The sequence below is a fragment of the Arvicola amphibius genome, chromosome 4, assembly GCF_903992535.2.
Source record: "Arvicola amphibius chromosome 4, mArvAmp1.2, whole genome shotgun sequence".
Classification (NCBI taxonomy): domain Eukaryota; kingdom Metazoa; phylum Chordata; class Mammalia; order Rodentia; family Cricetidae; genus Arvicola; species Arvicola amphibius.
Genome location: NC_052050.1, coordinates 69803662 through 69875750, shown reverse-complemented (window position 1 = coordinate 69875750; position 72089 = coordinate 69803662). Strand labels below are relative to the sequence as shown.

At 42.4% G+C, this 72089-nt stretch overlaps 6 protein-coding genes across 6 annotated transcripts; all 6 read left to right on the top strand.

Annotated features, from left to right (window-relative positions):
* Window positions 1-1718: 1718 nt before the first annotated feature.
* Window positions 1719-2642, top strand: LOC119813012 (olfactory receptor 1361-like). Its single transcript, XM_038328082.1, has one exon. The coding sequence runs from the start codon at window positions 1719-1721 to the stop codon at window positions 2640-2642; it is 924 nt and encodes a 307-aa protein (XP_038184010.1).
* Window positions 2643-12185: 9543 nt separating this feature from the next.
* LOC119813142 (adenylosuccinate lyase-like) lies at window positions 12186-13690 on the top strand. Its single transcript, XM_038328294.2, is given in 2 exon segments — window positions 12186-12210; window positions 12213-13690. Coding segments are annotated over 2 exon segments (1455 nt in total). The 3' UTR covers window positions 13643-13690.
* A 9351-nt stretch (window positions 13691-23041) lies between these two features.
* LOC119813146 (olfactory receptor 1361-like) lies at window positions 23042-23965 on the top strand. Its single transcript, XM_038328298.1, has one exon. It carries the CDS (start codon window positions 23042-23044, stop codon window positions 23963-23965), a length of 924 nt encoding a protein of 307 aa, XP_038184226.1.
* Window positions 23966-39648: 15683 nt separating this feature from the next.
* Window positions 39649-40572, top strand: LOC119813032 (olfactory receptor 1361-like). Its single transcript, XM_038328115.1, has one exon. It carries the CDS (start codon window positions 39649-39651, stop codon window positions 40570-40572), a length of 924 nt encoding a protein of 307 aa, XP_038184043.1.
* Window positions 40573-51256: 10684 nt separating this feature from the next.
* Window positions 51257-52180, top strand: LOC119813116 (olfactory receptor 1361-like). The gene has a single exon (XM_038328248.1). It carries the CDS (start codon window positions 51257-51259, stop codon window positions 52178-52180), a length of 924 nt encoding a protein of 307 aa, XP_038184176.1.
* Window positions 52181-64330: 12150 nt separating this feature from the next.
* Window positions 64331-65254, top strand: LOC119811495 (olfactory receptor 1361-like). Its single transcript, XM_038325422.1, has one exon. It carries the CDS (start codon window positions 64331-64333, stop codon window positions 65252-65254), a length of 924 nt encoding a protein of 307 aa, XP_038181350.1.
* Window positions 65255-72089: the final 6835 nt, after the last annotated feature.

Sequence of the window (72089 nt, the reverse complement as noted above, 5' to 3'; positions counted from 1 at the left end):
CAAAGGACTCTTTCATTCATCCTTATGATCTATGATCATTCTGTTTCTTATCTCTCTGGTTCTACAGTCCACTGACCCTGTGTCCCACTGGAAGCATATTCTAACTTTTTAAATTGTATATATTGTGCATGTGTTACTGTGTGTATGTGTGTGTCCATGTGTTTAGGAGTGTAGCTGCACATGTGTCACAGCAACCATACCGAGTTCTGCTTCTCACTTCACCATAATAGCACTGGGATAACAGACGTGCTCTATGGTGTGGAGTTTTAGGTGGGTTCTGGGGATTTGAACTCAGGTCTTCACACTTACATGGCTTGTGCTTTACCCACTGAGCCATCTCCCCAGCCCTCATTCTAGCTCTTTGCTGCTGCTGTTGTTACGCTGGTCTACACCCATGGCAATGCTCCAGGAGTTACCTTGGGCTCCCATCTCAGCGCTGTGCTAGCTCCACTCTCACAGCCACAGTCGGCTCGCTGTCTGGACCACACGAGCATCCTGTAACCAACGCCATCAATTTCCATGTCATGTGCTGTCCCAGCAGCCAGGCCATTTCTCCTGACACTGTCTCCTCTCCTCCCCTTCCCCAGCCAGGCCTCTGATCACCCCAGGGTGACTCTCCTCCCTCCTCAGCTGTAACTGCCTTGCATCCCTCCATGGGCATTGCAGTCCAGATGTTTTCCTGACTTCCTGACCATGGAGATGTCTTAGCCTGGGGATTGTCTTTGAGATGCACATGAATCTGCATTTTATCCACCTGTAAATCCCCTTTCCTCCAGTAGAAGAACAATGCACTTAGAATCTGTATGCCCCCATCTTCTGAGTGCAGAAATGGGGGGCACTGCACACAGGGGCCTGGACAGCGGCTCAGGTGAGCGGACAAACAGCTGTGTGATGTGGTGAAAACCTCTTAGTAGCAGACAGAAAGTGAAGGCCCAACCGCCAGGCAGGTCTGTCAAAGCCTATTAGTCTCCCAATTGTGAGGAAATAGAAGAGTCACAGCACAACCTCTGGGCATATAATATATGACACCCAGTAGTGACTTTTTATTTGATTAAAATTTAGTAAATGATAGCTAATATAACATAAAAATTTCTGGCGACTTGGTACCTGCCTATAGTCCTAGCCAGTTTGAATTTGAGGTAGCAGGATTATTTAGTCCTAGAAATCATAATCAGAGAAAAGAACATGTCAGAAAATTTTGAATGTGTCTGTGCTACAAGGCTTCAGTGTGTGTCTGTGAACACTGGTTATGTATTTTGTGTATTCATGTACCTCTGTGTGGTTGTGTGTATGTATGTACGAGCATGCGTGTCCATGTGTGTATATGTGTAACACATGGAAAAAGACTATTAGCTTGTTTGAATTCTCACTGATATTGATCAGCAATCTTAGGTAAAGCACCTACCTGCCCACTCCTCAGTTTCTTCATGTGTTCAGTCAAATATAGTAGCCAGTTCCCAGACTGAGTTAACTACTGTATAAAGTATACATATTTATGGCACTAAGCAAACAAGAACAGTTTTAAAAAAGTCATACTCACTAGAATTCAGTCCTTTCAAAATGGGGCTCTCCTTTCCTATAAAAATACCTTGTAAGGGAATTTACTAGCAGTTAATTCTCAACTAATTAGTAAACTTTTTCAAACTGCAGCAATGTTTTCTCCAAGTGTTGGTGAATGGTTTCTCTAAACAGGTCTCATCACTTTCTTCTCCAGAGACATGGGTGGTGACAATCACACTACAGTCACGGAATTCCTCCTCCTGGGACTCTCTGAAGATTCAGTCCAAGAAGAGCTTGTCTTTGGGCTGTTCTTGGGGATGTACATGGTCACCATCTCTGGGAACCTCCTCATCATCCTGGCCGTCAGCTGTGACCCTCATCTCCACACACCCATGTACTTCTTCTTGGCCAACCTCTCTAGTGTCGACATCTGCTTTTCCTCAGTCACCGTCCCCAAGGTTCTGGTGAACCACATGGTGGGAAGCAAGTCCATCTCTTACACAGAGTGTATGACCCAGATCTATTTCTTTATCACATTCAGCAACATGGATGGTTTCCTCTTGAGTGTGATGGCCTATGACCGCTATGTGGCCATTTGTCACCCACTCCACTACACCCTGATAATGAGGCCCAGACTCTGTGTCCTCCTAGTGGCCATATCATGGGTCATCACACATCTGCATGCTCTCTTGCACATTCTCCTCATGGTTCGACTCACCTTCTGTTCCCACAATGCAGTTCCCCACTTCTACTGTGATCTCTACCCTCTACTGAAACTCTCTTGTTCTGACACCTTTATCAATGATGTCACAGCCTTTACTGAAGGTGTAGTGATATCTCTTACACCATTTGTATGCATAGTTGTTTCCTATGTCTACATCTTCTCTAAGGTCTTGAAGATGTCCTTTGCTCAGGGGATAAAAAAAGCTATATCCACTTGTGGTTCCCACCTCACTGTGGTTTGCCTTTTCTATGGGGAGATCCTAGGAGTTTATATGCACCCTTCTTCCTCCTACTCACTACAGGATGCAGTGGCCTCTGTCATCTTCACAGTGGTGACTCCTATGGTCAACCCCTTCGTCTATAGCCTAAGGAATCGTGACATCAAAGGAGCCCTAAGGAAGATAATTCTCAGGTCCTAGAATTTGAAGTTTCTTGAGCTGAGAGGACTCCTAGACATCACACATTTTTTCGTTTTTGTCAACACTGATCCAGACAGGTCTACAGCTCAGCATGATGGGACATGGCATTTGTCATAGATGTTTGCAATTATGGTTTTGATTCTGGTGCTGCGGAAGGGACTCTAGAGCAGTGAAGATGCTGCCCTGGTTACTGTGGACCAGACTGTAATCTCAGGTGCAGCAATACCAGTGAGGAGATATGTGGTTGGGTTCAAGGATGTCTGTGCTCTCAGGGATGGCAAGGGCTCCAGTGTGAAATATAAGACAGGTGAGGGCACACCCCTCAGATAGGCACCTGATATGTCATATGGAAGAAAATGGTCCTGAATTTAAGCCCATTCTAAAGGTATATTCTTTTGTCATTGGGTGAAATGTGTAAATGTTGGCTAAGCCAATTTGAGTTATAGCATCTGTTAGTTCCCTTATTTCTCTGTTAGTTTTCTGTCTGTCAGACCTGTTTATTGGTGGGAGTGAGGTGTTGTAGTTTCCTACTATTAGTGTGTGGGGTTTGATGTGTGATTTAAGCTTTTGTAATGTTTCTGTTACATATGTGGCCCAATTTGTACTTGAGGCATAGATGTTTGGAACTGAGACTTCATCTTGATAGATTTCTCCTGTGATGAATATCCAATGTCCTTCTCTCTGTTGATTAATTTTAGTTTGAAGTCTACTTTGTTAGATCTTATGATTGCTACATCAGCTTGCTTCTTAGGTCCATGTAAATGGAGGTTTCTCTCTGTCCTGCTTAGTACCGCAGCTGCTTCCAAATAATCACTCAGAGGCTCATTTTAATTTTAAATGCTTGACAAATGGTTCAGGCTTATTAATAACTACATCTTACATTTAAATTAACCCATGTTTTTTAAATCTATGCTTTACCATGTGAGTTGTAGCAAGTTACCTCATTTTCTACACATTTTTCTTCCTCAGTGACTGGTTGGCATATTCCAGACTCTGCCCTTCTGCCCCTGTCTCTACTTGGATTTCCCACCTCATTCTCTCCTGCCATAGACCAAAGCAGCTTTATTTATTAACCAATGACAGCAGCACATATTCACAGCATACAGAAAGAGATCCCATAGTTTTACCCTTTTTTGTCTAATCAAAAAAGTAGCTTCTAACTTTTATATAGTAATATTACATAAAACCAAACAATTATAAAGCAAGAATTATGGTTACAGTATTTAATCTATTTGTATTTGATCAAATGAAAGAAAATACCCTACCATCTATCCTATCTTTGTGAGTCTAAAGTTTAATATCTAATGTATCTTTTTTCATAAGTAAGGAAAACTATAATTATAGTATCTAGTCTTCAACTCCATCAAAGATGCTAGAAGGATATAATATTTACCTAAGTAAATAGAAAGTCCATTGCAAGTAACTTCCAAAAGTCTGAAAACTACAGAGACATGGTTTTCTGGACACTCACCCAAAGTTCTTCTGTAATGTTGGGGTATCCATCTTCAGCCTACAGGCCCAGAGTATCTTGCAAACTCTTCAGTGGAACAGGAAATTTGCAGGACTCTCTGGTCTACTATGGCAAAGTTCATCAGTTACTTTCCTCTGTGTCCTGCAGAGTCTGGCAGTATCTTCTGTCAAGTAGGAACCTGAAGGACCATTCTGCCTTGTTTTGGCAAAGTATAGTGGTCATTTTCCTGTGGGTCCTCTATGTCCAGTTTATACAGTATACTGTCAAGAAGTTCAGGCAAAAGCAGTTTCTTTCCCAAATGACTAGTGTTGCCACATTGAAAGCAAACTCCATAATGAGATTTTTTTTGATGCCCATCATCCTCTCTGAAGTAATTGGTGCTGCCAAAAGCAGATGTGCCTCAATGTCAAGAGAACTCTAAGTTATTAAAATATATTAAATGCCACATTCCATAGGTTTTGAAGTGTTTGAAGATTACCTCGCTATCTGAAATACATCTTTGCATACCTAGAAAACCTAACTAATATGACTATAAGTTTGACTGTTATGGATGAATATTAATCCGTATTTTTAGTTATATATTTTATTTTCAAATGGGCTTCATAAACATAATACCTTAAACAAGAGTAGAAATATATATACATATATTCTGTGGGACAATGGTTTTTACCCTGTCACTGTATTTTAATAAAACGCTGTATGGCCAGTAGCCAGACAGGAAGTATCGTTGGGGAGACAGGCAGGCATTAGAGGTGGGGCAACCAAAACAGGAGAATTCTGGGAAGAGGAAATAGTCAGCCTCCAGTCATTGGGTAGAGGAAGCAGCATGAGAATGCCTCACTGATAAAAGATACCAAGCCACGTGGCTAACACATTCAAGATATATGGGCTAATTTAAGATGTTAGAAAGAGTTAATAAGAAGCCTGAGATAATAGGCCAACCAGTTTATGAATAATGTAGACCTCTGTGTGTTTCTCTGGGACTAAACAGCTGTGAGATCAAATGGGAAAGAAGCGTCTGTCAACAAATGGCACCAACATGACAACTGCATCCACATAAAACCTGAGAGAGTTTGAGAAGGAATTCTAAACTCCAAAAGAACAGAGTTAAGCATGGTTTTTTGATAGCATTTTTTCAGGTTGGCTCTGTTTGCTAGAGGCAAATGTGTCTCATTTAAGATAGGCTTCCTGGGCTGGTACAGGGTAGTGAGTGCAATCAGGCGGGTGGGAGTTTCTTTGTTTCAATAGCCTGCCTGCAGCAAGATAGGCCCTTTGTCTGTGAGCTGCCTAGCCAGCAAGGAGACCTGATTCTCTACCAGAAGATCCATCACTGTGGTGAGTGAGTGCCTGACCCATGGCAGCCGCCCGGAGATGGAGTGATGTGGGAGAGTTTTCTATTTGTGTTGATTTCATTCGTTAATAAAGAAACTGCCTTGGCCCATTTAATAGGCCTGCCCTTAGGTGGGTGGAGTAGACAGAACAGGAAGAAGGAAGTGAGGTAGATGGCTCAGTCAGATTGCCATACCTCTCCTCTCTGAGCCAGATGCGATGAAGCCAGCTGCCAGGTCAGACATGCTGAATCTTTTCCGGTAAGACGCGATGAAGCTCCGGCCCAAGATGGACGTACGCTAGAATCTTCCTGGTAAGGCACCACTTTATGGTGCTACACAGATTATTAGATATTGGTTAATCAAGATGTGAGTAAGAGGCTGAAACTAATGGGCCAGGCAGTGTTTAAATGAATACAGTTTGTGTGTTGTTATTTCTGGGCATAAGCTAGCCAGGCAGCTGGGAGCCTGGTGGGAATGCAGCCCGCCATGCTCCTCACTACAATGGAGCACAGACATTCCTCAACCCCGTACAATTCCTGGTCTTCCTGCAGGAGCTATTCTCCCAGATACTGTCTCTCTCTTCCTGTCCCATCCCAGCTTGCACCCAGAACTCCCCACTCCTGCCACCATCCTCCCCTCTTTGGGGCCATAAAATCCCCCAGCTCAGACTGTTTGGGCTCTGGGACCGGGTAGTGAGTGCAACCAGGTGGGTGGGAGTTCCTTTGTTTCAATAGCCTGCCTGCAGCAAGTTAGGCCTTTTGCCTGCGAGCATCCTAGCCAGCAAGGAGAACTGAACCTGTAAAAGAAGATCCATAGGGGTGTAGTCGGAGGAAGAGATGGGCAGGCGCCAATGCAAGAATTCTTCCAACAATTTGAAAAACAACATGAAAGCACCAGAAACCAGTGAACTTACATTAGGAGGACTTTAACAACTTAATCAAGAAGAAGTAGAAAAAATTGACTTTATGAAAGTGATAGAGTCCCTTAAACAGGAGGTGAAAAACTCCCTTAAAGAAATGGATGAGAAGAACAACAAAAAGTTTGAAGAATTCAGTAAATCCATAAATGATATCCTAGGAAACCAAGGAAAAACAATCAAACAGATAATGGAAACAGTGCAAGACTTGAAAACTGAAATGGAGGCAAGGAAGAAAACACAAACCGAGGGCCAGCTGGATATGGAAAATCTAGGTAAACGAATAGAGACTACAGAAACAAGCATAACCAAAAGAATACAAGAGATAGAAGAAAGAATCTCAGATTCTGAAGATATCATAGAGAAAATAAACGCACTGATCAAAGAAATCAGCAAATCCAACAAATTCTCATCACAAAACATTCAGGAAATCTGGGACACAATAAAAAGACCAAATCTAAGAATAATAGGGGTAGAAGAAGGAGAAGAATTACAGCTCAACGATCCAGAAAATATATTTAATAAAATTATAGAAGAAAATTTTCCCAACCTAAAGAAAGACATTCCTATGAAGGTTCAAGAAGCATACAGAACACCAAATAGACTGGATCAAAAAAAATCCCCTCGCCATATTATAATCAAAACACAAAACATACAGAATAAAGAAAGAATATTAAGAGCTGCAAAGGAAAAAGGTCAATTTACTTATAAAGGTAAACCTATCAGACTTACACCTGACTTTTCTATGGAAACTATGAAAGCCAGAAGGTCCTGGATAGATGTACTGCAGAAACTAAGAGACCATGGATGCAAGCCCAGACTACTATACCCAGCAAAGCTTGCATTCACCATCAATGGAGAAAACAAGATATTCCAGGACAAAAACAGATTTAAACAATACATAGCCACAAATCCAGCCTTAAAGAAAGTAATAGAAGAAAAATCACAAACCAAGGAGTCCAACAATGTCCACAATAACTCAGACATCTAGTGACTCTTCACCAGCACAACTCAAAGAAGGGAAACACACAAATGCTACTACTGAAAAAAATGACCGGAGTTAATAACCACTGGTCATTAATATCACTTAATATCAATGGACTCAACTCACCTATAAAAAGGCACAAGATCCAACATTCTGCTGTTTACAAGAAACACACCTCAACCACAAAGACAGACATCTACTCAGAGTAAAGGGGTGGGAAAAGGTTTATCAAGCAAATGGACCTAAGAAACAAGCAGGTGTGGCCATACTAATTTTTAACAAAGTTGACTTCAAACTAAAATCAATCAGAAGAGATGGAGAGGGACATTTTATACTCATAACAGGAACAATTCATCAGGATGAAGTCTCAGTCCTGAATATCTATGCCCCTAATATAAAAGCACGCACTTATGTAAAAGAAACATTACTAGAACTCAAGACAGACATCAAACCACACACACTAATAGTAGGAGACTTCAACACTCCTCTCTCACCAATGGACAGGTCAATCAGACAGAAATCTAACAGAGAAATAAGAGAATTAATGGAGGTAATGAATCAAATGGACTTAACAGACATCTATAGAACATTCCACCCAAATAGGAAAGAATATACCTTCTTCTCTGCAGCTCATGGAACCTTCTCAAAAATTGATCACATATTTGGTAACAAAGCAAACTTCCACAGTTACAAAAAATATTAGACACTACCTGTGTCTTATCTGATCACCATGGATTAAAGTTAGAATTTAACAACAATGCTAACCCCAGAAAGCCTACAAACTCATGGAAACTGAACAGTAAACTACTGAACCACACCTGGGTCAAGGAAGAAATAAAGAAAGAAATTAAAGTCTTCCTTGAATTTAATGAAAATAAAGGCACAACATACTCAAACCTTTGGGACACTATGAAAGCAGTGCTAAGAGGAAAGTTCATAGCACTAAGTGCCCACTTAAAGAAAACAGAAAGCACACATGGGAGACTTAACAGCACACCTGAAAGCTCTAGAAAAAAAAGAAGCAGACTCACCTAGGAGGAGTAGAAGACTGGAAATAATCAAACTGAGGGCTGAAATCAACAAAATAGAAACATGGAAAACAATCCAAAGAATCAATGAAACAAAAAGCTGGTTCTTGGAGAAAATCAACAAGACTGACATACCCCTATCCAAACTAATCAAACGGCAGAGAGAGAACACGCAAATTAATAAGATCAGAAATGAAAAGGGGGACATAACCACAGACACATAAGAAATTCAGAGAATCATTAGATTTTACTACAAAAGCCTGTATGCCACAAAATTGGAAAATGTAAAAGAAATGGACATTTTTTTTAGATAAGTACCATATACCAAAGTTAAACCAGGACCAGGTGAACAATCTAAATAGACCTGTTAGTCACGAAGTATTAGAAGCTGTTTTCAAAAACCTCCCAACCAAAAAAAGCCCAGGACCAGATGGTTTCAATGCAGAATTCTATCAGAACTTCCAAGAAGACCTAATACCTATACTCCTTAATGTATTTCACAATATAGAAACAGAAGAGTCATTGCCAAATTCCTTTTATGAAGCTACAGTTACCCTGATACCAAAACCACACAAAGACTCAACCAAGAAAGAGAATTACAGTCCAATCTCACCCATGAACATCGATGCAAAAATTCTCAATAAAATACTGGCAAACCGAATCCAAGAACACATTAGAAAAATTATCCATTATGATCAAGTAGGCTTCATCCCAGAGATGCAGGGATGGTTCAACATACGAAAATCTATCAATGTAATCCATCATATAAATAAACCGAAAGAAAAAAAACCATATGATCATTTCATTAGATGCTGAAAAAGCATTTGACAAAATTCAACACCCCTTTATAATAAAGGTCTTGGAGAGATTAGGGATACAAGGGTCATACCTAAATATAATAAAAGCTATTTACAGCAAGCCGACAGCTAACATCAAATTAAATGGAGAGAAACTCAAAGCCATCCCTCTAAATTCAGGAACATGACAAGGCTGTCCACTCTCTCCATATCTCTTCAATGTAGTTCTTGAAGTTCTAGCAATAGCAATACGACAACATAAGGGGATCAAGGGGATTCAAATTGGAAAGAAAGAAGTTAAATTTTCGTTATTTGCAGATGATATGATAGTGTACATAAGCGACCCCAAAAACTCCACCAAAGAACTCCTACAGCTAATAAATATACCTTTAGTGATATGGCAGGATACAAGATCAACTCCAAAAAATTAGTTGCCCTCTAATACACAAAGGATAAGGAAGCAGAGAGGGAAATCAGAGAAGCATCACCTTTCACGATAGCCACAAATAGCATAAAATATCTTGGGGTAACTCTAACCAAGGAAGTGAAAGGTCTATTTGACAAGAACTTTTAAGTCTTTGAAGAAAGAAATTGAAGAGGATACCAGAAAATGGAAGGATCTCCCTTACTCTTGGATTGGGAGGATCAACATAGTAAAAATGGCAATCCTACCAAAAGCAATCTATAGATTCAATGCAATACCCATCAAGGTCCCATCAAAATTCTTCACAGATCTTGAGAGGACAATAATCAACTTTATATGGAAAAACAAAAAACCCAGGATAGCCAAAACAATCTTATACAATAAAGGAACTTCTGGAGGCATTACCATCCCTGACTTCAAACTCTATTACAGAGCTACAGTATTGAAAACAGCTTGGTATTGGCATAAAAACAGAGAAGTCAACCAATGGAATTGAATAGAAGACCCAGATTTTAACCCACAAACCTGTGAACACCCGATTTTCGATAAAGGAGCTAAAAGTACACAATGGAAAAAAGAAAGCATCTTCAACAAATGGTGCTGGCATAACTGGATGTCAACCTGTAGAATGAAAATAGATCCACATCTATCACCATGCACAAAACTCAAGTCCAACTGGATTAAAGATCTCAATATCAATCTGAACACACTGAACCTGATAGAAGAGAAAGTGGGAAGTACTCTACAACATATGAGCACAGGAGACTGCTTCCTACGTATAACCCCAACAGCACAGACATTAAGGGCAACATTGAATAAATGGGACCTCCTGAAACTGAGAAGCTTCTGTAAAGCAAAGAACACTGTCACTAAGACAATAACGCAACCTACTGACTGGGAGAAGATCTTCATCAACCCCACAACAGACAAAGGTCTGATCTCCAAAATATATAAAGAACTCAAGAAACTAGACTTTAAAATGCTAATTAACCCAATTAAAAAATGGGGGCACTGAACTGAACAGAGAATTCTCAACAGAAGTTCAAATGGCCAAAGGACACTTAAGGTCATGCTCAACCTCCTTAGCGATCAGGGAAATGCAAATCAAAAAAACTTTGAGATACCATCTTACACCTGTCAGAATGGCTAAAATCAAAAATACCAATGATAGCCTTTGCTGGAGAGGTTGTGGGGTAAGGGGTATACTCATCCATTGCTGGTGGGAATGCAAATTTGTGCAACCACTTTGGAAAGCAGTGTGGTGGTTTCTCAGGAAATTCGGGATCAAGATACCCCAGGACCCAGCAATACTACTCTTGGGAATATATCCAAGAGATGCCCTATCATATTACAAAAGCATTTGTTCATCTATGTTTATAGCAGCATTATTTGTAATAGCCAGAACCTGGAAACAACCTAGATGCCCTTCAGTGGAAGAATGGATGAAAAAAGTGTGGACTATAGACATATAGAGTACTACTCAGTGATAAAAAACAATGACATCTTGAATTTTACATGCAAATGGATGGAAATAGAAAACACTATCCTGAGTGAGGTAACCCAAACCCAAAAAGATGAACATGGGATGTACTCACTCATAATTGGTTTCTAGCCATAAATAAAGGACATTGAGCCTATAATTCGTGATCCTAGAGAAGCTAAATAAGAAGGTGAACCCAAAGAAAAACATATAGTTATCCTCCTGGATATTGGAAGTGGACAAGATTGCTGGGCAAAAATTGGGAACTTGGGAGTGGGGTGGGATGGGGCTAAGGGGAGATGGGGAGAGAAAAGCGTGAATGGGAGGATGGGGAGAGCTTGGGGGAGTGGGATGGTTGGGATAAAGGAAGGGTGGATATGGGAGCAGGAAGTATATATCTTAATTAAGGGAGCCATTTTAGGGTTGGCAAGAGACTTGACTCTAGAAGGGTTCCCAGGTGTCCAGGGAGATGTCCCCAGCTAGTTCCTTGGGCAGCTGAGGAGAGGGAGCTTGAAATGCCCCGATCCTATAGCTATACTGATGAATATCTTGCATATCACCATAGAAGCTTCATCTGGCGATGGATGGAGATAGAGACAGAACCCCACACTGGAGCACTGGACTGAGCTCCCAAGGTCCAAATGAGGAGCAGAAGGAGGAAGAACATGAGCAAGGAAGTCAAGACCACAAAGGGTGTACCCACCCACTGAGATGGTGGGGCTGATCTAATGGGAGCTCACCCAGGCCAGCTGGACTGGGACTGAAAAAGCATGGGATAAAACCGGACTCCCTGAACATGGCGGACAATGAGGGCTGCTGAGAAGCCAAGGACAATGGCATTGGGTTTTGATCCTACTGCATGTACTGGCTTTGGTGGGGGGGGGGGGGCTAGCCTGTTTGGATGCTCACCTTCCTAGACCTGGATGGAGGGAGGAGGACCTCGGACTTCCCACAGAACAGGGAACCCTTACTGCTCTTCGGACTGGAGAGGGAGGGGGAGGGGAGTGGGGGGAGAGGGAGGAAAATGGGAGGCAGGGAGGAGGCAGAAATTTTTAATTAAAAAAAAAGATAGGCTGCTCGTGTCTGCTGCTGCCGCTCTCGCGTGCTGGAAATGGCTGCAGCCGGAGACCCTGGAGGTCTGAAAGCTACCGTTCTCTGTTGGCGTCCCGCTATGCCAGCCACGAGATGTGCTTCTTGTTCAGCGACAGGTACAAGTTCCAGACGTGGCGGCAGCTGTGGCTGTGGCTGGCGGAGGCTGAGCAAACCCTGGGTTTGCCTATCACCGATGAGCAGATCCAGGAGATGAAGTCAAACCTGAGCAACATTGACTTCCAGATGGCAGCCGAGGAAGAGAAGCGCCTGCTGCATGACGTGATGGCTCACGTGCACACATTCGGCCACTGCTGTCCCAAAGCTGCCGGCATCATTCACCTCGGTGCCACCTCCTGTTGTTACGTCGGAGACAATACAGACCTCATTATTCTGAGAAATGCATTTGACCTGCTTTTGCCAAAGCTTGCTAGAGTGATCTCGAGGCTTGCTGATTTTGCTAAGGAACACGCTGCTCTGCCCACCTTGGGTTTCACACATTTTCAGCCTGCTCAGCTGACCACAGTTGGGAAACGCTGCTGCCTTTGGATCCAAGATCTCTGCGTGGACCTCCAGAACTTGAAGCGTGTCGGTGATGAGCTCCGCTTCCGGGGAGTGAAGGGCACTACTGGCACCCAGGCCAGCTTCCTGCAGCTCTTCGAGGGGGACCACCAGAAGGTGGAGCAGCTGGATAAGATGGTGACAGAGAAGGCAGGGTTTAAGAGAGCTTTCATCATCACAGGACAGACCTATACACGAAAAGTGGGCATTGAAGTGCTATCTGTGCTGGCCAGCTTAGGGGCATCAGTGCACAAGATTTGCACTGACATTCGTCTCCTGGCAAACCTGAAGGAGATGGAGGAGCCCTTTGAGAAACAGCAGATTGGCTCAAGTGCAATGCCATACAAGAGGAACCCCATGCGCTCTGAATGCTGCTGCAGCCTGGCCCGTCACCTAATGGCCCTTGTTATGGACCCACTACAGACAGCTTCTGTGCAGTGGTTTGAGCGCACACTGGATGACAGTGCCAACAGATGGCTCTGTTTGGCGGAAGCGTTTCTCACTGCAGATACTGTGTTAAATACCCTGCAGAACATTTCTGAAGGACTGGTGGCGTACCCCAAAGTAATTGAACGGCGCATTCGGCAAGAGCTGCCTTTCATGGCTACAGAGAACATCATCATGGCAATGGTCAAAGCTGGGGGCAGCCGACAGGACTGCCATGAGAAGATCAGAGTGCTCTCTCAGCAGGCAGCTGCTGTGGTTAAGCAGGAAGGGGGTGACAATGACCTCATAGAGCACATTTGGGCAGATGCCTACTTCAGCCCTATCCACTCCTAGTTGGAGCATCTGTTGGACCCCTCTTCTTTCACTGGCCGAGCACCCCAGCAGGTCCACAGGTTTCTAGAAGAGGAGGTGCATCCCCTGCTAAAACCCTATGGGAGTGTGTTGGAGGTGAAATCAGAGCTAAGTCTGTAGAAGACACGGAAAGATCATTGAGACTTTGCTAATTGTATTGTCAGGAAATTTAATTCTGAAGTGCCTCCTTCACCTCAAGAATGTACATTGAGAGCAGCACAGTGGTGGCACATGCCTTTAATCCCTGCACTCAGGAAGCAGAAATAGGCAGATCTCTTGAGTTCAAAGCCAGTTTGATCTACAGAGCTAGTTCCAGGACAGCCAGGGCTACACTGAGAAAACTCTGTCTCAAAAAACAAACAAAAAAATATACATTAAAATTTGTTGCCTAGGGTTCACAATAGACAGGTGTACATTTTTGTTTTCTCCTTTTTTTTTTTTTTTTTTTTTTTTTTTTTTGAGACCGGGTCTCACTGTGTATCCCTGACTGGCCTAGAACTAACAGAGATGCCCCTACCTCTGTCTCCCCAGTAGTGGGATTAAAGGTGTGTACCACCATCTTGGCTTTTTCTTCATTCTTTACAGTGGCATAATCTAGCAGAATAATGTAATTTAGACTCACATAGTTCCCAGTGGCCTCAAGTCTGCAGTGTTTCCTGACTTACAGTGAGACTGTGTTCCCATAAACCTTCTAAGTTAAAACATGAGTCCAGTTCACTGATCAAATAGTGTTACATGCTCATAACACTGACAGTCGCTTTCGGTCAGAGAAGACTGCGTATCGCGAGCCCTATTAGTAATACAGTCAAACGTCTGGTGTAGTGTCCCGAGTCCTGTGCGGGCACACTCAGCTACACACTGTTCTTCTGTAGTTCTTTTCAAGTGTTCAGTGGATTGTAAAGGAGCAAGAAATCCTGGTCCCCGTGAAAATGGGTTTAAATCGAAAAATTACCTGGATCCAGTGGTTCAGAATTATCAGATACCTTGATTTCAGTTCTTTTTGCTGAGATTAAGTCATGAAGTTTGTGGCTAAAGAGCAGGAAAGAATGGGTGCTGTTGGGTCCTTCAGCTCAGGTTGTGCCTGTTTCATTTTTTTTGGAGAGGCTTGTTTATCAGGGAGATGCTAATGCATAAATAGATTGCATTATGAAAAAAAAAGATAGGCTTCCTGACTCAGCTTTAGCTGCCAAAACTCTGTAGCCCTTTTAAGAGGCTCAGCCACAAAGCAATGAAATGGTGTTGATAAGTAGCTGACAGCATGCTTTTTGGTGGTGGAAGGGACTTTGAAACTCCATATAGTTGTGGCAATAAACATGGCTCTGGCTTGTATCTCCAGCATGAGACTAGACTCTCAGAAAGCTAAGGCATCGGGTGGATCCACCCATCAAAGCCACAGCTTTAATCCTAGCCATATCACTTAGCAAATTTAAGATTTACATGGTCAGAAAAAGAGAGATACACAGTAAAGATTCAGGCAAAAGAAACCTCTAAACAGTTTACAGTGCATTTAAAAATATATGTAGGCCTGGGAGAGAAAGAAAAAGGAAAAAAGAAAGAAAGAAAGAAAATAAAAAAGAAAGAAAGTAGTTGGGTGTGGTGGCACACACCTTTAATCCAAACACCTGGGAGGCCTAGAGAGGCAGAGCTCTGTGAGTTTGAAGACAACCTGGTCTACAGAGTGAATGCCAGGGCAGCCAAAGGTACACAGAGAAACCTAGTCTCAAACTAACAAAAATTAAAAATAAAAATAAAAGAAACAGAGTTTAAAATAAAGCCACATAGAGATGGAAAATATACAGAGAGTCTGGATACTGTATATTATTGTGTTGCCTTTGAATTGTATGACTGCTGAGGAAGGAACAACAGCTGCTAATAGATATTTGATTATAAATGCTGCTGGATTAATCCAACATACGTATTTTGAAAATGTCTTGACTTCAAAATGTAAGTCAAAAGGTATGTTACTTTGGAGAAGAATATTTGCTTTTGTTTCCACAGAAAATGAGAGGCTGTGGATTCATTCTGGATTAAGAAAAATTGAGATTTGATCAAGGAAAACCCTCTGAGAAATCTCTGATAGGAATGAATGGCCCAGATGTCTGAGTTCTACATCCAGAATAGATTCAAGACTTCCGGCTAAGATGATCAAGCCTCACAGAATATTCCAGCCAGGACTTGACCGTAATTCTAAATTTTCTCTAGGTCCCCATAAGATTATCATTGTCCCCAATTAGCAGGAAGTAGCCTAGAAAATTATGTCCACATTCCAAAAAAAATGGACTATGCATATTTATCTTTGTTTAGAGTGTTGGTTACAAGATATTGTTGATAATGGCCGGACAAAGAACTAAACAAGAGAGATTAGATTCAGAATTATTGTATTGAATAAAAAGGAAGTCTTGCTGTGGGACAATGGTCTTTTATCCTGTCACTTGTATTATTTGTAATAAAATGCTGATTGGCCAGTAGCTAGGCAGGAAGTATAGTTGGGATGACCAGGCTGGAAGTAGAGACAGGGTGATGAGAAGAGGAGAATTCTGGGAAGAGGAGAAGATAGTCTGCAGCCACAGAAGAAGCAAGATGATAAAAGGTACCAAGCCATGTGACTAACACAAACAAGAATTATGGGCTAATATAAGATGTAAGAATTAGTTAATAAAAAGCATGAGCTAATAGGACAACCAGTGCATAATTAATGTAGAGCTTTGTGTGTTTCTTTGTGACTGAACAACTGCAGGACCAGACGGGATAGAAACCTCAGTCAACACATACAATATAACAAAATTGATCTTAAATTTATATAAATAAACTAAAATCATGCCAATGCAAATTATTTTGAGATTAACATTAGTTTTTGAATAAAAGTTGATTCAATAACCTATGCTTTCCTCCCATAATTTCTACATCTTATATTTCTATATCATATCCTATTTTTTCTTTTAGAAAGAGATTGCAATTTATAGTCAATCCCCTTAAATGAAAACACACATTTATAATCAATATTTTTGGAATTTGGGCATGATTCTCTAGATTACTTCTTGCTGATTGGGGACACTTGTATCCTTATTGATATCCTAACAAAATTCAGAATCATGCGTAAATCTTGGGTCTAGTAGTCTGTGAACTGCATCTCCTCAGCAAGTTGCCTAGAAGATTTTCTGGATGTTGGATCACCTGGGCCATTCCCTCTCATTGACAACATCTGAGGGGGGTCTACTTGATCAAACCATTCTATCTTGGAAGGAATCCATAGCTTCTCATCTTCTGTTGAAACAAGAGCAGAACCTCTTTTCCAAAGCAACATATCCTTAGACCCAAATTTTGAAGTCAAGATACCTTTAAAACATATGTTTTTTAACTTGACAGTCCCCAGAATCACATGTCTTTCATTAGTTAGCTGATTAACAGTCAAAAAATTCAAAGAAAACACAATAATATACATACTTCAGACTGTATTTTCCATATTTGTTGCTTATTTTCTTTATATTCCTTTATTACCCTTTATTTTTTATTTTAAATTTATATTTTTAATCTAAGACTGAATATACTCATTCTTTTCTGTCTACTAATTCTATGTATATTCTTAAACACACTGTAAACCTTTTAGAAGTTTTTTCTTATTTTGGTCTGAATCTGTCCTTACTGCATATCTTAAAAGTACAAGCTGATTTTAGTGCTAGCTTTGAGCCAGGAACATTAAAGATGTGTTACATCTTAAACTGTGGAATAATTGTTTAATGCTGCAAAGATGTGTTGTATTCTTTCAAACTGCATTTGTTTAACTCTGTGATGCTGTCTTACTTTGTCTGCCTAATACACCTGATTGGTTTACTAAAGAGCCAAAGAGCCAATAACTAGGCAGGAGAGAGAAATAGACAGGGTGGCCAGGCAGAGAAAATAAATTGGAGAGATCTAGGATCTGGAGGAGAGCAAGGTACAAGAAAAGGAGAAAAGCAAGCCAGGGGCCAGCCAATCAGCCTCAGAGTCAGTCAAAAAGTAGGAAGGAAAGAAAGATATATAGAATAAAGAAAGGCAAAAAGCCTAAAGGCAAGATATAGTTAAAGAGAAATGGGGTAATTTAAGTTAGAAAAGCTGGCTAGAAACAAGACAAGCTAAGGCCAGAAATTCATAAATAACAATAAGACTCCAGCCATTTATTTGGGAGCTGGGTGGTGGGCCCCCAAAGAAAGAGCAAAACAAAACAAAACCCAACTACAGGTGTATGTTTTGATTTCTCTGGAGGACCCTGAGAGAAGGGCAGGGATGGCAGCCTCACTGGAACCAAGAGTGACAATGTCTTATCAGAACATGAGGGGATTATCAGCTGTCCCTCCTGTTCCAGTGTTTGCAGCCAGGCACGGAAGGGAGTCAAAGGGAGGAGTCTCCATCAGAGAAAGGGCTTTTTTTTTTTTTTACAACTAACCAACCAATTAGATCAATCAATCAATTAATCAATCAATCACCAATCAGTCAAATGCAAGACCTTGCAGCAAAGGTATTTAAGGTGAAAGACTAAACCTTCTCTCCCCTAATCCTGGGACAAGGTTAGAGGTGTGTTCTGACCACCTCAAGTTCAGCTTTTCTAATGGTGCAGGAACAAAAAGATGCAGAGATTGAAAGGGAAAATAAAACCATTAAGGACATTTGCCTGAATTAGAAAATGCAAAGGGACAAGCCAAAAAACAAACAAACCAAAGCAAGCAAACACTTAGGAAAAATATGGTCAGATCTCAGGTTTTAAAGATCATAGTGTGTAATAAATATCAACACTCAAAACATAATTGCTTTTCTATATGCCAATAATGAAATTGGAAGTCAATATTTTTTAAAGTACACTTTATAATGGTATAATATATGGATTCAGTTATGGTGATGAGTGGCAAGTTCAAAGGAAATGCCAGTTTCCAAACCCCAAAAGATTGTCCATATCTTGATATAAGCTCAAGCTGGACTTCAGTATTTCTGGCGGTTAGATAAAAGCCAGCATTCCTCAGGAATTTGTGAAGTCAGTTCCCATGGGCTGAAAGGGGTAATTTCCCTTATCTCTAGCTGAGGAGACTTATGGCTATCTGTGGTGCCTATCAGCATGCCAAAGCATGTGCTGGCTTCCATGCTCCTCAGTATCACAGGACCTATTACACATGTCCTTGTTGGCATCCTACCCTCTCACCTTCTTCTCTACCCTAAACTCCCTCCAGCTGGGACTCCCCTCCCCCAGCTGCTCTTCCTCCTAACAACTCAGCTCTCCTCACATCCTCACTCTTGCTGCTCTGGTCTTCTCTCTGTGCTCCTTGTTCTCTGTCTGGTCATTCTCTCTTCTCTCACAGGTAGCCCTGGCCAGGTCCATTTGTCTCCTTTCTCTGTCTACTCTGAACTCTTCCAAATCCTCTGCCTCTTCTCTCTCAGATGAGTAGAAACCTTCCTTCCCTTCAGCCATACCACAGAGGGGTGATGTTTGCACTTCCTTACTGCTCCCCTCTGTAGAGTGAGATCTTTAATTAAAGCTTTTGGAAGCCTGAGACAATAGGATGTTTTCTCTAGGTATTCATGAGGTATATGGTGAAACCCTGCCAAACAACAGAAAAGAAAGAGAAACAATCAAATTTACCAAGTTGAATACCTTAAAATCAGTGTAGCAGTTCTATGACCAGGGGAATGAGTAGACCAGCAAAGTCTCTTAGAGAAAGTTCAGTTGATAAAGATAACATTGGGCACCTTACTGGGTGTAATGAAGTCTTTTTGTAAAAATCTTTCATCAAGTCAAGGAGCTCTTTGACTTGGGATTTATTTATTTATTTATTTATTTATTTATTTATTTATTTATTTATTTGGTTTTTCGAGACAGGGTTTCCCTGTAGTTTCTAGAGCCTGTCCTGGAACTAGCTCTTGTAGACCAGGCTGCCTCTGCCTCCCGAGTGCTGGGATTAAAGGCGTGCGCCACCGCCGCCCGGCTTGACTTGGGATTTATTGTAAATTATTACACTAATTAATATCTTTACAACTTTGTCAGGAGCTTTTATGCATCATTCATATAATTGCTCTAGAAACCATTGCAATTGGATTTGGTAATTGATTCATACTTGATTGAGGGATCCACATTGTTATTAGGCCATACCAATAATGGTATCATTAATTGGTTTGTGATTTGATTTTTAGGATGTATTCGCTAGGTTTTGGCATGAAGTTCATGGTGATCTAAACCTCTACTGTAATTTGACCAAATTTCATGTTGTATAGCTATATGACACATAATACTTATATATTTTGATAGCATATAATATATGTTTGTAAGCACCATCTTATCAAATATGAATAAATATAAATAATTAACCAAGGATAGAGCTTTATCAATGAGCACTTGTACAAGAACTGACTTTCTGAGGATCCTAATTTTTGTTGCCCAGACAGAATATAGAGTGTGAACACTTCATCTGTGTCTCTAATTAGAACCTCTGAGAAATCCACCCTAGGGGAGCACACACTTGGCTCCATCTTCATGACAGCACCACCTCCAGGGATGGAGCATCAATTTATTCACTCCCAGCCATCCAAGCTTGACCAGAGAGAGCCACATGCCTCATTCTAGATGTTCTCTTGTAGGGACAAAGGCCCTTCCCTTCTCAGCTTCAAGTGTGGATTTCTCAAAACTCAGTCTCAACCATGGCTCCAGCAGAGACAGAACTTTCCTGAATGCATCTGAGAGCAGCCAAGAGCACCCAGGTAAGGAGGGCGAGAAAGCAGCAGAGGGCACCCCCACAGCAGTCAGACTCCCGTGGCCTTGGACCCATGGGATGGCATGTAGAGAAAGAACTGGTTTCAATGCTTCTGCCTCTGACCAAGTTCAAAGGAGGAAAAGCATCTCACTGTTCCATGTCCATGCCTTGTTCCTACATGAGGCTTTCTGCACTAGGAACGCAGAGGAAGCTGCTATTGGGTAGAGGAAGTACAGGAACAGAACCAAGGTTTGTGGGTTAGGAGCAGTTTTCAGACTAATGAAAAGCCTGCTCAGAAGAGGGAGAGAAACACACGGAGAGACACACAGAAAGAGAGAGACAGAAACACAAAGCCACACACACACAAAAGGCTACAGAGATACAGACACAGACACACACACACATAGATACACAAACACAAAGAGAGACAGAGACAGGGAGAGACAGAGAAACAGAGACAGAGAATGTCGTTATTTTTTCCTGGTCCTCATATTTGCTCCATGTCCATCCTCTGTGGGTGTGTTGTATTATAAGGTGTTTCTAGTGTGACTGCCTGAATGCTACTGAAACCAGGCAGATAAGAGTTGACTTCACCTGAGTCCAGAGACAAAGCAGCCTTTAAGGTTGAGGGGCTCAAACACCCAGAGTTGCAGACACACCTGCACATCTGGATCTCAGACACACCTGACAGTCCTCCACCTTACAGACATCAACCCAGTACAAGAGACACACAGTGACGTTCTTCCTTTTTACATTGGTGGCAGTAGAATTCTGTCTCCACAAGGAAGTTTAAGTGCAAGTGGAACTGAAATTCAAAAGCTGGGGTTGACGAACCAGTCAAAGAAAGGGGCATCCATGCATGACCTAACATGATGCCCTGAGGTCCTGTGGAACATATACACCTAGAACTTAAACCATAAAATGTTAGTATCATTCCTGGCAACTGACCGTTCCAATGTCCACCATCTCTCAATGCACAGGGTAAGACACCACAGAATAATCAGGATTGAACTTTATGTGTGACCTCACCTCACTGAAACAAGTTGCGTTTACATCCTATTGTGCTCCTTTTTCTATTTCTTTGATAGGAAACTATGTGGCTTCTAGAACATAAGCAATTATAGTCAAAAGACTCTTTCATTCGTCCTTATGATCTATGATCATTCTGTTTCTTATCTCTCTGGTTCTACAGTCCCCTGACCCTGTGACTCACTGGAAGCATATTCTAGCTTTTTAAATTTTATATACTGTGTATGTGTTACTGTGTGTATGTGTCCATGTATGTTTATGAGTGTAGATGTACATGTGCCACAGCACTCATACAAATTTCAGTTTAGCACTTCACCATAAAAGCACTGGAATAGCAGACGTGCTCTATGGTGTGGAGTTTTAGGTAGGTTCTGAACTCAGATCTTCACACTTACATGGCTCGTGCTTTACCCACTGAGCCACCCCAGCCCTCATTCTAGCTCTTTGCTGCTGCTGTTGTTACGCTGGTCTACACCCATGGCAATGCTCCGGAAGTGACCTTGGACTCCCATCTCAGCGCTGTGCTAGCTCCACTCTCACAGCCGCAGTCAGCTCGCTGTCTGGACCACACGAGCATCCTGTAACCAACGCCATCAATTTCCGTGTCATGTGCTGTCCCAGCAGCCAGGCCATTTCTCCTGACACTGTCTCCTCTCCTCCCCTTCCCCAGCCAGGCCTCTGATCACCCCAGGGTGACTCTCCTCCCTTCTCAGCTGTAATTGCCTTGCATCCCTCCATGGGCATTGCAGTCCAGATGTTTTCTTGACCTCCTGACCATGGAGATGTCTTAGCCTGGGGATTGTCTTTGAGATGCACATGAATCTGCATTTTATCCACCTGTAAATCCCCTTTCCTCCAGTAGAAGAACAATGCACTTAGAATCTGTATGCCTCCCTCTTCTGCGTGCAGAAAGGGGGGAACACTGCACACAGGGGTCTGGGCAATGGCTCAGGAGTGAGTTGAGGTGAAAACCTCTTAGTAGCAGATAGATGGCAAAGGTCCAACCACCAGGCAAGTCTGTCAAGCCTGTTGGTCTTCCCAATTGTGCTGAAACAGAAAAGCCACAGCAGAACCACAGGGTTTATCATACATGACAACTAGTAGGGACCTTTCATTTGATTAAAATTCAATAAATGGTAGCTAATATAGCATAAAAATTGCTGGGGACTGGGTATCTGATTATAGTTCCAGCCTGCTGGATGTTAAGGCAGGAGGATAATTTAAGTCCTGAACTTTCTGGTCAGAGAAAAGTTAATGTAACAAAAATTGTGTGCATGACTGTGTTACAAGATGTCCATGTGTGTGTTTGTGTATGTGTGTGTGTGTGTTGTGCATGGTGTGTGTGTTCATGTACCTAAGTGTGCTTGTGTTTGTGTACATGTGAATATGTATGTCCTTGTGTGTATATGTGTAACAGAGAGAACAAGACTATTAGCAAATTTTCACTGTTTGATCAACCTTTTTTTTTTAACTAAAGAACTAGCTGTCCACTCCTCAGTTTTTTCATTTGTACAGTTAGATGTAGTAGTCAATTCCTAGACTGAGTTAACTACTGTGTAAAATGTGCATATATAAAGCACTAAGCAAACAACAGAATTAATAAACACATTAGAATTCTGTCCTTTCAAAATGGAGCACTCTGCTATAAAAATACATTGTAAGGGAATTTACTAACAGTTAATTCTCAACTAATGAGTAAACTTTTCCAAACTGCATCTTTTCTCCAAGTGTTGGTGAATGATTTCTCTATACAGGTCTCACTTTCTTCTCCAGAGACATGGATGGTGACAATCACACAACAGTCACAGAATTCCTCCTCCTGGGACTCTCTGAAGATTCAGTCCAAGAAGAGCTTGTCTTTGGGATGTTCTTGGGGATGTACATGGTCACCATCTCTGGGAACCTCCTCATCATCCTGGCCATCAGCTGTGACCCTCATCTCCACACACCCATGTACTTCTTCTTGGCCAACCTCTCCAGTGTTGACATCTGCTTTTCCTCAGTCACCGTCCCCAAGGCTCTAGTGAACCACATGGTGGGAAGCAAGTCCATCTCTTACATGGAGTGCATGATCCAGATGTACTTCTTGTTCACATTCGGCACGTTGGACAATTTTCTCCTAAGTGTGATGGCCTATGACCGCTATGTGGCCATTTGTCACCCACTCCACTACACCCTGATGATGAGGCCTAGATTCTGCATCCTCCTGGTGGCCATATCATGGGTCATCGCATACCTGCGTGCTCTCTTGCACACTCTCCTCATGGTTCGACTCACCTTCTGTTCCCACAATGCAGTGCCCCACTTCTTCTGTGATCCCTATCTTGTCATGAAACTCTCTTGTTCTGATACCTTTATCAATAATGTCACAATCTTCACTGAAGGTGGAATGCTATTTATGGCAGCATTTCTATGCATAGTTGTTTCCTATTTCTGCATCTGCTCTAAGGTCTTGAAGATGCCCTCTGCTCAGGGGATAAAGAAAGCCATGTCCACTTGTGGTTCCCACCTCACTGTGGTTTGCCTTTTCTACGGGGCGATCCTAGGAGTTTATATGCACCCTTCTTCCTCCTACTCACTACAGGATGCAGTGGCTTCTGTCATCTTCACAGTGGTTATACCCATGGCCAACCCCTTCATCTACAGCCTGAGGAATCGCGACATCAAAGGAGCCCTAAGGAAGATAATTCTCAGGTCCTAGAATTTGAAATTTCTAGAGTTGAGAGGACTCTCAGATGACATGCATTCATTTTTTTGTAAACCAAGATCCAGACAGTTCCAGTGCTCAGCATGATAGCACTTAAGATATGTGACAGATGTTTGTCATCAAGATTTTTTTCTCGTTTTTTTTTTTTTTTTTTAAAATTTCCATCTCCTCGCCTCCTTGTCTCCCTTCCCTCCCCTCCCCTCCACGCATATCCACACTCCCTCCCTCTCCAGGCCAAAGAGCCATCAGGGTTCCCTATACTATGTTAAGTTCAAGGTCTTCCCAACTCCCCCCAGGTCCAGGAAGGTGAGCAACCAAACTGACAAGGCTCACACAGATTTTGATTCAGATGCTGACCAATACTCTCTGTCACACAGTCTGAAATTTATCTCTTCAAAGGGAAGATTCTAAGATGTTCATTTCACTGATAAGAAAAAGTAAGAACATTTAGGAACATTCTGAACTTGGATGATTTTAATATTTCCTAAGATTCCGACTGTCACAGTGATCAGTAAATTTTAAGAGATGAAATCCCCTGTCCCTGTGGTCTTAATGAAAGCTGTGGCGAGCCTGGTAAATGACCCACAGGAAATTTAATTTAATTTCTGGAAAACTAGAGGTTGTCGGTTATAGAGTTCTCCACTCTCAGAGCCTCTGTTAACTCAGATATTGGTGCTTCCTCTTTGTCCCATGTTGAGGTCCCTCTACTATATTCTACAGCTCAGAACACTACCTCTACCCTTCTCTTCCCACCTAATATTTAAGGGATTTGTTCTGTAGCATGACTCTCAGGGATGCTTGGGAAGAACCAGGAAGCCTTGGGTAGTGGTTGTGGTAACCAAAAGATGCTCATGTCCCTGCATGTTCCCATGGCTGCTGGAACAGAGATTTCTTAACAAAACTGAGGTGTCTGTAGTGACAACCATATAAACAAGGCAATACAAATAGAATTTGACAAAATAAACCTCTGAATGTGTTACAGTGTTTAAATATTATTTAAGCTTGGGAGAGTGAGGAAAAAGAGTATAGACAGTTATAAAGAAATAAACAGTTTTAAAAATAAAGCAATGTTGTTAAAGAGACATTAAAAGTAATATAAGACTCCAGACAGACATGGATTTAAAGAATAAAAGTAATAAAAAATTCATGTAAAGATGGAAAATATGAATAGAATCTGGATTATGTATACTATTGTGTTTTCTTTAGATTTTTGATTTCAGAGAGCCATTTGATTCTGGACGCTGCTAAGCTAAACCAACACATATATTTTAACGGTATCTTGACTTAAAAATTTGAGTCTAAGGATATGTTACTTTGGAAAAGAGGTTCTGCTTTTGTTTCCACATTGGAAGAAACATGTGGATTCCTTTCAGGCTAATGTGGTTTTATGGAAGAAGTCCCCACGAAATGTCTCTGTGAATTCTAAAAATGCTTGTCCCAACAAACAGCAGGAAGCAGTTTGGAGAAGACATTGTACAAATTCTCAAAATGATTATTTGTAAATGTTTGTTTTCATTTAAAGGGGGTTAAATATAAGTGATAAATGGTCTCAGGGATATGTTATAGAAATGATTATATCAGTATGGACTTTGTTTTATTGATATAAATTTAAGGACAATTTTGTTATAAGTTTATTTTTATTCTTGTTTAATGTTTCTGCAGCTCATTTAAAATGTAATTTATAGTTATGAATTACAGATTAATAGATACTCATCTATAATAGACAAACTGCAGTTAGGTTAATTTTTAAAATGTTTCAAGAAATTAGTCTTTTCTTGACAGGGAGACATGTCTGCTTCTGGCAGCACCAATGACTTCAGAGAGGTTGCTGGCATTGAAGAAACTTGTTAAGGAATTTGCCCTCTGTGTGACAAGGATAACCATCCAGGCAAGAAACTGCTTTTGTCTGAACTGCATTATGGTATGCTGTATGAATGAACCTGCAGGACCCACAGAAAAGTGACTGCTGAACTTTCCAAAAGATAGATAGTCCTTCAGGGTTCCTGATTCACAGAAGATCTCGCCAGACATTCTGAGGAACACAGAAGAAAGCAAATGATGAACTTTGCCATTAAAAGGTAGAACAGATCTTCAAGTTTCCTGCTTTATGGAAAAGTCTGCTGAATACTATGAACCTATAGACTAAAATAGATGCCCCAATGTTACAGAAGAATGTTGAGTGACTGTCCAGGAAGCAAGGTGTGTCTGTCAATTCTAGAGTTTTGGAAATTTCTTATAATATACTTCCTGTTTACTTAGGTAATATTATATCCTTCTGAGGTCTTTGAAGAGTTGAAGACAAATAGTTATACTTTTCCTTACTTATAATAAATGATAAATTAAATATGAAACTTCGGATTAACAAAGAAATATTAATGTAATTCTTGCCTAATACCTTTTTTTGTTATATGTAATTTAACTATGTTAAAGTTAAAACCTTCCTTTTTAATTATATAGAAAAGGGGAGAAGGGGAGATGATGTGGGATGTTCTTCTGTATATGTGTTGCTCTTATTGGTTAAGGAATAAAGCTGCTTTGGCCTATGGCAGGGCAGAATATAGCCTGACTGGAACATCTATCTATCTATCTATCTATCTATCTATCTATCTATCTATCTATCTATCTATATATCTATATATGTACATATATTTATATGTGTGTGTGTGTGGAGAGAGAGAGGAGAGAGAGAGAGAGAGAGGGAGACAGACAGAGAGAGAGAAAGAGAGAAAGAGAGAGAGAGAAGACAGAGTCAGAGAGATGCCATATAGCTGCTGAAGGAGAAAGATGCCCAGAACTTTACCTGGTCAGCCACATGATGACCTTGTGGCAATACACAGATAAATAGAAATGGGTCAGTTTAAGATACAAGAGCTAGCTAGAAGTATGCTTGAGCTTTGGCCAAACAGTGTTGTAATTAATATAGTTTCTGTGTGATTATTTTGGATCTGTTCATCCAGGAACAAACAAGCAGTTTCAGTTTACACATCTCTCTTCTCCATAAGTGGTCATTTGTTCCTCCTCAGGTGTCAAATGTGTCCTGTCACCCAACTGTCACAGAAACATGAGAGATGTAAAGTATTATTTCTTCATGTAGAAAAGATCAATAGTGATTTAGCACAGGATTTCCCTAGAGCCAATAAATTTTTCTCCTGGCCTTTTGTGGACCCAGAGGGTTACTGTTGTGATTTGAATAAAAATGTCCCTTGCAAGCTCACATATTTGAACACTTGTTCCCCAGATGGTGGCACTATTCGTGTGGTTTAGGAGGTGTGGCCTTATTGGAGGAAGAATGCCACTGAGGGCTGTGTGGAGCTTCTAGCTCACTCCCTCTTCATCATGCTTTTCTTTGAAGATGAGTTCTCAACTTTCCTGTCCTGCTGCTTCCATAGTTCTCTGTTATGATGGACTCTTATCCTTCTGCAACCATTGGTCAAAATAAATGTTTACTTCTCTAAGTTTTCTTGAAATAGTGTTTTATCACAGCAGCGGTAAAGTAACTAATACAATCACTCTTCTGGCAGATTTTGTTTCCTTTTCTAAGGGACAGGTATTGTTAGAGTAGGCTAGGAATTAAGGAATTGAGAGAGCAGACAGATTTTCAAAGGGACAACTTTAAAGTTAAGACTAATTTCATGTTTATTTGGAAAAATCCCAACAAAACTGACCTGTGGGTAAGTGACAGCAATATTAAATTAGGTTCTATCTACTAGATCAATTTTGTCTGGTTACTGAGGGATTCAATTTCTTTTCCTTTAAATGTATATTTACCTTTGCTAACCTCACACGTGAGTATGGTGAATGTGGTTTATGTGAAACTTAAAGAAAATGGAAAGTTAGCATTTTAGAATGGAGTCCTCAAAATAAAGAAGTGAACAGGGGTAGCACTGACTGGACAGAAGTCTAATGGCTAAACTAATGCAGTAGATAAGACTAGCTGTGATATAGAAGAGCTACAAAGGGCAAAGGCGCTTCTACACACACGATTAGCTGGCTCCTGTTTACAGGCATGCATCCTGAGTTAGGGGCCACAGACAACAGCCTTGAGTGACCACAGAAGTACATTATCAGTAACAAAATGCAATTCTTTTTTTTTCTTTTCTTTTTTTTCTTTTTTTTTTTTTTTTTTTTTTTTTTGGTTTTTTGAGACAGGGTTTCTCTGTGGCTTTGAAGCCTGTTCTGGAACTAGCTCTTGTAGACCAGGCTGGCCTCAGACTCACAGAGATCTGCCTGTTTCTGCCTCCTGAGTGCTGGGATTAAAGGCCACCAGGGTCCAGCTACAATTATTTCTTTACATGGTCAAGGAGGTAGAGCCTTTTCCATACCTAAGGCTCAAATCCTTGTGGGCAGGGCACACTTGTTATGCTAAGACCCCCATGAGACTTATTGTTCAGTCTTTAGTTTATTGCATGTTAGGTATTTACTCTTGTCCCTTTGTCCCTTTGTCTCTCTGTCTCTCTGTCTCTCTGTGTGTGTTTGTCAGCATGCATGTGGAAGTCAGAGGAAACCTGTTGTCTCCCTCTCTGAGACACAAATCATTCTGGTACATTTTCAGTATGAGTGCTCACCAGGGACTCACAGCCCAGCAGGAGGATCTAGGCTCCCACCTTCTGTAGCTAGCAGCTGGTGCCTGCTGGTCTGAGGGCTTTTGACTTTATCTTCAGTTTGGAAATTTGCAGTCATCTATGTGACTGAGCCCTGCTATGTGGAAGGTGAGTGGTGGATCTCAAACCCTAGGAGAATGGGGAGTTTGGTGGGGATTATGCTAAGATTATACCTCCCTAAAAAACTCAGGCAGTGAGAAATGCAGGGGAAGAGAAATGCAAATGGGAACCAGTTTCTTGCTTCATTTTCTGGGGGTTCATGCCTACTTTGCTGGATCATAATAGTTTACTTTAGTGCTCTGAGTCTCCAATGCTCTTTAAAAGTTTTTGTTGTTGTTGTTTATTTTATGTGTATGGTATTTTGCCTGTATGTATGTCTGTGCATCACCTGTGTACAATGTTCAAGGAGGCCAGAAGAGGACATCAGATCCCCTGAGACTGGAGTCATGTGGGTGCTGAGAATCAAATCAGGGTTCTCTGTTAGAGCACCCAGTGCTCTTAAATCCTCAGCCTCCTCTCTATCACCCCAGTACTCTTATGGTGAACTAGGATCTCCACTTCTTACACTGCTGCCATGTGGATTCAGGGGAACTGTGGTGGCCTACAAGTGACCCAATTTCCATCTGGATTCAATTCTGACTTAGAAGTCATTAGAGTTCAAACTCTCTCACTCTAGTCTCTTTGAGAGCAATGAGAATATTCTGATTAAAGCCATGGGAAAGAACATATCATCTAGCTAAACACAAGTTGCTGAAGCCACCTGAAGGTACACAGAGTAGATAATTTGTTATAGCTGCTTGCTACTAGCAGAAGGCATGGGAGGAGATAGTGAGACTGCCTGCTCCTAGATTCAAGGACAGAATAGGGAGGTGGTTATCTGCCTATGCTGTGCCTTGCTTTGCTTTTGGCCTTTAGTCTCTCTATAAGCAGGTCCAGAAGCAAACTCGGTACTGTTTGGCATGGACCGACAGACCTCCCAACTCTGTCCTGTCTTCTTTGTTTTCTCTGTCCTCATGCCTCCTTTCATGTGCCCTAGCTGGCTCCCTGGAGTAGGCTCTGACAAGTGGTGCCAGCCTGTGGGGTCTGAATACAGAGGAGTCCGTGAATGGCCACAGTAGGAGAAGTGGGTGCCCTGGGAAAGGCAGGAGTGCGTTGAGTAACTTGGGAGTTAAACGCAGAGTGCAGTCAAGCACCTGGTGCATACAGAAAAAACAACTCAAGTACAAGTGTAAATATAAATATTGGCCAAGGAAATAGTACACAACTGTTGGTTCATCTGCTTAAAGATATTTTAAAGGCTAAGGGCAACAGCAATTTTTTGAAATGTGTAAAGGATGTATGCCCCTGGTTTCCTCCAGAAGGGACTGTGAGTCTAGAGATTTAATATAGGGTAGGAAAATGAGTGCTCTTTGTCTTGGCCTGTGTTTTGACTGTTACTATGCTGGGACCAAAGACCTGTATTTGGTTTTCGTCACAAATTAAGTAAGATACTCACCTCTGTCACCTCTGTAGGGCAAGTTCCAGGCCTAGGATATAACCCTTATCTCCCTGTGAGTTAAGATTGCCTGCAGACCTGCAATCCCAGGCATCAGAAGCAATTAGCATCCCCCTGTTAATTAACTTTTCCAGACCCTCAGTGTTTCCCTATCTCTTCCTGTCAGCTAGGGATGTCTCCAGACCTGACATTCCAGCATCCTACCCACCCCCCTGCCCTTTTTGCTATATAATGCCCCTGAGAAAAAACTAAGGTTAGCAGCTTGATCAGAATACAGAGTTGCTGTCCATTTCTCGTTGTCTCCTGCCCCTTTCAATCCTCCCCCTTCAAGGTTCATACTCCTGTTAGTGTCCCGCTGGTCGGACATTGCTATATTGCTGTTCTGTTTTATGTGTTCATATCTATGGAAAGCTTAAGCTATCTGAATCTAGAGGCTCGGTGGCACTAGGCAGATGCACTAATGATGACAAAGGGTTGCAAGTAACTGAGGAAATCAAGAAAGCTTTAAGTAGACAGAAACACGTTGTTGGAGTAGTTACAGCAGGAATCATAGCTCTTGTTGTTATGATCACAACTGCTGTGATTGATTCAGTGCCGTTCGTTGTCTTAGTCCATTCAGAATGTGGGGTTTGTTAACCAATTATCTAAGAACAGTTCTATGCTATTGGAGACATGAGATGATATAGTGGATCAAAGTGGAGCATAAGTTGAATGCTTCGTATGATGTGCTACAATTCGGGGAGATGGGTTTCAGAGACTGAACCAGAGTACAATTGAAATGTCATGCTAATTATGAATGGATTGTTGGGTGTCTGTGGTGCAAGCCCTTAATCTCAGCACTTGGGAGACAGAGGCGGGCAGATCTCTGTGACTTCGAGACAAACCTAGTCTGTAAAGTGAGTTCCATGACTATCAGGGATATGCAGATAAATCCTTCTCAAAAAAAAAAAAGAATGGATTTGTGTTACATCTTCTGTGTATAATAAAAGTGTTATTTGATGAAAAAGACTTAAAGCACACCTTAAAGGAACTTGGGGTGATTCTAATGAATCCTTATATTTGGCTAAATTTCATGAAGAGATAATGGAAATGAAAAAGACTAAATTTGATTTTAATGCAGCAAAAGAAGCTGAAGGTATTTTGGAACAGTCTAAAACAGCTGTTCCATCATGGTCAGCATTTACTTCGCACTTAGTAGCATTGCAGTTATTGGATCATGTGTTCTATTGGACATAATCTGTTTCTGTTGGACGTAATCTGTTTCCTATAGTGTCAAGCTGATCATGAACTCGCTGTAGAAAGTGGGCTTGGAAATGTGTTCTGCCTTCTGCCTTTGATCTGTATAAAAGCAAGTTCTGAAATAAACTCGGGGCTGGTTGGTATTCACCTTCAGCCCTCCTGAATCTATCCTGTGTGTCTTTCTCCATTTCTCTCACTCTGCCATTTCCTCAACCTTGCCCCCCTCCCATGGACCCCCTGCTGGTTTCTGTCAGAGTGGGCTCCAACACCTACCAGTCTAGGCATTCTTATTTCTGTCTTGACAGCAGGTGGCAAAATTCCTCCGCCACCCCTAGCATATACAGTTGTCATAGCCATCCAGACCCCAGGACCACTGTCTAGGGTTCTCTAACCAAGCTCCATCTACTGTGGCTCTAGAAGGTGCTCTAGGTTCAAATCACATATTTCTTGGGGTCTAGAGAGACATCTCCATGGTCAAGTGCACTCACTGCTCTCATGGGAAACTGGTGTTAATTCCCCAGCTCCCACATAGTGTGTGACACACATGATGACTCTTAATAACTCATAATAACCCAGATGGCAACTCCAAGTCATTCAGAATTCTAGTTCCAGGGAATCCAGTGTCCTTTTCCTACCCTATAGGGCACATGCATGCACATGGAACATATACATACCCGCTAGCAAAACACTTATACACAAAATGTAATTAATAAATTTAATAAATATTTAATGATTTCTCATATTAGCACTTTCCCCTAATTTCAAGAATGTGACTCTCCCAGAATAGTCAACACATGCAGAGCAATCACCATCTATCTCCAGAGCCCTGAGATGCTCCTTGTACAACCTTCTACCCCAGCAGTCAGGTCTCGTCACATAGAGCAGTGCCTGTAACCTTCCTAATGCTGTTATCATTTAATACAATCCCTGGTGTTGTGGTGAGCACCAGCCCTAAATTTTTTTTCTATTTCATATCCGTAATTTTGCAAGCGTAATAAATTGTAATGTAAATATCTGGTATACAGGATATCTGACACGTGACCTCCATTCTAATATTCCAGGAAAACACTCTGGTACGCTCACAGTAGGCTTTATTTCTCTGGATGCAGTGAGGAGGTGGGGAATGCTCAGCTGAGGCCCTTGCAGGGGGAGAGTGACAGATATGACACCAGGAAAACCACCAGGCAGGTCTCTCGGAGGCCACACACCACCAGCTCTCTGAGTGTAGGAAAGAGAGAACTTGGGGTTAGGGTATAGAGACCTGACACAGCACTTCCTCCTTGGTTAAAATTTCCATAGACGAAAGCTATTAAGATGCAGACTAAAGAAAAAGACACTAAGCCTGTCTTGGACTTTTTATCCCATTGTCTCTGTGAATGTGATTAAATGGCCCAACCCTAAATTTCACCATCTATAAATTCATCTTCTCAGTAATAGACAATGGGTAAATATTATGTAGGAATTGTCCTGCATGTGATATGTAGTTCAGAAAGACTATCGTGCTGGTAAATTTATCAGGGAATTTATTGTAAGATTCTACAATATTGGATGCGCCAGGCACAGAGTGAGAGTGAAGGTATGCGTACAGACATAAGGAAATGAAAAGGTCCAGAGGCACAAAGTAGATGTGATAATTTAAGTTAAGGAAAGCTGGCTAGAAAGAAGTCAATCTAAGGCATTCATAAGTAATAACAAGCCTCTGCATGTGTATTTTTTGGTAGCTAGGTGGTGGGCAAGAAAAGAAGAGCAAGCCAGGGGCCAGCCCCTCAGTCACAGAGCCAGTCAAGGAGCAAGAAGGAAAGAAATAGATACAGAATAAAGTAGTGTAGAAAGTCCAGGGTCAAAACATAGTTAAATAGAAACATGATGATAATTTAGCTAGAAAAGTTGTCTAGAAGCAAGCCAAACTACGGCCAGGCATTCATAACTAAGAATAAGTCTCTCTCCATTTATTTGGAAGCTGGATGGCGGGCCCCACAAAATAAACCAAAGCAAACAAAACAAAACAAAAACCAACTATACGTGTATATGTTTTAGTTGCTCTGGAGGACCCTGAGAGAAGGGCAGGGATGTTATCCTCACTGGAACCAAGAGTGACAATGTCTTATCAGAACATGAGGGGATTATCAGCTGTCCCTCCTGTTCCAGTGTTTGCAGCCAGACACTTATGGGAGTCAAAGGGAGGATGCTCCACCTGAGGAAGAGCTTTTTACAGACAGACAGTCAGTCAGTCAGTCAACCATACCTTGCAGCAAAGGTATTTAAGGTGAAAGACTAAACCTTATCTCCTCTAACCCTGGGGACAAGGTTAGAGGAATGTTCTGACCACCCCAATTCAGCTTTTTGCAGGTGTCCTTTCTAATAGTGCAGGACTAAATGATGGAGAGATTGAAATGGAAAATAAGAAAATTAATAGCATTAATTTTCTTATTAATTATTAATTAATATTAATTAATAGCCAGAATTAGACAATGCCAGGGGACATGCCAAAAACCAAAGCAAATCAAACAAAACAAAATCCAACAAACAAACACATAAAACCCAAGAAAAATATCAGGTTTTAAAGATCATAGTGTGTAATATCAACACTCAAAACTTAATTGCCTTTCTATATGCCAATAATGAAATTGGAAGTCAATGTTTTTTAAAGTTCACTTTAATAGTCTCATACACGAAGCTGGTCATGATGGTGATTATCAGGTCCCAATTTCCCTACCTCTGAAAGACGGTCCATGTGTCCAGAAATGAGCTCAAGCTGGACTAGAGCATTTCTGGCAGTTAGATAAAAGCCAGCATTCCTCAGGAATTTGTGAAGTCAGTTCTCAAGGGCTGAAAGGGCTAGCCGAAGGGACAGATGGTTACCCATGGTGCCCATTAGCATAATCAAAGAGCATGCTGGCTTCCAGGCTCCCTCAGAATCACAAGGACTTGATCTTGCTGGCATCCTACCCTCTCGCCTTCTCCTCTACCTAAACTCCCTCCAGCTGGGACTCCCCTCCCCCAGCTGCTCTTCCTCCTAACAACTCAGCTCTCCTCACATCCTCACTCTTGCTGCTCTGGTCTTCTCTCTGTGCTCCTTGTTCTCTGTCTGGTCATTCTCTCTTCTCTCGCAGGTAGCCCTGGCCAGGTCCATTCTGCTGCCCATGTTCAGTCTACTGCTTCCTCTGTCGGCTCTGAGCTCCTCCAGATCCTCTGTCTCTCCCTCTCTCACATCAGCAATAGAAACCTTCCTTCCCTTTCCTTCCCTTTAGCCACACCATGGAGTGCTAATGCTTGCACTTTTTTTTTTACCGTTCCTCTCTGTATAGAGTGAGATCTTTAATCCCAGTTGTTGGAAGCTTGAGACAAATGCATGGGATTTCAAGGTCATCATAATCTATATGGTGAACCCTGGTCACAAAAGAGAAAGGAAAAACAGTAAAGTGTGGATGTGGTGTCTTTATGTCATCGTCAACAAGATTTTTTTTTGAGTTACATTTTTCTCTCCCTCTGTCTCTCTTTGTGTGCACACGTGTATGTGCACACACATGTGTTTGTATATGTGCATGTGTTGCTTTGTGTGCATGTGAAGGCCAGTGGACAACTTTCAGGAGTCAGTTCTTTCCCTTGACCTTGTATGTTCTAGGGATCAAAGTCACATTTGGTGACAAGTGTCTTTATATACTGAGCATTCCCACTGGCATCACAAATCAGTTTTTTTGTTTTTTGTTTTTGGACAACTGAAAGAAGAGAAAGAAGAGTCAACCGATTAGACAGATTCATGGGACTGAAAGTTCAGAAGACTCGGTGTCCATAGGAAATTCACTACTTTTTAAACTGTGAATGGGCTTATTGTTGCCAAATTCAGCACTGTAAGATATATTTTTATAAATTGATGAGCTTAGTCTAACTATTATATGAACAGGGGAATGAGAAGAATAGTAAAGTCATTTGGAGAAGAGCCGTTGAAATACATGACAAATAAAGATTAATATTGGGCACTGTACTGATTGTAATGAAATATTTTTATAAAAGCCTTTAATAAAGTCAAGGTACCCTTTCATTTGGTATTTATTGGAAATTTTTACACTAATATTTAAGTACCTTTTGTTCATCATTCATATCATTGTTATAGAAACCATTGCAATTGGGTTTGGTAATTGATTCATACTTGATAGAGGGCTCCAGTTTTGGTTTTAGGCCATGCCCTTGATGATGACATTAATTGGTTTGTGGTCTGATTTCTAGCAATGTACTCACTAGATTTTGGTATCAAGTTCATGCTGACTTTGACTACTGTTACTTGACAAAATTTTATAATGTATTGTTATGAGGTACAAAATATTTATATACTGTGATATTATATATTATATATATTTGTAAGCACCATTTTATCAGACATGATTAAATATAAATAATTAACCAAGGATAGAGCTCTAGCAGTGTGGGCCTGTATAATAACTGACTTTCTGAGGATCCTAATTTTCGTTGCCCAGACAGAATGCAGATTGTGAACACTTCATCTGTGTCTCTAATTAGAACCTCTGAGAAATCCACCCTAGGGGAACACACACTTGGCTCCATCTTCACGGCAGCACCACCTCCAGGGATGGAGCATCAATTTATTCACTCCCAACCATCCAAGCTTGACCAGAGAGAGCCACATGCCTCATTCTAGATGTTCTCTTCTAGGAACAAAGGGCCTCCTCCCCTTCTCAGCTTCAAGTGTGAATTTCTCAAAACCCAGCCTCAACCATGGCACCAGCAGACACAGAACTTTCCTGAAGACATCTGAGAGCAACCAAGAGCACCCAGGTAAGGAGGCTGAGAAATCAGCAGAGGGCACCCCCACAGCAGGCAGACTTCATTGGACTAGAGACCATGGGATGACATATAGAGAAAGAACTTCATTCAATCCCTCTGCATCTAACCAAGTTCAAAGGAGGAAAAGTGTCTCACTCCTCCATGTCCACGCCTTGTTCCTACGTGAGGTTCTCTGCTCTAGGGACACAGTGGAAGCCGCAATGTGGGTAGAGGAAGCACAAGAACAGAATGAAGGTTAGAGGGTTAGGAGCGGTACTGCAGACTGTTAAAAAGCATGGTCAGAAGCAGAGAGAGAGAGAGAGAGAGAGAGAGAGAGAGAGAGAGAGAGAGAGAGAGAGAGAGAGAATCACAGAGACAGTGACAAGGACTCAGAGATATGTAGAGAGACAGTGACACAGAGACACACACAGAGGAGATACACACACACACACACACACACACACACACACAGAGAGAGAGAGAGAGAGAGAGATACAGAGAGAGAGAGATACAGAGAGAGAGAGAGAGATACAGAGAGAGAAAAAACAGAGATGGAGAATGTCATTGTTTTATCCTGGTCCTCATATTTGTTCTGTGCATGTCCCCTGGAGTGTGTGGTTGTATAATGAAGGTGTCTCAGACGGTGGCTGCTTGGACGCTACTGAAACCAGGCAGTGGACTGTTGACTGCTGCTGGAGTCCAGACACAAAATAGTCTTTAAGGTTCAGGGTCTCAAACACCCTGTGATACAGACATGTCTTCACATCTGGCATCTCAGACACACCCAACATTCCTATGATTCACAGAAATCACTCAGCAAAACAAATGCACATTTAGGTACATATATACACACATACATATGTGTGTTTATACATGTATGCATACATATATCCTGAAGGTTCTCTTTTTTTTCCTTTTCTTTTTTTATTAAAAATTTCTATCTCCTCCCTTTCTCCTCCCCCTTCCCTCCCCTCCCTTCCACCCATACCCCCACTCCCTCCCTCTCCAAGCCAAAGAGTCATCAGGGTTCCCTTCACTATGTTAAGTCCAAGGTCCTCCCAACTCCCCCTAAGTCCAGGAAGGTGAGCAACCAAACTGACAAGGCTCACAGTGAGCCCGTCCATGCTGTAGAGATCAAGCTCATCGCCGTTGTCCTTGGTTTCTCAGTTCTCCTCCACTGTCAGCCACATTCAGAGAGTCCGGTTTGGTCGCCTGTTCCATAAGTCCCATTCCAACTGGACTTGGTGGTCTCCCGTTAGATCAGTCCCACCGTCTCAATGGGTAAACACACCCCTCACGGTCCTGACTTCCTTGCTCATGTTCTCCCTCCTTTTGCTCCTCATCAGGACCTTGGGAGCTCAGTCCAGTGCTCCAATGTGGGGCTCTGTCATTTTCTCCATCCAACGCCAGGTGAAGGTTCTATGGTGATATGCAAGATATTCATGAGTATGGCAATAGGATCTGGACATTTCTGGCACCCTCTCCTCAGCTGCCCAAGGAACTAGCTGGGGGCGTCTTCCTGGACACCTGGGAACCCCTCTAGAGTCAAGTCTCTGCCAACCCTAGAATGACTCCCTTAATTAAGATATATAATTCCTTGTTCCCATATCCACCCTTCCTATATCCCAACTATCCTATTCCCCCAAGCTCTTCCCATCCTCCACTTCACACTTTTCTCTCCCCATCCCCCCATCCCCCATCCCCCCCACCCCCAAGTTGAAGGTTCTCTTTTTACAGTCATGACAGAAGCATTCTGTCTCATAAGGAAGCTTAAGGGGAAGTGAAATTGGAATCCAAAAGCTGGAGCTGAAGAGCCAATCAAAGAAAGGGGCATCCGTGCATGACCTACCATGATGCACTGGGTCCTGTGGAAGCTGTAAACCTAGGGCTTAAACACAAAAATGTTAGTATTATTCCCAGAAATTGACCATTTCAATATCCACCATCTCTTTTTTATATTAATTTTTTAGAATTTCATTTTACATTCCATCCACAGTTCATTCCACCTCTCCTCCCTTCCCTTTCCCCCTCAATCCTCCCCACATCTATTCTTCCCAATGGGTAAGGGCTCCCATGGGAATTCAGCAGACTCAACCACTTATAAATGCACAGTATAAGAAAGTACAGAATAACTGCAGCTTAACAAACTCAGGAGTGAGCCTTAGCTGTGGTCTCACCCCACTGGAGCAAGTTGCCTTTACATCCTATTGCATATCTTTTTCTATTTCTTTGATGGGAAACTATGTGGCTTCTAGAACATTAACGCCTACAGTCAAAGCCCACTTTTGTTGGTCCTTATGAACTACCCATCATTCCATGTCTCATCTCTCTGCTTCTACAGTCCACCGAACCTGTGATCCATTTGGAGCATATTCTAGCTTTTAAATAGTTGTGTGTGTCCATGTATGTTTAGGAGTGTAGCTGCACATGTGCCACAGCACCCATACATAGTTCTGCTTCTCATTTCAGCAAAAAAAAAAAAAAAAAAAAAAAACAAAAAAAAAAACCCAACAACAATGGAATCAAAGAAGTGCACTATGGTGTGGAGTTTTAGTTGGGTTCTGGGGATTTGAACTCAGATCTTCACACTTACATGGCTCATGCTTTACCCACTGAGCCATCTCCCCAGCCCTCATTCTAGCTCTTTGCTGCTGCTGTTGTTACGCTGGTCTACACCCATGGCAACGCTCCGGAAGTGACCTTGGACTCCCATCTCAGCGCTGTGCTAGCTCCACTCTCACAGCCGCAGTCAGCTCGCTGTCTGGACCACACGAGCATCCTGTAACCAACGCCATCAATTTCCATGTCATGTGCTGTCCCAGCAGCCAGGCCATTTCTCCTGACACTGTCTCCTCTCCTCCCCTTCCCCAGCCAGGCCTCTGATCACCCCAGGGTGACTCTCCTCCCTTCTCAGCTGTAATTTCTGGTGACTTGGTACCTACCTATTTGAGGCAGTTTGAATTTTAGGCAGGAAGATTGTATAAGCTCAGAAATTTCTGGTCAAGGCCAAAGAACAATGAGAAAATGTGTGTTTGTGTGTCTGAGTTTCAAGGTATATATGTGCCTGTTTGTGTATGTATGTGTGTGTTGTACATGGTGTGTGTGTTCATGCATTTATGTGTGTTTGTGTATGTGTAAGCATGCATGCCCATGTGTGTATATGTGTAACACAAAGAACAAGATCATCAGTTTGTTTTGAACTTTCACTGATATTGACCAGCAAATCTGATAAAGCACCTAGCTGTCCACTCCTCAGTTTCTTCATGTAGTATGTAAATTCCTAGACTTAGTTAACTATTTTATAAAATGGATACACACACACACACACACACACACACACACACACATATGGCACTTAGCAAATAAGAGAATAAAATCATAGACATTAGAATTCAATCTTTTCAAAATGGAGTAATCTTTTGCTATAAAAATACATTGTAAGAGAATTTACTAGTACCAAATTCTCAACTAATGAGTAAAATTTTCCAACTCCACCAATGTTTTTTCCAACTGTTGGTAAATGACTTCTCTATACAGGTCTCACTTTCTTCTCCAGAGACATGGGTGGTGACAATCACACAACAGTCACAGAATTCCTCCTCCTGGGATTCTCTGAAGAGTCAGAACAAGAAGACGTTGTCTTTGGAATGTTCTTGGGGATGTACATGGTCACCATCTCTGGGAACCTCCTCATCATCCTGGCCATCAGCTGTGACCCTCGTCTCCACACACCCATGTACTTCTTCTTGGCTAACCTCTCCAGTGTCGACATCTGCTTTTCCTCAGTCACCGTCCCCAAGGCTCTGGTGAACCACATGGTGGGAAGCAAGTCCATCTCTTACATGGAGTGCATGGCCCAGATGTACTTCTTGTTCATATTTGGTAACATGGATGGCTTCCTCTTGAGTGTGATGGCCTATGACCGCTATGTGGCCATTTGTCACCCACTCCACTACACCCTGATGATGAGGCCCAGATTCTGTGTCCTTCTGGTGGCCATAGCATGGGTCATCACAAATCTGAATGCTCTCTTGCACACTCTCCTCATGATTCGACTCACCTTCTGTTCCCACAATGCAGTGCCCCACTTCTACTGTGATCCCTACCTTGTCCTGAAACTCTCTTGTTCTGATACCTTTATCAATGATGTCACAGCCTTTGCTGAAGGTGGAATGATATTTATGACACCATTTGTATGCATAGTTGTTTCCTATGCCTACATCTGCTCTAAGGTCTTGAAGATGCCCTCTGCCCAGGGGATAAGGAAAGCCGTGTCCACTTGTGGTTCCCACCTCACTGTGGTCTGTCTTTTCTATGGGGCGATCCTAGGAGTTTATATGCACCCTTCTTCCTCCTACTCACTACAGGATGCAGTGGCTTCTGTCATCTTCACAGTGGTGACCCCCATGGCCAACCCCTTCATCTACAGCCTGAGGAACCGTGACATCAAAGGAGCCCTAAGGAAGATAATTCTCAGGTCCTAGAATTTGAAGTTTCTAGAGCTGAGAGGATTCCTAGATGCCATGCATTTTTTCCTTTTTTTTTTTTTTTTTTTTTTTTGGTTTTTCGAGACAGGGTTTCCCTGTAGTTTCTAGAGCCTGTCCTGGAGCTAGCTCTTGTAGACCAGGCTGGCCTCGAACTCAGAGATCCGCCTGCCTCTGCCTCCCAAGTGCTGGGATTAAAGGCGTGAGCCACCACCGCCCGGCCATTTTTTCCTTTTTATAGAGAGATCCTGACAGTTCCAGTGCTCAGCAGGATGGCTCCTGGGATTAGTGATAGATGTTTGTGTTCAGGTTTTGATTCAGAAACTGACTAATGCTCTCTGTCACACACTCTGAAATTTATCTCTTCAAAGGGATGATTCTAAGATATACATTTCACAGATAAGAGAAACTGAGAACATTTGGAAACATTGTAAACTGGGATGCGTTTAATATCTCCTGAGATACTTGCTATCACAGTGATCAGGGAATTTTAAGAGATATGATCCTCTACCCCTTTGGCCTCAAGCAGAGCTGTGGTTACCCTGGTAAATGACCCACAGGAACTTTAACTTACCCATACTAGACTACTAGAGGTTGCTCGTTATACAGTGTTCCATTCTCAGCACCTCTGGTACCTGTGGTGGTGGTGATTGTCCTTTGTCCCAGGCTGAGGTCCCTGTCTCACATGCTGCAGCTCAGAACACTACCTTTGGACTTCTCTTCCCACCTAACATTTTAGGGCTTTGTTCCTCAGCATGATTCTTAGGGATGCCTAGTGTCAGGATACCTGTGTTTGTGCACGTTCCCAAGAACTTCAGGGAACAGATTTCCTTACAGAACTAAAGTGTCTAGAGTCACGGCCATGCCTAGGGAAATGGGGACTTGAATTAATGTCATGATTGTAATTGGAACTCAGGACTTCAGAGTCCAAGTGCAAGCCTATTCTGGAATATGGGTCAGAGTGTCCAGCCCTCTTCTAGTTTATACTAAAGATCAAGTGTCCACAATGCCTCTTGTCATGTCCTTTCCTCACATCCAGATAGTTCTGCCCTCCATCTTCTGGGTCGGGGCAGTGGTCACTCTTCAGTAGCTCTCCCCCATGGCCTCTGGGTCCTCACTTCTTTCCTTCCCCGACTCTACTGGCTCCTGTGTCCTCTGTGTCCTCACCATCAGCTGCTTCCCGACTCTGCCCTGCCTCTGACTGTAGCGATCTCCATCCTGGGGAATCTCACCACATTCTGTCTCTCCTTATATGTCTCTCTCCTCCACAAGGTGCCATTTGTTCCTCCTCAGGTGTCAAATGAGTCCTTGTCACCCAACTCTCTCAGAATCACAGGAGATGGAAAATATCCTTTCTTCATGAAATAAAGCCTAATCAGTGATTTGGCATAGGATTTCCCTAGGGCCACTAAACTCTCCTCCTGGCCCCTATTGAACCCAGAGTGTAGTACCCACAGGTTCCTGGTGACTCTTGGAACAGACTCCAGTCTCCCCACGGTCTCCTCTACTCTGGTGGCAGGAATGTCTCATCCTGTGTTTGTCACTATAACATATAGTGGCCTTTGTCAAGACAATATGTTGGAAACAGATTCCTAAGCCAGATGGTTACTGTTGTGGTTTGAATAAAAATGTCCCCTTTAGGATCTTAGATTTGAACTCTTGGTTCACAGTTGATTTCACTATATGTGGGTTTATGAGGTGTGGCCTTCCTGGGGGCCGTATGCCACTTGGGGTATGTGACACTTCTTGTTTACTCTCTCTGCACCATGCTTGTCTTTGAAGATGAGTTCTCAGCTTCCCCATCCTGCAGCTGTCATGGTTCCCTGCTATGATGGACTCTTATCCCTCTGGATCCGTCGGTCAAAATAAACTCTCTCTCCTGTCAGCTGTGTGGTCATGTGTTTATCACAGCAACAGTAAAGGAACTGCTGCAGTTGCTCTCCTGGGAGATTTCCTTTTCCTCTGAAGGGCAGGAATTGTTAGAGTAGGCAAGGAGCTAAGGAACGGAGAGAGTAGGCAGATTCTCAAAGAACCAACTTCAAAAGTTAAGTCTAACTTCATAGTCATTTTGTGAAGTCCTAAAACAAAACCGAACTCTGGGCAGGCGACAGAAATTTTAAATTAAGTTCTATGTATTGGATTTATTTGGTCCAGTTTTTAAAGGGTTCAGCTTCTTTCCCTTTAAATCTTTATTTATCTTCGGTAACTTCACACATGATTGTGGTGTGTTTGGTTCATAGGCAATTTTTAAAAAGGGAAAGACAAGATTTCAGTGTGAAGCCCTCAGAATAAACAAGTGAACAGCTGGCGGCACTAAAGGGCCCCAAGGCTGGGGAAACTGTGGCAGTAATAAGATCAGCTGTTGCTGATCACTGCGCCCCCGTGTCTGCGTTCGGTGCACTGGCACCCAGTTACCGAGCATCGGGCAAGGAGCAGGAGGTTAAAATACACAGACACACACAGACAGCAAGACAGCGACATGGGCCATCCTTGAATTCCCCAAGAATGCCCCCTTTATTGTGTTCAGGGGCAGATTATATAGAGATAGCCACGCCCCAGCCAAACCCACCAGAAACCACTCTCCTGCCATCAGGAACTCCTGAAAGTCTCATGCTCAGAACAGCTGTAGGCACTCAGATCAGGGGATTACAAGAAATTTAGGATCTGGGGTCTCACTGCTCCCAACAAGCTGTGATAGTGCACATATAAGACATATAAAGCTAAGAAAAACTAAAAGGGGTAAACCTGCTGCCACACACGATTAGCTGCCTCCTATTCCCGGCACACATCCAGAGTTAGGGGCCACAGACAACAGGTTTGGTGTGACCACAAGGTAAACTATCAGTAATGGAATGCAGTTATTTCTTCACATGGTCAAGAAGGTGGAGCCTATTCCACAACCAAGGTTCAAGTTGTTAGGGGCAGAAATCATGCTAACTTAAAATTTCATGCTAAGACTCCATAAGACTACTTCTTGACTCTTTCTTAATAATAAAAAATTATTACATTTTAGGTATCTATTCTTGTGCCATTTATCTATCTCTGTGTGTCTCTCTGTCTCTCTGTGTGTCTCTTTGTCAGCATGCGTGTAGAAGTCAGAGGACAACTTGTGGGATTCAGTCCTCTCCTTCTGTGAGAAATAAATCATTCTGGTCCATTTTTCAGTATGGAGCTCATCAGGGAATTCCGCCCAGCAGGAGGCACTGGGCTCCCATCTTCCCTAGCCATCAGTTGGTGCCTGCTTGCAGAGTGCTTTCGAGTTTATCCTAGGGGTGAAGAAAATTTGCAGTTGACTTTGTGACTAAGTTCTCCTTTCTGGAAAGGGAGGGGTGCATCTCAAGCCCCAGGAGAATGGGGAGTTTGGTAGGGACTGTGCTAAGATTGTACCTCCCTGAAAATCTCAGCCAATGAGATATTCAGGAGGACAGGGAAACACAGTCAGGAACATAAGAACCAGATTCTTGCCTCATTTTCTCAGGGTTGATGCCTTCTTTCCCAGTTCATAATAGTTTATTTTATTGTTCTGAGTCTCTAGTGCTCTTTTAATTTTTTTGTTCATTTTATATTAGATGGTATTTTGCCTGTATGTCTGTGCATCATCCATGCACGATGTTCACGGAGGCCCGAAAAACATCAGACCCACTGAGACTGGAGTCAGAAACAATTGAGTGCATGTGGGTGCTGAGAACCATACTGGGATCCTCTGTTAGAACTGCTGGTGCTCTTAACCACTCAGCCACCTCTCAGGGCCCTCCAGGACTCTTATTATCAAGTGAGGACCATCACCTCTCACACTGTCACAGGGGGTTCAGTTGGATTCCTCAGGCTTGGTAGCAGGCACCTTGAACCAGAGAGCAATCTCACTGGTCCTGGTTCTTTGGTCTGGTCCCTGTCACCTGCTCTGCCTACTTGTAAGTTTACTATTTCCCTGAACTCTTTCTTCCCATTTAGGTTTCTTTGGCCTTCCTTCTTGTCTCTTTGGGTAAGTTCTCCTTGAATTTTAGGCAATTAAACCTAAGAATCAGATAGTTTTGAGTGCTCCCATGTGTTTCTTTCCCACTGGTCTTTCTTTTGTCAGTGGAATATATCCATGTTAAGGCTCTTTGAGCCTTAGAAAAAGACATTATACATTTCCATTTGGGTGTCCCAAACAGGTGGCTGAGGGGTCCTTCGGTAAACTCAAATAGTAATGGTGACTAGGGAAGGAGCAGCCCCCTTTGGTTTATCAGCCTCCACCCTTGAGTGTTTGTGGTCCATAGACCTAGAAACATACTGTTCTGGGCCATGATAGTGAGAGGCTTGTCTTGACAAACTAGTTTTAAAGATTTATTTGTCTGGCTCTGGTGGAAGATGCCTTTAATCCCTGCACTCAAAGACAGAGTTAACAGGATCTCTGTGAATACCAGGCCAGTTATGGCTACATAACTGTTTCAAAAACAGAAAACAAAAATTATTTTTATTTTGTAAGTGTGAATGTTTGACCTTGTCTCAATGCAATAAACTGGAGATCGACAGAGGAAGGCAGCAGACATCCTCTTCTGGCTTCCACATGTGCACATGTAAATACACACCCAAATACACTTATGTGTATGCAATACACAACACACACACAGATACAGACACACACAGATACACACACACACACACAACCACCACACACCATGCAGCTCACATATTATTACTTTTGACCAAAACTAAAGTTAATAATGAAGAAATACCAATAGCATGTCTAGAATGTAATCCTAAACATTACAAACCAAACAACACTCTCCCAAATTATGCATGGGACAAATGGTAGTTTACAGTAGCATTTCCAGGGATCCCAAATGATCCCCCAAAAAGCTGACATTGGTCTGAGAAGGACAGTTTCTCCTCACATATGACATGCATATGGGGCCGTTTTATTCTCAGTCCCCCACCATTGTTTCTGAAAATGCTGACAGAACCACACTTACTATAAAAATCTCTGTGTCCAGTGACTACAACGAAGGCAAGAGCAGGAACAGGCACAGTAGAGAAGGGATCATTTGAATTATTAGGTTGACTTGAGAGCCTCCACCAGCCCCGACAACATCTTTAAGATATAACCTTCCCATGCTAGACTGCACAGGAAATGAGAAAAGAAACCTGAATCTCCCTGTGCTCAGAGATGAGATCTGACCTTACTCTTCTGATGCTGTAATAAATCCTCAAGGCCAAGGGAACTTAGAGAAGAAACAGTTCGTGTTGTCTCACAGTTGCAGAGGGAGAGCCCTTAATGGCAAGGAAGGCATGGCATGGCAGCAGGAACAGGAAGCTGACTGATCACATTTTCATCCACACACAGGAAGCAGTAAAAAGAGAAAAGGAAGTGGGGTGAGACTATAAATTCTCAATGCCCACCTCCTCTTATGTACTTCCTTCAGAAGACTGTGCCTCCTAAAGGGTCCCATTAGCATAGTCAAAGAGCATGTTGCCTTCCAGGCTTCCTCAGTATCACAAGGACCTGTCACACATGTCCTTGCTGGCATCCTACCCTCTCACCTTCTTCTCTACCCTAAACTCCCTCCAGCTGGGACTCCCCTCCCCCAGCTGCTCTTCCTCCTAACAACTCAGCTCTCCTCACATCCTCACTCTTGCTGCTCTGGTCTTCTCTCTGTGCTCCTTGTTCTCTGTCACAGGTAGCCCTGGCCACATTCAGTCTCCTTTCTCTGTCTGCTCTGACCTCTTCCAGATCCTCTGTTTGTTCTTTCTCAGATCAACAATAGAAACCTTCCCTCCCTTTAGCCACACCATAAAGTGGTAAGGCTTGTAGTTCCTTTACTGTTCCCCTCTGTACAGAGTGAGATCTTTAACTCCAGCTCTTGGAAGCCTGAGACAAAAGGATGGGATTTCAAGAACATCATGCTCTATGTGGTGAGACCCTGCCACAAAAGGAGAAAAGAAAGAGAAATAATAAAAAATATGCAATGTCTTTATGTCACTTCCTACAAGACATTTTTAAAGAATTACATTGTAACCCCGCTTGCAGGTCAGCTATTCAGGGTTCCTGAAGAGGCGCTACCTGCAAGACATGGGCTGGAGAGAGAAACGAGACCAAGCAAGGTTCTATTGTCAAGGTCTCCTTTATTAGGGTGATGGTTACAGCTTATATAGCCCTTGAATGAGGAACTCGGCTTGGGGTGGGGGGTAGGGGGGTAGCAAAGGTCACCAGCTAGCAAACCTGGTGTTCCTTGTGCAAGCGGAAACATTCTTTTTGTGATTCCATTAACAAACAGTTTTCAAGATAGTTGGAATGTGGGGCAGGTTCCGTTAACAAACAGTTCTCAAGATAGTTAGGATGTGGGGCTCTCTGCAAACATTCTTAGGACAATGGTCCCTGCTATCATCTTTAGGACAATGGTCCCTGACATTACATCTCTCTCTTTCTCTCTCTGTATGTGTGTATGTGTCTCTGTGTGTGTTTGTGTGTATGTGTGTGTGCACATGTGCATTTATGTATTTGTATATGTTCCATTGTGTACATGTGAAGGCCAGAGGACAACTTTCAGGAGTCAGTTCCCTCTGTGTATGTTCTGGGATCAAACTCAGACTTGGTGACAAGTGTCTTTACCTACTGAGCAACCATGTTGGCCTTACAAGTCATTTTGTTTTTTTCTATAAGTTGAAAGAAAAAAAAAGATGAGTCAACAAATTAGAAAGAACAATGGTTGAAAGTACAGAAGACTCAGTGTCAGTAGGAAATATATTGTTTTTTAAACTGTGAATGGGTTTACTGTTGCCAAACCAAATACCTTAAAATTTCTTCCTAAAAATGCATGAGCTTAGTGTAACAGTTAAATGAACAGAGGACTGAGAAGAACAGCAAAGTCATTTGGAGAAAGTACAGTTGAAATATGTGACAGATGAAGATTAATATTGGGCTCCTTACTGACTATAATGAAATATTTTTGTGCAAAAACCTTTAATCAAATTGAGGAGCCATTTCATTTTGGATTTATAGGAATTTTTATGGTACTTAATATTTTTGGAATTTGTCAAGTGCTTTTCTATGTAATTCATATGATTGTTATAAAAGTCATGGCAATTGGGTTTGGTAATTGATTCATACTGGATAATGGGCTCCAATTTCACTTTTAGGTCTTACCAATGATGAAGACATTAATTGGTGTGTGGTCTGATTTCTAGTAACGTGTTTGCTAGATTCTGGTATCAAGTTCATGTTGCTCTTGACCTCTACTGTAACATGATAAAATTTTATATTGCATTGCTATATAATACATAATATTTATATACTGTGATATTATATATTATATATGTATATTTGTAAGCACCATGTTATCAGATATGATTAAATATAAATGATTAACCAAGGATAGAGTCCTAGAAGTGAGCACTTGTATAATAACTGATTTTCTAGGATCTTAATTTTCAGTGCCCAGACAGAATACAGACTGTGAACACTTCATCTGTGTCTCTAATTAGAACCTCTGAGAAATCCACCCTAGGGGAGCACACACTTGGCTCCATCTTCACGGCAGCACCACCTCCAGGGATGGAGCATCAATTTATTCACTCCCAGCCATTAAGCTTGACAGAGAGAGCCACATGCCTCATTCTAGATGTTCTCTGTTCTATTCTAGGGCAAAGAGCCCTTCCCTTCTGTGCTTCCAGTGTGGATTTCTCAAAACCCAGTTTCAACTATGGCACCAGCAGACACAGAACTTTCCTGAAGGCATTGATAGCAGCCAAGAGCTTCCAGGTAAGGAGGATGGGGAATCAGAAGAGGGCACCCCTACAACAAACAGACTCCCATAGACTTGAGCACATGGGATGGTATGAAGAGAAAGAACTCCATCCAATCCCTCCGCATCTGACCAAGTTCAAAGGAGGAAAAGTGTCTCACTCCTCCATGTCCATGCCTTGTTCCTACGTGAGGTTCTCTGCTCTAGGGACACAGGGGACCTGCTACGTGGATAGAGGGAGCAGAAGAACAGAATGGAGTTTGGAGGATTAGAAGCAGTACTGCAGGCTGTTACAAAGCCTGGTCAGGAGAGACAGAAAGACAGAAAGAGTGAGAGGGAGAACAGACAGACAGACAGACAGACAGACAGACAGACACAGAGACAGAGGCACTGTGACACAAACAAGAGAGACAGAGACAGGGAGAGGCAGAGATGCAGAGAGGGACAGGGAGAGACACACAAAGGGAGACAGAGACAGAGAAACAGAGACAGAGAACATGATTATTTTATCCTGGTCCTCCTATTTGTTCTGTGCCTATCCCCTGGAGTCTGTGCTTGTATAATGATCGTGTCTCAGCCTATGACCACTTGGATACTACTGAAACCGGGCAATGGAGTGTTGACTTCACTTGAGTCCAGAGACAAAGAAGTCTTTAAGGTTCACGGTCTCGAACCACCAGTGATGCCGACATTTCTGCACATGTAGTATATGAGACACACCTGACAGTCCTCTGACTCACAGAAACTAGCGTAACAGACACACATTTATGTATATAAATACATACACACATATAGATATACACCATATATAAGTACACGTGATATACACACATATATCCCTCAATACATACATACATGCATGCATACATATAGCCTGAAGGCTCTCTTTTTGCAGTTATGGCAGCGCATTCTGTCTCCATAATGAACCTTAAGGGGAAGTGGAATTAAATCCAAAAGCTGGAGTTGAAAGCCAATCAAGGAAAGGGGCATCTGTTCATGACCTAACATGATGCACTGGGGTCCTGTGGAAGCTGTACAGCTGTGGCTTAACCCATGATATGTTAGTATTATTCCCAGCATCTGACCATTCCAATGTCCACCATCTCTCAATGCACAGTGTGGGAAAATATGGAATAACTGCAGCTTAATGCTCTTAGGAATGAACCTTAGCTGTGGTCTTTCCCTGCTGGAGCAAGTTGCCTTTCCATCCCATTCAGCCTCTTTTTCTATTTCTTTGGTGGAAAACTACCTTCCTTCAGGAAAATTATCATCTACAGGCAAAAGACTCTTTTGCTGGTCCTTATGAACTATCCATTATTCTGTCTCGCATCTTTCTGTTTTCATAGTTCAATAACCTTTGACACATTGGAAGCATATCCTAGCTTTATGAATTTAATTTTGGTATGTATATGTGTGTGTGTCCATGTATGTTTAGGAGTGTAGGACACATGTGTCACAGCACCCATACCGAGTTCTGTTTCTCCCTTCACCATAACAGCTATATTGGGATAGCAGACATGCTCTATGGTGTGGAGTTTAAGGCAGGTTCTGGGGATTTGAACTCAGGTCTTCACACTTACATGGCACATATTTTACCTACTGAGCCATCTCCCCAGCCCTCATTCTAGCTCTTTGCTGCTGCTGTTGTTACGCTGGTCTACACCCATGGCAACGCTCCGGAAGTGACCTTGGACTCCCATCTCAGCGCTGTGCTAACTCCACTCTCACAGCCGCAGTCAGCTCGCTGTCTGGACCACAGGAGCATCCTGTAACCAACGCCATCAATTTCCATGTCATGTGCTGTCCCAGCAGCCAGGCCATTTCTCCTGACACTGTCTCCTCTCCTCCCCTTCCCCAGCCAGGCCTCTGATCACCCCAGGGTGACTCTCCTCCCTCCTCAGCTGTAATTGCCTTACATCCCTCCATGGGCATTGCAGTCCAGATGTTTTCCTGACCTCCTGACCATGGAGATGTCTGAGCCTGGGGATTGTCTTTGAGATGCACGTGAATCTGCATTTTATCCACCTGTAAAACATTTTATCTCCAACAGATAAACAATGCACTTAGAGTCTGTATGCCCCTCTCTTCAGAGTGCAGAAAGGAGGGGAGCACTGCACACAGGAGTCTGAGAGGCTGCTCAGGAGTGAGCTGTGGTGAAAACATCTTAGTAGCAGATAGATGGCAAAGGCCCAACCGCTAGGCAGGTCTGTCAAGCCTGTTGGTCTTCCCAATTGTGCTGAAACAGAAAAGCCACAGCAGAACCACAGGGTTTATCATACATGACAACTAGTAGTGACTTTCCATTTGATTAAAATGTAATGAAGGATAGTGAGTATAGCATCAAAATGTCTGGGGACTTGGTGCCTGCCTATGGTCCCAACTGGCTGGATGTTAAGGCAAGAGGATTATTTAAGTCCAGAAATTCCATGTAAGACAAAAGAAACTGTAAGAAAAATTGTGGGCATGTCTCTGCTACAAGATATCTATGTGTGTCTGTGTATATATGTATGTGTTGTCTGTGTTCATGCACCTAACTATGGTTGTTTTGTGTATGTATGATCATACGTGTATATGTGTAACAAAGAGAAAAAAAGACTATTAGTTTGTTTTGAATTCTCACTGGTATTGATCAGCGTTTTTTGATATAGTATCTAGCTGCCCATTTCTCAGTTTCTTCACGTGTACAGTGAAATGTTGTAGCCAATTCCTAGACTGAGTTAACTATTGTGTAAAATGCATGTATATACGGTACTAAGCAAACAACAGAATTAATAAACTCATACCCATTAGAATTCAGTCCTTTCAAAACAGATGACTCTTTCCTATAAAAATACATTGTAAGGGAATTTACTAACAGTTAATTCTCAACTAATAAGTAAAATTTTCCAACTTCATCAATGTTTTCTCCAAGTGTTGGTAAATGACTTCTCTATACAGGTCTCACTTTCTTCTCCGGAGACATGGGTGGTGACAATCACACGACAGTCACAGAATTCCTCCTCCTGGGACTCTCTGAAGAGTCAGAACAAGAAGAGCTTGTCTTTGGGCTGTTCTTGGGGATGTACATGGTCACCATCTCTGGGAACCTCCTCATCATCCTGGCCATCAGCTGTGACCCTCGTCTCCACACACCCATGTACTTCTTCTTGGCCAACCTCTCCAGTGTTGACATCTGCTTTTCCTCAGTCACCGTCCCCACGGCACTGGTGAACCACATGGTGGGAAGCAAGTCCATCTCTTACACAGAGTGTATGATGCAGATCTACTTCTTGTTCACATTCGTCACCTTGGACAATTTTCTCCTGAGTGTGATGGCCTATGACCGCTATGTGGCCATTTGTCACCCACTCCACTACACCCTGATGATGAGGCCCAGAGTCTGTGTCCTCCTGGTGGCGATATCATGGGTCATCACAAACCTGCATGCTCTCTTGCATATTCTCCTCATGATTCGACTCACCTTCTGTTCCCACAATGCAGTGCCCCACTTCTACTGTGACCCCTACCTTGTCATGAAACTCTCTTGTACTGATACCTTTATCAATCATGTGACATACTTTTCTGAGGGTGGAATGATGTTTATGACACCTTTTGTATGTATTGCTGTTTCCTATGCCTACATCTGCTCTAAGGTCTTAAAGATGCCCTCTGCCCAGGGGATAAGGAAAGCCATGTCCACTTGTGGTTCCCACCTGACTGTGGTCTGTCTTTTCTATGGGGCGATCCTAGGGATTTATTTGCACCCTTCTTCCTCCTACTCACTACAGGATGCAGTGGCCTCTGTCATCTTCACAGTGGTGACCCCCATGGCCAACCCCTTCATCTACAGCCTGAGGAACCGTGACATCAAAGGAGCCCTAAGGAAGATAATTCTCAGGTCCTAGAATTTGAAATTTCTAGAGCTGAGAGAATTCCTAGATGCCATGCATTTTTTTTCTTCTTATTGAGATCCAAACTGGTCCAGTGCTCAGCATGACCATGTCAGGGATTAGTGACAGATGTTTGTAATCATGCTTATGATTGGGATGCTGACTAATGCTCTCTGTCACACACTGAACTTTATCTCTTCAAAGGGGGTGATTCTTAGATGCTCATTTCAGAGAAAAGAGAAATTGAGAACATTTGGATGCATTCTGACTTGAGGTGTGTTTTATTATTCCTGAGATCCTGGCTGTCACAATGATCAGGGTATTTTAAGATAACCATATGGGCAGAGCTATGGTTATCCTGGTAAATGACCCACGGGAACTTTAACTCACCATAGCTAGGACAATTAGAGCTTGTTGGTTATACAGTACTCCACTCTAATAGTGTGTGGGACCCGAGGTGTTTCCCCTTTGTCCCAGACTGAGGTCCCTCTCCTACATGCTACAGTTCAGAACACTTCCTCCAGCCATCTCATCCTACCTAACTTTTCAGGGTTTTGTACCTCATCATGACTCTGAGGGATGCCTAGACAGTGCCAAGGAGCCTTGGATAGTGGCTGTGATCACCCATTAAATGTGTATCATGGGCTGCAGGAAGCAGAGATTTCCTTACAAACCTGAAGTGTTTACAGTTGCAGCCATGCCTATGACATGTGGACTTGAATTAATGTCAGGATTATAATTGGACCTTAGGATTTTGAAGTTGAAATCTAAGCTTATTCTGGAACATGGGCCACAGTACCCAGAGTTTCAGCCCTTGTCTAGTCGATAGTAAAGGTCAGGAGTGCACAGTGTCCGTTGTCGTGATCTTCCCTCTCATCCAGATAGTTCTGCCTCTCATCTCCTGGATGGGGCAGTGGTCACTCTTCAGTAGCTCTCCCCCATGGCCTCTGGGTCCTCACTTCTTTTCTTCTTGCACTCTACTGGCTCCTGTGTCCTTTCTGTCCTCACCATCCGCTCCTTCCAGACTCTGCGCTGCCTCTGACTGTAGCGATCTCCATCCTGGGGAATCTCACCATTCTGTCTCTCCTTATATGTCTCTCTCCTCCATACAGGTGCCATTTGTCCTCCTCAGGTGTCAAATGAGTCCTGTCACCCAACTCTTATAGAAACACAGGATAGGCAAACTATTCTTTCTTCGTGTAGAAAAGACCAATAGTGATTTGGCACAGGATTTCCCTAGGGCCACTAAACTCTCCTCCTGGCCTCCCGTGAACCCAGAGTGTTCCTGGTGATCCTTGGAACAGACTCCAGTCTCCCCACAGTCTCCTTTACTCTGGTATCATCCTGTGTTTGTCACTATAACATATAACGGCCTTATTAAGATGATGTTGGAATCAGAGTCCTAGCACAGATGGTTACTGTTTAGTCTGAATAAAAGCATCTCTTGTAGGCTCTCATATTTTAACTCTTGGTCCCCAGATGATGGAACTATTTGTGGGATTTAGGAGGTATGGCCTTGCTGGAGGCAGTATGCCACTTGGGGTATATGACACTTCTTGTTCACTCTCTGCACCATGCTTGTCTTTGAAGATGAGTTCTCAGCTTCCCCATCCTGCAGCTGTCATGGTTCCTTGCTATGATGGACTCTTATCCCTCTGGAATCATCGGTCAAAATAAACTCTCTCTCCTGTCAGCTGTGTGGTCATGTGTTTATCACAGCAACGGTAAAGGAACTGCTGCAGTTGCTCTCCTGGGAGGTTTCCTTTTCCTCTGAAGGGCAGGAATTGTTAGAGTAGGCAGGGAGTTAAGGAACGGAGAGAGCAGGCAGATTCTCAGAGAGACAACATTAAAAGTTACAATTAACTTCAAATTTAATTGACAAAGTCCTAAAACAAAACTGAACCGTGAGCAGGTGACAACATTAAATTAGTTTCTATCATTTGGACCAATTTGATCCAGTTAATAAAGAGTTCTGTCTCTTTTCGTTTAAATCTTTATTTCTCTTGACAACTTCACTCATGATTATGGCGTGTTTGGGTCATATGCAACTTCAAAGGGGGGCAAGATAAGATTTTAATGTGGAGTCCTCAAAATAAACAGGTGAACAGCTGGCAGCACTAAACTGGCCACCAGGCTCACGGATAAACGAATGACAGTAAGTAACATTAGCTGTGACGGTATACAAACACATACTACACACAACACAGCTCACGTGTTATTAATTTTGACCAAAGCAAATGTCAATCAAGAAGAAATACCAATAGCATGTCTAGAATGTAATCCCAAATATTACAAACCAAACAACACACTTCTAAATTATGCTTGGGACAAATGGTAGTTTACAACATCATTGTTAGGGATCCCAAATGACCCCAGGTGAGGTGACAGAGGTCTGAGAAGGACAGTTTCTCATCACATATGGCATGCAGATGGGGTCTTTTTATTCTCTGTCCCCCATCTAGGAAATGACATCCCAATTGTTTCTGAAAATGCTGGCAGATGATAATTATAATAACAATCTCTGTGTCCGGTGACTACAACGAAGGCAAGAGCAGGAGCAGGCACAGTAGAGAAGGGATCATTTGAATTATTAGGTTGACTTGAGAGCCCCCATCAGCCCCGACAACGTCCTTAAGACATAACCTTCCCATCCTAGACTGCACAGGAAATGAGAAAAGAAACCTGAATCTCCCTGTGCTCAGAGATGAGATCTTACTCTTCTGATGCTGTAATAAATCCTCAAGGCCAAGGGAACTTAGAGAAGAAACAGTTTGTGTTGTCTCACAGTTGCAGAGGGAGAGCCCTTAATGGCAAGGAAGGCATGGCATGGCAGCAGAAACAGGAAGTTGACTGATGACATTTTCATCCACACACAGAAAGCATCACCCATGCAACCTGTCAAATGGAAGCTGTTTCTACTAATTCTCTGTATTAGTGACAACAGGAAAGCCATTGCCATGCTCCATAGGAAACTGGCCAAAGACAGTAAGATGCCTGGATGTCCCCATAGCCTACTCTAGGGCACATCTTTAGGTGAGGGAAAGGAGAACATCTCTGACATCTGATACTTGATGGATCCCTCTTGAACATCGACAATTTAATAAACAAACAAAATAACCACTGCTAGAGAAAACCACACCTGCCTTTCCCATTTGTGCTGAATATACTCTACATTCAAGAAGCCCAAGGGAGGCTCGGGTGGTCAGGCAGCTAGGCTTCTCACCATCAGAGTAAGGCATTTGTCTCTTAGTTAGTGAACTGTGAAGCCCCTGTGTATGTTATGGCAATACGTATGTTGCAAATCAGACCCTAAGTCCTTAAATTATAGTATTAGATTCGCTGTTGCTTTGGCTTCCACTGTCTTCCCAGTCTCACTAGTTTAGGTTTAAACGTCATTAGATAATCAGTTAGCACTGATAAAGTCTCTGTGTTATGTTCTAAAGTTGAGTACCATTTTGCAGTCATTGATATCAATACAAGCCTTTAGAAATTTAATCGAGTGCCATTTAAATCTAGAAACTTAAAAACAAAGAATGAAAGCGGCCATCTATTCGGAGACATGTCGGCATCGTAAGAGGTTCTGATTTTACAACTATTTCCATATTAACACATTTTCACAAAGCCATTTTTTTTCTAGGAAACCTAGAATAATGGAATTCTGGATCTCCACCTTGGGAAGTGGCTTCATCTTGGTGGGGACCCTGGATGACAGTGGCTCTCCTGAACAGCTCTGTGCTGCAATCACGGCCCCGTACACATTGGCTCTACCAGCAATGGACTGATGCTCCTGGTCATCACAGTGGCTGCCCAGCTCCATGTGCCCGTATGTCCTGCTTCGACAACTCTCTCTCGTGGAGCTCCTCCGGACATCAGCCATCACCTCCAAGGCTACCATGGTTTCTCTGTTTAAAGACAACACTATCTCCTTTGGAGGTTGTACCCTTCAAGATGTTTCTATGAGTGGCAATTGGTGGTGCAGAGGATCTCCTCCTGCCCTTCAAGGCCTACGGTGGGTATGTGGCCATTTGTCATCCTCTCCACTATACAGTCTTAATGAGGTCAATAGTCTGCTGGCTGATGGTAGTCACACCATGGGTTCTGAAATCCAGATACTCCTAGGATTCACCATCACCACTATGCAGTATTCTCTCTGCAAATCCATTCTGTAAGCTCCTCCCTTGTTGGAAGTGCCTTGCACAGACAACTCTACCTATAAACCTGTGATTTATTTGGTGGGTGTGCTCATGTAAATTCTCCCTCCTACTGTTATCTTTTTCTCTTATGCATGAATTTTGGTCACTGTGTTCCACATACCCTCAAATGAGGGAGGAAAAAGCCCTTGTTACCTGCTCTTCACATATGACTGTAGAGTGTATGTACTATGGGATTCTTACAGTCATGCGTGTTCCTACCACAATCCCAAGCAAGACAATATCTTCTCTGTTTTCTACACAATTGTCACCCCAGCTGTGAGCCCCTCATCCACAGTCTGAGAAATAAAGAAGTAACTGGGGCTTTGAGGAGAGTCCTGGGACATACTTGTTGCCATCACATTGTACATTCAAGATAGTTCCAATATTATCCTTCCAAACTTAATTCTTCCTCATACTTAGAAGATTTCTGCTATGAACATAATACTTCTGGAAAACCTGGACAGTAAAAACATGTATCTTTGGATTAAGAGTATGGCAATGAACAATCTTTTAAATAACTCTCTGAACATTCACTTCACAAGGTGTTGGATAGGATAAGATTCACACTGTTTAGAGTTTCTCTTCTCTGTCTCTAGTTCATAAAATAGCTGTTTAGATACAAATTCTAAAGGGAAGTACTTAATGGACTTGAACCCTGAGATTTTACATCATATCAGACCAAGAACTATAGAGAGTAATTTCACGTGGTGACTCACAGATTATTAGGATGGTTTGCTTGAGGTTTACAAAATGTTTAAATCAAATAATGTCAAACACAACTCTGACATTAATGGGCTTATCTAATGTTCACTAGGTATAGGACCATTTCCACTCTTCCTCTTTGTAAACATCAGCTTTTGTGGATGCTCTGACAGATGTCATTGCTTGTTAAGGAGGAGCCTTTGTTTTTTCTTTCTTCTTTCTTACTTCCTTTCTTTTTGCAATGATGGAAATTCAAGTGAGAGTATGTGCTTCTATTCTGTGTATAATAAAAATAAAAAGCAGAATAAACTCATACTTCACCTTTTTTTCTAGGCATATCTTTAAATATCTCAGTAATTATTAAGGGTCCATTACACTTGATGTGCATATCTGGTTTAAATAGTAAACAATGTGTGCATGTCTCATAATATCATGTAGTACATGATATGTGTTCACAGTTTAATTTTTTTATTGGTTAAAGATAAATTGAGGCAGGCATGGTAATACATATCTTTAGTCCCAGTATACAGGAGGTTGTTGTAGGAGACTGCTTGTTTGTTCCTGGCTGCTCAGCCCCAAAATAACCACATAGAAACTGTACTAATTAAATCACAGCTTGGCCTATTAGCTCTAGCTTCTTATTGGCTAGAAATTATTAATATTAATATTAATCTGTGTATTACCACGTGGCTGTGGCTTACCAGCAAGGGTCCATCTGGCATTTGTCTCTGGTGTGGCTACATGGCTTCTATCCAATGTTACAAAAGAACTTAGGGTGACTGTCCAGGCAGCAAGATGTGTCTGTTGATTCTAGAGTTTTGGAAGTTACTTACAATGCATGTAATTACCTGTTTACTTAGGTAATATTATATCCTTCCAGGGTCTTTGATGGAGTTGAAGAATAGATAGTTATAATTATAGCCTTTTTAGTTATGATAAAATGTAAGGTGGATATAAATATTGTAGCTGTAATCCTTGCTTAATAGCTGTTTTCTTATATGTAATCTATATGTTAAAGTTAAAGCCTTCCTTTTTATTTAAACAGAAAAGGAGAAATGGTGTGGGAACTCCTTCTGAATATGTGTTGCTTTTATTGGTTAATGATAAGAAGCTGCTTTCAGTCAATGGCTTAACAGATATGTACAGAGAGTAGGTAGAGTTAAAGAGAAGTCATGTAGCCCAGCAGGAGACAGATGCCAGATACCAGACAGGATCTTCACCCAGTAAGCCTCAGCTATGTGGCACAGGTCAATAGAAATGGGTTAAATTAATATGTAAGAGTTAGCTAATAAGAAGCTAGAGCTAATAGGCCAAGCAGCGATTTAATTAATACCGTTTCTGTGTGATTATTTCAGGGCTGAGCAACTGGGAACAAACAAGCAGCCTCCTGCAGCAGGAGGCAAGTTGATTTCTATGAGCACGAGGCCAGTCTAAACAGTGTTTCATAACGACATCTTGTCTCAAAATTATGTGAAACTTGGAAAATAACTGGCAATGTACTTTATTTTCTTACTAATTTAAACATGTTGCATGCACTAAAGGTCTGGGTAATATTGTTTGTAAAAATTAATAAATTTCTTATCTTTTCTAGTATTTGAAATTTTATACAAGTACATAATGTATACTTGCCATAACAACCCTACATCCATTATATGATTCCTGCTCTCTCAACACATCTGTTTCCCAATTTCATTCCTCGTTCTTTTCCCTTAAAAAACAGTGAGACTAATTAGTGCTGCCCATAAGTGCATGGGTGTAGGATCATCCACAGAGAGATGTGTAACCTACCAATCACTACCCACCAAAGAAACGTGACTCTCCCTTCCTCAGCAGCCAGCAACTGCCAGTGACTCCTTACCTAGAAAAGGTATAATGTCTCTAACCATGGGCTTGAATATTCTAACAGTATGAGAAATTAACCATTTCCTATGGAATAAGCTTCATATCCAACCAAGAGAGCAGTTGGTTACCCCTATAAATGGTCTTGCCAAAATTATGCCAGTGGTCAGACCTCACCTGTGAAATGTGTACTGTAGCATGTAGGATCCAGAGCATAGCAAGATCACTGATGACTTTTTCTCTACCAGAAAGCTGTGTAGTAACTTCAAGCACTGTAAATCTGACCAGCAGGGTAAGAGACTCCTGAACAACTCAAGACTGGTTTACCTGTGTCTTACAACCAAAGCATTCAGGCTCTTTAGCCATAGGGTAAACAATCATGAACAATGATAATTCCTGTGTGTGTGTGTGTGTGTGTGTGTGTGCGCGCGCGCGCGCCTGTTGCTCTGTATAGATATTCATTCATATCACTACCGAATATGTTGAAATTTTTATTCAATATCATTTGTTTTCCCTGTGGTATTTTCGATGTTATACAGATATGTATAGGTAGGGAACTTCAAACAACAGTAAATAGCCATGCTTTGAGGTACTATTAGTTTGAAGGTCGATACTAGATTTTAAGAATACAGAAAAATTCTGAGGAGCAAAAGGTAAGCATTAACAATTTTTCCAGGAGAGATTATCAAGATTTTCGACACCTGGGGCCTAGTCAGAGGCAACAGAAATACCCCCAAATTCCCCCACTATCCCCATGATGGGAAAATATTTTCTCCTCCCCACCCCCACCTCAGAATTTTTTCAGGAGATCTTGTCTATTTGCCTTCCCAGGGGATCTATATATGTCTCCCTTAGGCTTGTCCTTGTTACTTAGCTTCTCTGGGGTCATGGACTATAGGCGCATTATTCTTTGCTTTATAGCTAGTATCCACTTATGAGTGAGTACATACTGTGCTCATCTTTTTGGGTCTGGGTTAACTCATTCAGGATGATTTTTTCTAGTTCCATCCATTTGCATGCAAATTTCAAGATGTCATTGTTTTATACCACTGAGTAGTACCCTATTGTGTAAATGTACCACATTTTCTTTATTCAGTCTTTGGTTTAGGAGCATCTAGGTTGTTTCTAGTTCTGGCTATTACAAATAATGCTTCTATGAATAAACACAGTTGAGCAAATGTCCTTATGGTATGAGGGTGGTGCATGGGTTGGGTATATGCCCAAGAGTGCTGTGCTGGGTCTTGAGGTAGATTGATTCCCAATATTCTGAGAAACCACATGCCAATTTACAAAGTGGCTGAATAAGTTTGTTTTCCCACCAGCCATGGAGGAGTGATCCCCTTACTTCACATTCTCTCCATCAGAGGCTGCCATTAGTGTTTTTGATTTTAGCCATTCTGACAGTATATGATGATATCTCAGAGTTGTTTTGGTTTGCATTTCCCTGATGGTGAAGGATGTTGAGTAATTCTTTAAGTGCCTTTTGGCCATTTGAGATTCCTCTGTTGAGAATTTTCTGTTTAGATCTGTAACCCAGTTTTTAATTGGATTATTTGGTATTCTGATGGTTTCTTGAACTTGTATATTTTGGTGATCAGCCCTCTGTGAGGTGTGGGGTTGGTAAAGATCTTTTCCCAACTGCAGGTTGGCATTTTGTCTCGTTTTATCATGTCCTTTGCCTTAGAGAAGCCTCTCGGTTTCAGAAGGTCCCATTGATTAATTGGCCATCTCAGTGTCTGTGCTCATGGTGCTATATTTAGGGAGCAGCTACTGTGACAAGCATTCGAGGTTTCTTCCCATTTTCTATCGGGTTCAATGTAACTGAACTTAAGTTGGACTGGACAGATGGCTCTGCCATGAAAAGCTATGCTCACAATAAAAAGCATAGTATATTGAAAGTTATCTCCAGTCATTTGTGACTTTGCTGTTTATACTGTAAGCATCTGTTGTACTGGAGTCAGACTGTAAGTGAATAGATGCCTTCTGCACACACTAGAAGAATGATCATGGTTAAAAGGAGTGAGGATTTTAATTGAGTGATAATGGCAATAAACTCCATAAAACATGTGAAGTGTTCACAGGGAGAATTTGTCCTTTTAAATGGTTACATTAATAAAAATACAAAACAGTGGGATAGGTTCTTATGCAGGAACTGAGTTTCCCCCTCTTATTTCCTTGGCAGAGGCAGACAGGATGCAAACAGTGAGCACTGAGCACATCCCTAATGAGGACCTCTGAGGAATCAACCCTCGGATGTCCCATGCGACAACTAACATCTTATCCTAAAGGAAATCCTGATCTCCAGGGACAGAGCCTGCATCTCTTTGTTTTCTCTCCAGCATCTAGGCTTCACCATAGACAGCCACCTCACTCTAAATGTCCCTGAGAGAAGAGCTTCCTCAGTTCTCACCCCACGCTGTGAATTTACCATCATTCACGTCCAGGATGGGACCAGCAGAGACAGGGATTCTATGAGAGCCTCAGTGAGCAGCAGGTGAGAAGCTGGGGACACAGGTTAGGGACTAGTCCATCCAACAGCAGACTGACACCCAGAGACACGGACTTAAGGTGTGACACTGGGGGAGCACCCCTCCAAACCTTTCTGTAGCTAGCCAAGTGCCAGAGGAAATGTTTCTAAAGAGGAGACAGCTGGGGTTAAAGAAGCTGTGACAACAGACCCCTAACAGCCTTTCCTGGAAAAAGGGACTCCCCTCTCAGACATGCACCTTTGTCCTATTCCATGATAAATCTCTGTGTTTGTGACAATTGCATCTCTATGTTCACTGACTGTGAGTTGATTCTATAACAAAGGGGTCTGAAACTTAAGCTACTTTGGACACTGTTCTGAGCCCCCTAAGGGGGAAGTAGGCTAGTCTAGGAGCTACTCAGTTTAATCGTGCAGTCCAGGGATCCAAACTCACGGACACAGACCTCAGACGTCACAGACTCAGCCCTTAGAGCATGGCTCACAGGAGGCCCAAGGATGAAAGAGATGCCAGATTGTTTAATCCCACAAAGAGACCACTGTCGATGATAGCAGGGCTGTCTCTCTACAAGGAAGCTGCTGTGGATGCTGACTTCTACTTCAGAGGATGCCTGCCGCTTTCCAGTCAGACGGAGAGCAGTTAGGGGTGTGACATGCCTGAACACACTGCTTTGCTGAGGAAGTGCAGCTTGCTCAAGTGTCACTGTCACTTTCCAGCAGGAAACCTGCCTGTGCCAGGCCACCTCCTGTCACAAATACTATAGTAGGAGAGCAGGGAGAACTGCTGTGGGATAATGCTCTTGTACATTGTAATGATTTGTCTCTTGTATTGGTCTAATGAGATACTGATTGTCCAGTAGTCAGGAAGGAAGTATACTCAGGGCAACCAAATTCTGGGAATTCTGGGAAGAGGAAAGGAAGAGATGCAGTCACCAGTCAGACACAGAGGAAGCAAGATGAGAATGTCTCACTTGAAAAGGTACCAAACCATGTGGCTAAACATAACATAAAGAATTATGGGTTCATTTAGTTGTAAGAGTTAGTTAATAATGAGCCTGAGCTAGCCAATAGGCCAAACAGTTTATAATTAATAAAAGCCTCTTGTGTGTTTCTTAGGGACTTGAAAGGCTGTGGGACTGGATGAGACAGAAACTTCCACCCACAAATTTTACCTTGATTCAGGTGATGCTCTTAGCACCAATATCAAGTATGTAGCATGATTCCACTGCAGACTGCATTTCCTCTCTTCTCTTTGTTTCTGCTCTGGGAACTGTCTGTCCTTACTCTGGGTACTCTTACATCTGTTTTGATGGTATGGGTCAAACTTCCTCCTTAGTCTGGGTACGATTACATCTGTGTTGACAGCAGGTGTCAAAATTCTTCCTTTATCCTGCAGCATATATGGTCGCCATAGCCATCCGGACCACGGGGTCACTGCCTGGGTTTCTCTAACCCAGCTGCACGTACTGTGGCTTCAGGAGTTATCTAAGATTTTCTTTAAAGTATTTCTTGGGGGCTCTACAGACAGGTCAGGGGTTGAGAGCACTTATTGCTCTCATGAGAAACTGAGGCTGGGTTTCCAGCACCCACACGGTGTGTAACCCACATGGTGATTCACAGCCATCCAAACCCTAGTTCCAGGGAATCCCATGTCCTCTTCCTACCCTGGAGGGTGCGTGGGTACACATGGAACACCTAAATACCTGAAGCAATACACTTATACACAAAATATAATGAATAAATCTAATAAATAGTGATTTATTATGTCAGCACTTTCCCATTAATTTCAAGAATGTAACACTCCCAGGACTGGTCACCACACACCAGGAGCGAGCACCATCTCTAACCAGTGCTCTGAGATGCTCCTTGTAGAGCCCTGTGTCCCAGCAGTCAGGTCTCATCACATAGAACAGTGCCTGTAACCTTCCTAATGCTGTTACCCTTTAATACAATTCCTGATGTTATGGTGACCACAAACCCTAAAATTATTTTCATTTCTATTTCATAACTGAAATTTTCCAAGTGTTATAAATTGTAATGTAAATATCTGGTATGCAGGATATCTGACAAGCAATCTCCAAGGTGTTATAATCCACGGGTTCAGAACCACGGACATGGCGGCTCTGCCTCTTTGTGTGGCTTTGCTCAGCCAGGCGAGCAGTACTCTACTTTCCTGGGCAAGCGCCTTGGATTCTTCCAGGAGCACTGCAGCCAAAATGTCTCAATTGTGGCAACCCCTGTCCACAGAGGGCTCTTCAGGCCAGCCTTGCCTTTGGGACAGACTGCATTAGATTGCTCCTTATTATTCTGTAATTGTTTAGCCTCCCAGAAAAACACTCCGCTGTGCTCACAGTATGCTTTCTTTCTCAGGATGCAGTGAGGGGGTGGAGAATGCTCAGCTGAGGTCCTTGCAGGGGGAGAGTGACAGATATGACACCAGGAAAACCATCAGGCAGGTCTCTCGGAGGCCACACACCGCCAGCTCTCTGAGTGTAGGAAAGAGACAGAAACTCGGGGTTAGGATATATAGACCTGACACAGTACTTGCTCCTTGATTAAAATTTCCATAGATGAAAGCTATTAACATGCAGACTAAAGAAAAAGACACTAAGCCTGTCTTGGACGTTTTATCCCATTGTCTCTGTGAATGTGGTCAAATTGCCCAGTCCTAAATTTCATCATCTATAAATTCAGTCTCTCAATTATTAGACATTGGTAAATATTATGTAGGAATATCCTGATGTGAAATTTAGCATACAGAAAGTGTGGGCACTAGAGCACCATGCTAGTGAATTTACTATGGATTTATTGTGAGATTCTACGATATTGGAAGTGTATTTGTATTTATTCATCACCAACCAGAAAATCGTTGCAAAATAAAAACTGATTTTGCTTAAATGTTGGCAAACAATTTTAGTTACTTACAATACTTACCTCCCTACAGGCATGGGTGGAGATAATGAGACCATGATTGCAGAATTCCTCCTCCTGGGACTCTCTGGAAAGTCAGAGCAAGAAGAGCTTGTCTTTGGGATGTTCTTGGGGATGTACATGGTCACCATCTCTGGGAACCTCCTCATCATCCTGGCCATCAGCTGTGACCCTCGTCTCCACACACCCATGTACTTCTTCTTGGCCAACCTCTCCAGTGTTGACATCTGCTTTTCCTCAGTCACCGTCCCCAAGGCTCTGGTGAACCACATGGTGGGAAGCAAGTCCATCTCTTACATGGAGTGCATGACCCAGATCTATTTTTTCATTACATTTATCAACATGGACGGTTTCCTCCTGAGTGTGATGGCCTATGACCGCTATGTGGCCATTTGTCACCCACTCCACTACACCCTGATGATGAGCCCCAGACTCTGTGCCCTCCTGGTGGCCATATCATGGGTCATCACAAATCTGCATGCTCTCTTGCACACTGTCCTCATGGTTCGACTCACCTTCTGCTCCCACAATGCAGTGCACCACTTCTTCTGTGACCCATATCCTATCCTGAAGCTCTCTTGTTCTGACACCTTTATTAATGACCTCATGGTCTTCACTGTGGGTGGAGTGATATTCCTGACACCATTTTCTTGCATTGTTGTTTCCTATGCTTACATTTTCTCTAATGTCCTGAAGATGCCCTCTACCCGTGGGATAAAGAAAGCCCTATCCACATGTGGGTCTCACCTCACTGTGGTCTCTCTCTTCTATGGGGCAATCCTGGGGGTCTATATGCGCCCTTCATCCTCCTACTCACTACAGGACACGGTGGCCACTGTCATCTTCACCGTGGTGACACCACTGGTCAATCCCTTCATCTACAGCCTGAGGAATCGTGACATGAAAGCAGCCCTAAGGAAGATGGTTCTCAGATGCTAGAATGTGAAATTTAAGAGCTCAGAGGACTCCCGGACACCATGCATCTGTGCATCTTTGTACAGAAAACAATGCACAGATTGGGATAGAATGAATGCATGACTTTTCCTGTGGCTAACACAATATGATTGTGGTTGTGTTTCTTAATCTCAAGCTGGCAGATTCTTGTTTTCATGAGTGCAGTAATTTGCCATCTGAATTGGGCTTATCTGACATGCTCATCTCAAAAACAAGAAACACTGGGATAACTGGGTGTGTTGTGGTTTGAGATGGTCCCATCCAATCTGTTTGATACCTGCTCCCACAAAGAACTCGGGCTTTTGCAGCACTTAAAACTGATTTCTCTGATTTCTTCGTGGCATCTAGTTCACCTGCTGGTGGGTAAATTGAAGGTTTTCCTCTGTCCCAGACTTAAGCATGTCCTCTACATTTCACAGCTCAGAATGCACCCTTTGCAGACCCTCTGCCTCCCTCCTGCCCTGTTGGCCTTTTCCTTCTCAGCATGGGAAATGGTCCATTGCTGGTGCCACTCTGGATGGACACTCGAATCAGGGGACAGTAAGCAAAACTGCCTGTATAGGCAGAGGATATGGTGGCATAAAGAAGATTTTTAAAAAATGTAAAACTAAATCAAAGGTGGAACGTTATTTTATGATATATTACATTTATTTATGCAGAGGAACATTTGTTTAATGATGCAAAGATGTGCTCCATTCATTTATGTTGCATTTGTTTAATTCTGTGAAGTTGTATTTCTTTGCCTGTCTGCAATACCTGATTAAGTCTAATGAAGAGCTGAATAGCCAATACCAAGCAAAAGAAAGTATAGGCATGGCTGGCAGGCAGAGAGAATATATAGGAGGAGAAATCTGGGGGAGAGGATCTAGGATGGGCAAGAGAACTAGGAGAGGAGGACTCTAGGGGCCACCCAGCCTCACAGAGAAAGAGTGAAAATAAGATATACAAGAGAGAAGGAAGAACCTCAAAGGCAAAAGGTAGGTGGGATAATTTAAGTTAAGGAAAGCTGGCTATCAAGAAGTCAAGTTAAGGCAAGGCATTCATAGGTAATAATAAGCCTCTCTGTGTGCATTTATTGGGTAGCTGAGTGGTAGCCCCCAAAGAGTAAAAGAACCAAAATAATGAAAAACATAACTACAGTCAAATTAAGAAAGGATACAGCAAGTTATGAGTATTTACAATTAACCAACAGTAATTAATAGCCTTCATATGCATGGAAAATATCCAATTACAAGACAGAGTGGGCAAGGAGATCATATATATATGATTAAAAAAAATGCTGCGTGGAACACACAAGAATACAGTTTGACGTGTGATTTTTTTTTTGCTCTTTTAACTCTTTGGAGACCAAATACCCAGCTCCCAAATTAATCACTCACACAGAGGCTTATTACAAGTTGTGATGTCTTAGCTTGGCTTGTTTCTTAACAGCTTTTCTTATCTTAAATTATCCCCCTCTATCTTTTCTCTGGGGTTTTATCATTCTTACTTCTCTATAGTTTACACCGTGGCTGGGTGGCTATCTGGGATGCTGGGTGGCTGGCCCCTAGCATCCTCCCCTCTATGTTCCCTCCTTGCTCCTCTTCTTTCTCGTTTCTTCTATTTATACTCTCTGCCAGCCAGCCCTGCCTATTCTTGCTCCTGCCTTGCCATTGGCCCTTCAGCTCTTCATTTGACCATAGAGTATTTTAGACAGGCAAAGTATCACAGGTTCACAGAGTTAAACAAATGTGACATAAACAAAGCAACACACCTTAAAATAATATTCCCCAGCAACAGTTAACAGTTAATATGAGCAGCTTAAGGACACTGTAAAGCACAGAGATGGAACTGCACAAGGAAATGCTTCTTCCTAATGAACAGCCGATTCCAGCATTCCAAAGAGGCTTTCTGTTTGTCTCTAACTGAAAAGCAGTAAATGACAATAGAAATACAAGACAATTTTATCAGGCTATTAGGGTTAGCACTAGAGTTGCACATTATAAACTCCTGTAGTCAAAGCAGAGATTAGTCCAAACATCCCACAGACTAGAGGATGAAGTACAGATTCAGACAGTGATGGACAGGAACTTGTAGGGATTGGTCACCTCAGGTGTCAACCACGAAGCAAAGAGCCTGTGATAAGTAGCTATTTCAGAGCTCCAGAGTCTACTCACAGTATGAGAAAAGATAGGCTTTTTTTTTTTTTAAATGGGCACCTTGCTGATTGTAATGAGATTTTTTTTTTTTGCAAAAACTGTTAATCAAGTTGAGGAGACCTATAATTTTTGATTTATTGGGAATTTTATACAAATTAATATTTCTAGCCGGGCGGTGGTGGCGCACGCCTTTAATCCCAGCACTCGGGAGGCAGAGGCAGGTGGATCTCTGAGTTCAAGGCCAGCCTGGTCTACAAGAGCTAGTTCCAGGACAGGCTCTAGAAACTACAGGGAAACCCTGTCTTGAAAAACCAAAAAAAAAAAAAAACAAATTAATATTTCTAGAATTTTGTCAAGTGCTTTTTGTGCATCATTCATATGATTGTTTTAGAAGTCATTGCAACTGGATTTGGTAATTGATCAACACTTGATCGAGGGTTCTAATTTTGTTTAGGCCATACCAATGAAGATGAGATTAATTGATTTGTGGTCTGATCGCTAGTAATGTATTTGCTAAACTTTGCATCAAGTTCATGCTAACCCAAACCTCTACTCCTATTTGCCAAAATTTTATATTGTATTGCTACGTGATACATAATATTTATATACTGTGATATATATCTTATGTATTTGAAAACACCATCTTATCAGACAAGATTAAATATAAATAATTAACCAAGGATAGAGCCCTAGCAATGAGCACCTGTGTAATATCTGACTTCTGAGGATCCTAATTTTCAGTGCCCAGGCAGAATACAGAGTGTGAACACTTCATCTGTGCCTCTAATTAGAACCTCTGAGAAATCCACCCTAGGGGAGCACACACTTGGCTCCATCTTCATGGCAGCACCACCTCCAGGGATGGAGCATCAATTTATTCACTCCCAGCCATCCAAGCTTGACAGAGAGAGCCACATGCCTCATTCGAGATGTTCTCTTCTGGGGGGAAAAGGTCCTTCCCTTCTCAATATCAAGTGTGGATTTCTCAAAATCCAGCCTCAAACATGGCACCAGCAGAGACAGAACTTTCCTGAAGACATCTGATAACAGCCAAGAGCACCCAGGTAAGGAGGCTGAGGAAACAACAGAGGGTGTCATCACTGTAGGCAGATTCCCATGGCCATGAGCACGTGGGATGACAGAGAAAGAACTTCATTCAGTCCCTCTGCATCTGGCCAAGGTAAAAGGAGGAAAAGCGTCTCATTTCTCCATGTCCATGCCTTGTTCCTGCACAAGGTGCTGTGCTCAAGGCACACAGTCAAAGCCGCAATGTGGGTAGAGGGAGCACAAGAACAGAATGGAGCTTAGAAGGTTAGGAGCGGTACTGCAGACTGTTAAAAAAGAATGTTCAGAAACAGAGACAGAAAGAGAAAGAGAGAGAGAGAGACAGACACAGTGACACAATCACACAAAGAGAGACAGAGATACAGAGAGAGAAACAGGGAGAGACACACAGAGGGAGACAGACACAGAGACTAGACAGAGAATGTCATTGTTTTATCCTGGTCCTCATATTTGTTCTGTGCATATCCCCTGGAGTGTGTGGTTGTATAATGAAGGTGTCTCAGACTGTGGCTGCTTGGACGCTACTGAAACTGGGCAGTGGACTGTTGACTGCTGCTGGAGTCCAGAAACAAGAGCAGCCTTTAAGGTTCAGGGTCTCAAACCCCCAGTGATGCAGACATTTCTTCACGACTGGTATATCAGACACACCCGACAGTCCTTCGACACACGGAAATCTGTAGAAGGAGCGGCGGGGTGGTGTCCCGCCACCTGGCTAGCTTTACAACCGAAATAATTACATGGAAACTGTATTCTCTTAAATACTGCCTGGCCCATTAGTTTTAGCCTCTTATTGGCTAATTAACCCATATTTAGTAATCTGTGTAGCACCACAAGGTGGTCACTTACCAGGAGAGATCTTAGTCTGCATCCATCTCGGAGAGGAGAGGCATGGCGACTGCCTAAGGCTTCTGCCCGACTCTGCTTTCTCTCTCCCACAATTCTGCTCTGTCTACTCCGCCTACCTAATTTTCTGTCCTATTAAAGGGCCAAGGCAGTTTCTTTATTAACCAATAAAAGTAACTTATAGACAGATGACCCTCCTCCATCAGAAATCACTCAGCATAACAGACACATATTTAGGTAAACATATATGACATACATACACATATATCCCTCAATACACACATGCATATTTACCTGCATAAATGCATATGTACATACATACATACATGCATACATACATACATGCATAAATACATATATCCTGAAGGTTCTCTTTTTGCAGTCATGGCAGCAACATTCTGTCTCCATAATGAATCTTAAGGGGAAGTGCATTTGAAATCCAAAACCTGGAGTTCAAGAGCCAATCAGTGAGAAGGGCATCCATGTATCACCTACTATGATGCACTGGGGTCCTGTGGAAGCTGCACACCCAGGGCTTAACCAATGATATGTTAGTATTATTCCTGGCAACTGACCATTCCAATACCCACCATCTCTCAATACACAGCATGAGAAAATTTAGAATAACTGAAGCTTAATGCTCTTAGAAATGAACCTTAGCTGTGGTCTTGACCCACTGGAGCAAGTTGCCTTTACATCCCATTGAGCCTCTTTTTCTATATCTTTGATAGAAAACTATCTGCCTTCAGGAACATTAGCATCTACAGGCAGAGGATCTTTTGATGGTCCTTATGAACTACCCATTATTCCATTTCTCATCTGTCTGCTTCCCTAGATTTATTGGAAGCATATTCTAGCTTTATAAATATAATTTTGTGTATGTATATGTGTGTGTGTGTGTCCATGTATGTTTATGAGTGTAGCTACACATGTGTCACAGCACCCATGCAGAGTTCTGCTTCTCATTTCACCATAAAAGCACTGGGATAGCAGACGTGCTCTATGGTGTGGAGTTTTAGGTGGGTTCTGGGGATTTGAACTCAGGTCTTCATACTTACATGGCTCGTGCTTTACCCACTGAGCCATCTCCCCAGCCCTCATTCTAGCTCTTTGCTGCTGCTGTTGTTACGCTGGTCTACACCCATGGCAACGCTCCGGAAGTAACCTTGGACTCCCATCTCAGCACTGTGCTAGCTCCACTCTCACAGCCGCAGTCAGCTCGCTGTCTGGACCACACGAGCATCCTGTAACCAACGCCATCAATTTCCATGTCATGTGCTGTCCCAGCAGCCAGGCCATTTCTCCTGACACTGTCTCCTCTCCTCCCCTTCCCCAGCCAGGCCTCTGATCACCCCAGGGTGTCTCTCCTCCCTCCTCAGCTGTAATTGCCTTGCATCCCTCCATGGGCATTGCAGTCCAGATGTTTTCCTGACCTCCTGACCATGGAGATGTCTTAGCCTGGGGATTGTCTTTGAGATGCACATGAATCTGTATTTTATCCACCTGTAAAACATTTTATCTCCAATAGATAAACAATGAATGCACTTATGCCCTGTATGTCCCCACCCCCCGTTCTGAATGCGGAAAGGTGGGAACACTGCATATAAGAATCTGGGCAGTGGCTCAGGTGAGCAGGCAAACATTTGTGAATGAGGTGAAAACCTCCTAGTAGCTATCTGTCAGACAACTGATCTTCCCAACTGTGAGCAAGTGGAAAAGTCACAGGGCCTCCTCCAGGTTTATAATCTATGGCACTTAGTAGTGACTTTTTATTAGATTAAAATTTAATAAATGGTAGCTAATATGACAAACATTTCTGGGGACCTTGTACCTGCCTATAGTCCCAGCCAGTTGGATGTTAAGGAAGGAGGATTATTTAAGCCCAGAAATTCCTGATCAGACAAAACAACATGTAAGAAAAAGTATGTTTGTGTGTCTGTGTTTCATGGTGTCTATGTGTTTGTTTGTGTATGTATGTGTGTGTTGTACATAGTGTATGTGTGTGTTCATGCACCTAAGTGTGGTTGTGTTTGTGTGTGTGAGAGAGCGTGCCTGTCCATTTGTGTATATGTGTAACACGGAGAACAAGGTCTTTAACCTGTTTTGAACTCTAACTGATATTGATCAGCAATTTTGCTAAATCATCTAGCTGCCCACTCTTCTGTTTCTTCATGTAAACTATGCAATGTAGTAGCCAATTCCCAGACTGAGTTAGCTGTTGTATAAAATGTACATATATATGGTACTACTAATCAAACAAGAGCATAATCAATAATCTTATACTCATTAGAATTCACTCCTTTCAAATAAATCACTCTTTTGCTATAAAAATACATTTTCCTAATTTTCTGAGAAATCGCCACACTGACATCCAAAGGGGCTGTACCAGCTTGCATTCCCACCAACAATGCAGAAGTGTCCCCTTTCCCCACAACCTCTCCAACGTAAGTTGTCATCAGTGTTTTTTTTTTTTTTGTTTTGTTTTTTGTTTTTTGTTTTATTGATTTTTTGAGACAGGGTTTCCCTGTAGTTTCTAGAGCCTGTCCTGGAACTAGCTCTTGTAAACCAGGCTGGCCTCGAACTCACAGAGATCTGCCTGCCTCTGCCTCCCGAGTACTGGGATTAAAGGCGTGCGCCACCACTGCCCGGCTGTCATCAGTGTTTTTGATCTTAGCCACTCTTATAGGTGTAAGATGGAATCTCAGAGTTGTTTTGATGTGTATTTCTCTGATGACTAAGGATGTTGAATATTTCCTTAAGTGTCTTTCAGCCAT

Coding starts and splice junctions, on each gene's coding strand:
- LOC119813012 (XM_038328082.1), top strand. CDS start 1,719: ATGGGTGGTGACAATCACACTACAGTCACGGAATTCCTCCTCCTGGGA.
- LOC119813146 (XM_038328298.1), top strand. CDS start 23,042: ATGGATGGTGACAATCACACAACAGTCACAGAATTCCTCCTCCTGGGA.
- LOC119813032 (XM_038328115.1), top strand. CDS start 39,649: ATGGGTGGTGACAATCACACAACAGTCACAGAATTCCTCCTCCTGGGA.
- LOC119813116 (XM_038328248.1), top strand. CDS start 51,257: ATGGGTGGTGACAATCACACGACAGTCACAGAATTCCTCCTCCTGGGA.
- LOC119811495 (XM_038325422.1), top strand. CDS start 64,331: ATGGGTGGAGATAATGAGACCATGATTGCAGAATTCCTCCTCCTGGGA.